This window comes from Pinus tabuliformis, chromosome 9 (genome assembly GCF_031772625.1).
Source record: "Pinus tabuliformis cultivar Carrire ecotype Pingquan chromosome 9, CPIR1, whole genome shotgun sequence".
NCBI classification, from domain to species: domain Eukaryota; kingdom Viridiplantae; phylum Streptophyta; class Pinopsida; order Pinales; family Pinaceae; genus Pinus; species Pinus tabuliformis.
Genome location: NC_142307.1, coordinates 886,867,791 through 886,939,879, shown reverse-complemented (window position 1 = coordinate 886,939,879; position 72,089 = coordinate 886,867,791).

Genomic DNA, 72,089 nt, shown 5'->3' with positions numbered 1-72,089 from the left:
TACTTCTTACTGATATATGCATGACCAGATCTGATAGTGAACAGATGGAACAGGTTCAGGGGGAGCATATGCTTCTAATAATGCATTTTTGGCATTATGTTAGAAGATCTTGGTACTTGAAGATGCTTATAGTTGTTTTGATTCAGGTGTCTCTTTTGATGATGGGAATATACAGGTTGTTGATACTGATGTTGTTGATGGTGCAGATCATATATGGTGTATGATAGTTACTGAGAACTATCATGGTCTTGCTTAGATCGGTTGTCTTTGTTATAAATGTCATGTATATCATTTGATTTAAAGGTCATGAAAAGTCCTAATTTGTAACCCCACTATGCATGGGAAGGATGATGTAATAATTTCTATTTCAGTCATGTATAAACATTTGGTATATCCCCACTTAGTTGGGTGGATGAGTCAAATTTGGTATATCCCCATTTGGTTGGGAGATAGATGTATGAGTCTTTGGTGATAGGAATGTCATTGGTGATGTATGTATAGAGTCATGTTATTCTTCTATAGACCTTGCATGTGCTCAGGGGGAGCATGGACATTTAGTACATCTTAGGATGTACAAAGGGGGAGCTCAATCAGAGAATTCTGCATGTACTCAGGGGGAGCATGGACAACATAATGCATATCAAAAGGAGAAAATATATTGGTCTGCCCTTTTCCCTTGATGTCAAAGGGGGAGAGTGACTTGGTGTGGTTTTTGCCATCAAGTCCAAAGGGGGAGATTGTTGGAATTATGATTCAGGTGTTGTCCTTGATGGCAACTCACTCAGATGGCAGATCACTGTGCAGCAGGTCAACATCAAAGAATTAATGATCAGACTATAAAGAATGAAGAAAGAGAGGTATACACAGGTTCACCTTGACAAAGGAGTGTATACACGCGGGTTAACATACCAAAAGAAGCATATAACGTACACACGCACTTTCACAGAAGGGAAAGCGCATACATGTTGGAAAACTAAGTTTTGGTCCGTGGTATTTGGTCCATGGTATTTTGGTCCATGGTATTTTGGTCCATGGTATTGGTCCATGGTATCTAGTCTGAGGTATTGACCCTAGGTATTTGGTCCATGGTATTGAGAAAGGCCTAAAACTATATAAGCAGGAGATGATCATTAGGCCAGGTGTGCAAGTATTGAATATCTGATGAAGTGTGAGATCCAGTATGCAGGTTATGGGTTTGTGATGCTTTGCTTGATCTGAACCAAGGATGCACCTTTGTGGATGATGATGGATGATGGATCAGGATCTTAAGGGTTGGAATGTTTTATCATTATGTGGTTTGATCATGGATAGACTATATCTAAATTACTGATGCATGTTTACTCTACAATTGTTATGATCTGGGTATGAATGAATACTGAAATAGCTGTGAAGTTTATAAATTAGAATTTGCAGATATATATGCGGGCTCGCTTTGATAAAAGCATGTATACACATTGGTTCAGTTCATCAGAGTAGTGTATACATCATGAAATATGATATCTGAATTTGTAGATGGTTCTAGTGGTTGTTGTAGAGTTCTGGGTTCTGCTCTATGTTCTGGTGACAGGTCTTTAGTGATTTAGTGTTGGGTGATTTAGAATTTAATGATTGGTTGATGCAATGGTTGTATTGCAGTGGTGATTGATTTTGAGCTTCAATGTTGTTGATGGGTCCAGTATGAAAATTGGATGAAACGTGACCTTCAGATTATGGTGTTGTGATCCAGGTGTATCCAGTCTGAAAATTTATGAAACGTGGTCCCTGGAGGAAGAGTGAAGGTTGGAGCCTTCAGTAGGCTGGTGCCTATGTACTGGTAAACATATCGGCCAGTATAAGAGCCAGGGGGTTGGAGCTCCCTTCCAGTAGCAGCTGGAAAATGAGAGAGGGTTGTAGCCTTCTGTAGGTCAGCACCTACATACTAGTAAATATATTGGCTAGTACAAGAGCCAGGGGGTTGTAGCTCCCTTCCAGTAGTATCTGGAGAATGAGAGAAGGTTGTAGCCTTCTGCAGGTGGGAGCCTACGTACTAGTATGAGTCTGTGCCAATACAAGATTGTAAACAGTTTTTTCTTATATTAAAGGAAGATGGCAGCAGGTGGTTTTTGTCCTGCATTGGGTTTCCACCTTACATCTTGGTGTTCATGTGTGTTTCTTATGTGTGATGATCTATTCTATTTTTACTGCACCTGTTTACTGTTTATATGGTTAATGAAGTTCTGATGCACTGATTAAAGATCAACATATGATGAATTAATTGAATCATAAGTTTGCTAGATATACGCTAGTTGCATTAAACAAAGTTGCATGTACACACGAGTTCCCTTAACTGAAGTAGCATATACGAATCTGATTATGGAAATGAAAAAGTTATTGATTTGCCAATACTGATTCAGCCCCCCCTCTCAATATTATTTCCAACACTGAGTGAACTACAACAATGAGTTCCAATATCAGTAAAAAAAAGAAAAGAAATGATCATTATTTTACCTCCATAGTTCCAAATTCCACATCTGGAAGAATGCATTCACCATCTCTTTCACTTCTTGGTGTCAACACATCAAATCGCATTGTAGACCATTTGATTTTTTACAAGGGTTGTAATTTTTATTTTGGCATTTTTGTCCACTTTCCCTTCTTGATTCCATCATCCTCCAGTATTAACATGCTTCTAATGTCATGATTTGATAATGAAGGCTAATCATGGGCCTCTTTCTCAAGTGCAAACCTTCCAAAATCCTGCGACATCTTGTCACAAGAAACACCATTAACCTTGAAAAACACTCATGCAAGAATATAACTTGACGACCTCTTCCTTTTGCTTCTTCAAAGAAACAAATGTCACATCATGTGAAAATCTCCATGTACTCTTACATATTGGTGTATAAACCATTGACTAAACACAGGTCGACAAAACATGCTTCTTCAAAGCAACTAACTTTCAAATCAAGGAAAAGCATGTACAACAACTTGTCGATTTACAACAAGAATTCCACATTCTTATGAAATAATTCGTCACATCTCCCTTTCATATTTGAAGACAAAATTAACTCTTCCAATTCGATATAACATACATGTAACAATCAATCGACCACACAAGTCGAAATTCATGCACGTGAAAATGATCAACATTCTCAAGTTGACAATATGCATGTTAACAAGGCAATCAACCAACACAAGTCAATCACTCATGCATGTTCAAGCACAATGAAACTATTAAAAATTTCACTGTTCACACACATAGGCTCTCATGCATGTATAACAATTCTCAACTCTCTCACAAGTACAATCACAAGTACAAGAATCCCACTGGTATGTACGAGTACTTAAAGAGCTGAAATGAACAAATTTTCTGCAATAAAGTGGGTCAACATACTCCACTTTCGAACACCTTCCTAGCATAAACATGCAAGTTCAAGAATGCAACATGCATGCAAATTTGTAGTTGCAAATTTCCATCTTTGCTACATCTAAGTGAGTCAACATAACTCTACGTTTCCAACATTGTGCTTCATGCAATATGCAACATACTTTTAGGAGAAAAGAAATGCATCAAAATGACAAGGAAATGTATCAATAAGTCAAAATTTGCATCAATTATGAAAAGAAATGCAAGGCCTTAATTGGTTAAGAAATCTAACCATCTCTTTCCAAACCATTTCAATGACGCTTCTTTCAGCTACACTTCATCATGTGTATCATCCTAACCCACATCAATTATGGAATCCTCTTTTACATTCTTACCAAAATCTCTATCCACCTTCTTCAAATGTCGCGGATGACTTGTTGGATGAAAATTCCAACACTTGTCTACAAGATGACCCTGCTTATGGCAATGAGTGCAAAATAATTGCATCTTCTTTTCAACATGGTTTCCATTATCCAATGGACCTTTGGCTTTCTGTCTCTTTTGTTTTGAAAGTCTCGTGTATGGCTATCCTCTTCCAACACCTCGAAAAAATATGGTTATTAAAACCACAAAAGGAACATGTAAATTTTCTCCAAATATTATGTGAAGATTTACCATGTTTATCTTAATCAAAATAAACTTGATTAAAGGCAGATTTATACCTTGCACATTCACCTTTTTCTCCTTCTTGAAGAGGTGAATTTGATGAGGTAGTGGCTCTCTTCAAAATATCAACAATGGTTTCAATGAACTTAGATCTTTCAACATCCTCTTGTTTGCTGTTTCCACTAGTTGCATGCTTATAAGTATCTTCTTGCAAAGTGGGTATAAAATTTTTGCATTCCTCATGAACACAAACTTCACAAGCTTGAGGTAATGAACATGTAATGAAAGTCATTCTTGGAACACCTTCATGTGCCTCCTTGGATTTGGAGCATTCTCCATCATGTTGTCCATAACCAAGACCCAAATACATAGGCCTTTCCTCAACAACAATTGGCTCAACTATGCCTTGTGCATGTTTGCCTAACCCTTTACCTTCATAACCCATCTTCATCAATAATTTGGACCCTATTCCTCTAGTGTGTCTTTCAAAAGCACCGAAAAATTCATTTTGAGAGGAAATTGAAGATAAAATTGAATTGCATACCTCATTTTCATGCACATACTTGGCTAGGGTTTCCTTGGCACCATGAAGTTGAATCTCCATCTCATGCATCTTTTCAAGAAGCTCTTGCTTCTCCTCCTTCATGGTCATCAACTGCTCTTGAAGTATAGTGTTCTCCTTCTTATCTTCATACATATATTGCACTCTATATCTAATGATGATAAGCTCTTGCAACATCTCTTCATCAAAGAGTCTTGCTAAGGAAGATGGATAAGAAACATCACTTGTTGAAGCTGCCATCACACAAACTTGCAAATAGTTAAATTCTCCTTGCACAAATACAAAACCAATAGCTATTTTTCTAGCTAACCTTGGAAAACCATCTTGGGGTTAAAATGAGCTAACAATGCTTTGATACCAACTTGATATGAATGTTGGGAAAAATTGTTAATGCTATGCAAGCTCCCTCATCGGTATTAAAAATGTGTTTAAGATCATCTCAAATTAACCAAAATGTGAAGGATTATGTGTCAATTATTGAGTGTCTTTTATGAAAAAATTATGAGGTTAATTAGCTGTTTAAACACATATACAACAAGTAAAATTGCAGAGAAATAAAACACAACAAATCATAACACAAAACTAATAAAGGAGTTCACCCCTCCTGGGCTACATCTCCTTAGACCTACTTCAATGGTTAGGCCCTCTTTCGATTAATGGTAAATTATATGATTACATGAACCTATAGTTCTCCAATGGCTTTGCAACCTTCTCCATTGGATTTAGAGGACCCAAAAACCCAAAAAATAACTTCCAAGCTCTGTAATTGGACTTTAGCTGATCTAGGCTTGACCTCCTCTCCTGGTGGCCCTGGGCTTCCTTAAACTTCAACATAGAAAAATCACATACAAAAGTGCCTTTCTGCCTCTGCAACCTATTCCATTATGTTCAGAGCATCCAAATCATCTAGGAATGACTCTTTCTGAGCCAAAATTGGTCGAAATATGCCAAAGTTATGGCCTCTTCGGTTTCTCCTAGGAAATCTCCAATAAAACTGGAGAAACTCTAGTTAACTCTGCCAAATTTGAAGTAAGGCTGGATTTAGCAGACCTGCAAAAACTACCACCAACCTAATTCGCACTTAATTAGGGGTTAATCATGGTTAAAGAACATTAAACCAGCATAATCTGTGCAGTTAGTAATTAGCAATGACTGCTGGTTTCAAAGTTGGTCACATGGGAGATTAATGCTAGCCTTACCTTCAAACTTCAACACATTTAACATTTAAATACATAATGTGCTCATAGACTATTAAGTCTAATGGTTGTGGTGTAGCGGTAATGCTTGGTGCTTGTGCAAGTGAGGTCACGTGTTCGATTCCCTGGCCTGCCAATAAACTTTTACATGACCTTTAAGAGGGCACGTGGTGGCCTCTAGGCTTGCCACATGTCACCCTCTCATTGGTCCACCCAATTCCATTGACCAATAATGTATAGACACGTGTCACAACCTAATTGAGCCATATGTCAGAATATTTCAAGAATATTCCAAGGAATATTCCCTGGAATATTCTCTTTTTTGAATGGGCTGTACGAATGCCTAGTCAACATCCCAGTCACACAAATTTTGTGTATTTGACAAAACAAACAACATGCTCTAACTTTCTCATACGAACTCCGTTTTGAGTGAAACAAGTTGCGTTGGGATTGTATTACCGAGATGGACGCAGTCATTCAAGTTTTGAGAGATTCTGAGCACTTGTTATTTTGAGCAAATTTTTTCCCCTAATCTAGTTTTCAATCAGTGCTCAAGCCCAGAACTATGCATTTCACAACTTTAGTTCTCAAGCCCAGAGCTGCACATTTCATAATCTAAGTGCTCAAGCTCAAAATTGCACAATCATGCCTTCCAACTAGGCCAAAACTACACATTGTGTAGTCTCTAGCATCAAGATCATCCTTCAACTCCTGAAATACATAACTATGTAATGGACCAGTCTCCCTTGTCTCCCATAACTATGCAATGTTCTCTCCCAGTGTTCACCCCCTCAGCCTGTCAGACTGGTCTCCAGAAATGCATAGTTTTCTCCCTCAGTCTAGCCTGAACTACGCACTACGTAGTCTCAAAGCTCAAGGCTCCCCTTGACTACTTGAACTGCGTAAATGCATAGTCACTGAGCCCTTTTCCCAACCTTCCATCCAATTTCGACTCATTAAATGGATCAATATGCACAATCTTAGACTAGGGGTTTTCGGATTGATGTCATCTCATCATGAGCGAATTGCAAAAACATTTACCTTATCATGTCATGGAAAGATGATGAATAGGGATATGGAGAAGGACATGCTAGAAGACACATATAGAGTGGAAGAGATAATATGATCATTAGGCGAGAGGACAATGTAACACTAGACTATAAAAAAATATGAAGATTAAGGTCACATGGAAGACTCCTCATCTTCAAGTCATAAGGAGGAGGAATAAGAAGAACATGCACCATCTTTTCAAGAAGTCACAAAGAAAGACGTAGCAAGAAGGACAACTTGGCACTGTCACATCTTCATGTAGTCCATGTCATTGGTGTCATGTCATGTCTTATCATAAGTCATCATATGCCACATCATTATTGCAGATTATGTAATTACCTATTCAAAATGTATTGTAAAGTGGAAGTCCAAAGGATACATTCAGAAGATGAAGAGTCATGTAAAGTTGAAAAGTCTTAGGAAGTCATGAGGGTAGTGAAAGGGTCATAAGGAAGGTGAAGCATCACCTCTTGGTTATATATACACCCTCCTTGTATGAGCAAAGGATTTTTCACCTTGACTCCTCCTGCAAGGCATTAAAGAGACAAACTAGTTCTTTTGAGGAGCAAGGAGTGGTTCCAACGCTCCACTATTGGAGCTAGTGATGTTAATTGTATACATGTGTCTTTGAACTTTTACTTAATAACAAAATCCTTCATGTCCGACACATTCTTCATGCATGGATTATGAATATTTGTAAGACTATTCTACAAATGTTTTTATTGCATGTTTTCTTTCATTTGTGCTCAAGTAGTTGAACTATTTTGGTTATTTTAGTGCTTATCTTAGTGAGAATGAGTTGTAATGGTTGTTATTGTTGTCCCACCCTTGTGGACTATTTTGCATGATACTAGACATATCTTTCCCATTGATTGGTTCTAATAACTATCACTTCTTTTGTGGACTATTCCGCTAGATGTTAGATAGAGCCTTCTTGATTGTGTGTGTCTCTTCTAGGGTGGTGCTATTACCTCTCTCTTAGAGGCTCACTTTACCCTTTCCCTCCACAGTAGAAGAACTCTAACACACCTAAAAACGAACACTCACCAGGCACACCTTCTTGATTTTTGAAGGCACCACGCATTCCTCTCTTGTTGATAGTTAGATTCCAAGGAAAATCTATAAGAATAAATGGAAGCCAGGCTAATATTCCGGATGGGACTCCTAATCCAAATGGCGTGAAGTCTAATTGGGACTTCACATCGGGGAGACCCCTTGGTTGACAGATTTCCAACACCGTTAACAATTGTCATAAGAAGGAGGACCAGATGACAAGTTGTGCCCATTGAGTCAGTTTTGAACCTCTTATCTCAATTGGATCATCCTCAAATCTTACGTCTGAGGTGTTTCTCTAATTTATCCATTTATCAATTTTCAAACCCCGATGAGCCTCTCTATCACTTGTCTTAGTTAAATTTTGATGGTGAGGATGGAACCATTAGGGGAATTTTGAGGTCTAAAATGGGTCTTCTAAGAAAAATGTACAACCAAAATAAACTTTATAAGAACCAATAAGATTCAAGATGATGATGTCAACCATGGGGGATGATTCACAATTTTTGGAGTAAAAAAAAAATGATAAAAAATTAATAAAATAATAAAACTATTTTTTCAACTCATATTTTTAGCTTATCTCCCTAAGGTTTTACGTAAATTTCTAGCAGGAGTACTCGTTCGATGCAAAATTTAATTCCTCATCCAGGGAGTACCCATGTTCCATACTTTCGATGGACCCTGGTACACAAAAAATGAGAAATACATGAAAAAATGTGATTGCAATCACGTTTTCCATGTATTTATCATTTTTTGTGTAGTAGGGTCCATAGAAAGTATATAGCATGGTACTCCTTGGATGAGGAATCAAATTTTTAATCCAACGAGTGTTTCCACTTGAAATTTGAGTAAACCCATAGGGAGATAAGCTTAAAATATGAGTTGAAAAGATAGTTTTTTCTTTTTTCGCTCTAAAATTTGATGATGTAATCTAATCTTATTTTATTATTTCCACTATTATTTTATAATTTCCTTAGGAGACCCATTTTAGACCTCAAAATTCCCCTAATGATCCATAAACACACACATTTCTAATTTTCTTACATTTTGTGAATCTTATGAAATTGATGATGAAGAGTTTGCTTGTGTGCTTTTCTTCCTGACCCTTGAAGATCATGTTAATCAATGGTGCCATACCTTACCACCTGCCTCCATCCATTCTTTCTGTTAGGGTCCTATAATAATAGTATTCATAATTTTGAATTGGCTATAATTAGTCCTGTAATATTATACATACTTTTGCTTTATTAATTAATTACAGTTAAACCCTGGTCCCACTTTATTAAACCCACTTATATTTAACCCCGCCTTATTCATTAATTAATTACAGTTAAGTGTAATTAATCCCCCCAGGCCCCGTAAATCTCCAAAATTTAATTCTTCATCCAAGGAGTACCCATGTTGCATACTTTTGATGGACCCTGGTACACAAAAAATGAGAAATACATGAAAAAATGTGATTGCAATCACGTTTTCCATGTATTTATCATTTTTTGTGTAGTAGTGTCCATCAAAAGTATACAACATGGTACTCCTTGGATTTGGAATCAAATTTTGCATCCAACGAGTATTTCCACTTGAAATTTGAGTAAACCCATAGGGAGATAAGCTTAAAATATGAGTTGAAAACAATAGTTTTTTCTTTTTTCCCTCTAAAATTTGATGATGTAATCTAATATTATTTTATTATTTCCACTATTATTTTATAATTTCCTTACTAGGCCCATTTTAGACCTCAAAATTCCCCTAATGATCCATAACCACACACATTTCTAATTTTCTTACATTTTGTGAATCTTACAAAATCGATGATGAAGAGTTTGCTTGTGTGCTTTTCTTCCTAACCCTTGAAGGTCATCAATGGTGCCATACCTTACCACCCACCTCCATCCATATTTTCTGTTAGGGTCCTATAATAATAGGATTCATAATTTTTAATTGGCTATAATTAGTCTTGTAATATTGTATATACTTTTGCTTTATTAATTAATTACAGTTAAACCCTGGTCCCACTTTATTAAACCCACTTATATTTAACCCTGCCTTATTCATTAATTAATTACAGGTAAGTGTAATTAATCCCCCTGGGCCCCGCAAATCTCCACCCTTATTCCCTCTATGCATTTCCACCGCGCGCCAGCTGTTAGATCTTGCACCCCCATATCTAATAGCGCACATCCATATCGGGCTGATTCTCTTTCCTAGCTTTACCAGCCCGAGAGCACGCGAGATTCATGTTTTTGCTTGGGCCCCTTCGGTTACGTGGCAACTCTAGGTGAACTCACGTGCTCTCAAGGAAATACTGCTTGACCACCAAAAGCAGTGTGATGGCCCCTGAAACTGCCTCCCTGCGTAAAATGAAACCACCCACTGTTCATTTATATAAATTCCACGCCAAATGTGACTGTTACCCGTTAAAAGGCTGAAGATGCTCATTTTCACTCTTTTCGCTCATTCAAACTATGAAAGCTGCCTAAGCCTTCCTGTGCAACCCTGAGCCTCTGCAACCGAATTTGACAGTTGATTACCTCCCAAACACAGTCTGGACTCCATCCACAAACATCTTAGTTCGATAAAGCCATTGATTGCCTTCCCCGCAGACCTATGATTTATTGATGATTCTTTTATTTTTCAGGGGATTAGTAGAATGAGAGCTTGGATAAACAATTTTGATACTAGTTCCAAAACCTCTTTACTCCAAGATTTGCAAGGAAATGTATTCAAAAGGATTTATTTAGAAGGAAAAGACAATTGTCACAGAGTAGAAGGAAACAATTTACATAGTAAATGTTAAAATAGAGATGAAATCATTTTCACCAGCACAACAAAAGGTTCTTACAAACTACTCTCCAAGTAACATTTTGTATTCTACATGTGTCTCTTAGTAAAAAACATTTTTACAAAAAAAAAAAAGCATGAAAGAGTGAGTAAGATTTACAATAAAAGGTAAAAGTAAAAGCAAGTGATAGAACATTCATGGTAAAAGAAAAACAGTTGAAAGACAAACAAATGAAAGTGTATGAGATGAAAGCTCATAAGTAAATATAACATCCAACGTGAAGACCAAACAGCAAAGAAGATTAAAGGGCAAAAGATCAAAGATTAAAAGGCAGCATAACCTAAATAACAGGGACAACAAACAATGGTTCAATTGCTGTCTCTATCTTCTTGCATGAAGATATTTCTTTTTTCCTAGATTAGTTCTCAATGCAGTTTGAGATATTTTATAAGTTGTTTTGTAAAAATACTTCATAATTCGAAGTATTGAGTGTGGATTGCTATACATTTGTAGAGTTATTTTGATCTTAAACCTAAGGGTTATTGTACCAATTTTCAAGTCAACAGACTGGAGCAAGTAATAAAAAGATTGCACTACAAGATTCATGAGATGAGCTATTGCAGTGAAGTATCTTCTTTGTCTGATTTTGTTACTTTCTTATGTGTTTCATAAACTTAAATGTTATCTAAATTTGAATGAATTAACTAGAAATTTAACTTAGAATTTGTTTAAGTACACTTTGTTTTGCACAATTAATCATTTATATGTTTTCCTTTGATATCCGGATTTGAGAACCCTTAATTTCTCTCCCATCCCGGTTGACCTCTTTCATTTCTCTTCATAATTCGGGCTAGGGAACCCTTAATTGATCCCTGGATTTGATTGGAAACCATTTCACCATCAAGCCCTTGAGATCTGTAGTAACTCCTCTATCTTGCCTAGTAGACACTGTTTTTAGAACTTGATCCAGTCCTGTTTGTCTCACATTTGACCCCATAGCCCAATGGTAAAAGACAACCCTTTTTCATCTAAGTGATCCCACCACCCAAATTCAAATCATAAACACCAACACAATCATAACTAGCCTAAAATCAATTAACTAAAACAAAGTTAAATCATGAAGGGAGAGCCCTCTCTGAGATTAGGAAGGCTAGATCTTGATCTCCAAAGTTGGTTTGTGGTTACCTCTATCATTTCTTTCTTTAACAACTTCTAAAGAAACTTTGGAGTGATAAAATTATTGGCAACCATACTGGGGACTCAATCCTCAGTCTGATAAAACTTTAAGGAAACCTTAAATTTCATCTTGAGCCCCTTAAGGTCATTTCCACAAGTTGTTTTTGAAAAATTTCATAAAAATAGTTAAAAAGGTTAAAATTCTGGCTCCCAAGAAGACTCACTATACTAGGGCAAACCTAGATCCAAACCCTGCTACCATAGTTGATGACCCAGACAAGATTTTAAGAAAAACTAAAAAAGTAGAAACTTAGGCAAGTAGTAGCTAGTTAGTCAATGCAAACTCACTCCCTGAGGAGTTTTCAACTTTAGAGGAAATTCCTTTTGATTTTTCATTTGACCTCTCATTATTTAGAACTAAATAGGAGAATGCAATCCATGAAACAATGTTCGACCCTGAGTTTATTCAACTCATTGAATCCAAAAGGGTGATTATACATCTAGATTTAGATAAATTTGTCTTGGAAACTTTTGACAAGTTATAAGCTTTAACCTCCACATTGATAAGCCATATAGATGATGCTTACCTTCAACAATTTGTTGAACTAGCTGCCCTAACTGCTGCTGCATCTGAAATTTCTACACAATCTTCAATCACTGTAAATACACCTTCATTTACCACCATGTCAATAATAGTATCCACCACAGCCCATTCCCCTAAACCAGTTATTCATTAGCCAAACACCTCATCCTCATCTAGTTCATCTCCATCCATTTCATGCCCTTCCTCAAGTACCAGCTCCTTACCCCCTAGTCAAGCCAGAATCCAAGCCATGGTAGACCGATATGCACCCCTGGTTTTACTAGCACAACTCCATGCAATGCCCCAAGACTATCAAAGAAAAATCTTTTTGTTTGATGCTACTTGTCAGTACACTGCCCAACAGCATGTGAACAAAATGACTGACTATTTTGAGTTGCATGAGATAGATGAATCAGATGTCTGAATCAGGTTTTTTGCTCAAACATTAACTAGGGATGTTAAGAAATGGTTCAAAGCTTTACCTACCCACCATATTGCAGACTTAGCTAATTTTCATAGATTATTCATTAATATATGGGAAATAAAGAAAAACCCTTTGCAAATACTTTCTGAATATGATAACATTAAAAGAGCTCATAATGATTTAGTTCAAGTTTATTGTATTAAGTTCAATAGCATCTACAATGCAATCCCTGCTAATATTAAGCCTCCACCTGACCTAGAATTAATCAAATTCCTTGATGCTTTTGATGCTGACATGTCATACCAATTAAGGGAAAGAAAACCTAAAACATTGGAACAAATGCAAAGTAATGTTGTTAGTGCAGAGGCCAACCTATTAGCCAAGAAAGCAAAAATGAGAAATGAAAAGAGAGTTGTAATTAAAGAGGAAACTTCCACTTCTGGTGGAAAAATAGATAGTTTAACAAAGAGTGTAGAGAGAATAATGGATAGATTAGAAAACATGGAAAGGAAAACTCAGTGAGAGAATCAACAACCACCCCCAATAAGAAACCCCAACTTTAGGAGGAATCCTAACACTCGAAAGAATGCTATACCAAATCAGAAAATTAGGCTTCCCTTCCAGGAAAACTATGCCGAGGGTTCACATAGCCATGAAGGAGAGGATGACACCTAGATAAACTTATTAGGAATAAAAAATGAAGATGTTGTTTTTCTCACTCAAGAAGAACATGAGTTGTACATGCTGCAACAATTGCAATTAGAATCTGGTGAGTCCTTTGACTTTAAACAGGGTTATGAGTCAGCTATATATGAGGTTCACAAACAATATAGCTTAAGAAGTAAAAATAACAATGAAGCTCCCACTAAAAGATCAACCCAGACCCAAACTAAAAAGATAACAGAAGCTCCTGTCACTAAAATTTTACAAAGCCTCCCTAGGGGAACACCGAAGAATTCTACCCCAAAAATTGTAGATATAACCTCCACTGAAACTCAAACTGAAACAATTACTGAAATCAATCCAAATAAGAGAAATAAAAGAAAAAAAACTGAAACATAGATTAAATTGCCTACTACTGAGAAACAAGATAAAAACACACACACTGTAGTTGTTAAGGAAGATCTCGTCCAAACAAACAAAGCTCAACTTCCTTTCAACATCAAAACTGAAATAGCAAAATTAAAGATATTAGTTCCTTTGACCGAACTAGTAAATAATGAATCCTATAGATCACATATAACTAAAACTTTAAACATAGGGAGAGGGAGAAGATGTTGTCAATTTGAATGATGATCAACTTGAATTATTGTTTGGCCCTGAGGCGAATGGTACTCATTAGCAAGCGGGAATCCCTCCTTTCTACATTAGGCTAAACATTCATGACAAAATATTACATAATGCTATGTTAGACTCAGGAGCATCCCATAACTTGATGCCAAAAGCAATCATGGAGAGACTAAACTTGGACATTACCAGAACATATAAGGACTTGTCTTCCTTTGACTCTAGCCAAGTTAAATGCCTTGGCTTGATTAAGGATTTATGTGTAACTCTAGTCCAGTGCCTAGCAAAGAGTATTGTGATGGACATAGTAGTTGCAGACATCCCACCCAAATATGGAATGTTGCTATTGTTGGCATTATGACACAGGTTTGGCGCTATGACACAGGTATTGTCCTTGATGGCAACTCACTCAGATGATAGATCGCAGTTCAGGCTCTCAGAATGAAGGAAAAGAGATATACTCAGGTTCCCCTTGACCAAGCCGCGTATACACGTGGGGCGTAGTACAGAAGGCGCGTATGTGTATACACACACTTTCACGCAAGTAAAAGCGCATACATGTTGGAAAACTTGGTATTTGGTCCCTAGTATTTTAACCCGTGGTATTGATCCAAGGTATCTTGACTGAAGTATTGACCCTAGGTATTTGGTCCAAGGTATTGCTTCTAAGTGGTTTTGGACCATGGTATTGAGTAAGGCCTAAGACTATAAAAGGAGGAGGAGATTTAGGTAAGCGCACTCAACTATTGAATATCTAATGAAGAGAAAGATCTAGAATACTGGTGATTGGGTTATGGTGCATAGCTGGATCTAAATCAAGGAGGAACCTGAGCGCTAGAAGAAGGATAAGTTTTATTGACGGGTCAAGATCTTAAGGCTTGAAGAGAAGTATCTTTTTGTGTGATTTTGATCTTTTATATTGGGCGCATGTCTTGATCTATAATATAATGATCTGGGTATAATGATGTTGAATATGAATGAATTTGAAAAGGGTAAATTATCTTTTACAGATCTATCTATGTTAGGATTCAGTATAACAAAGGCACACTACTACGTTGGTTCGGTAATTCAAAACAGTGTATACGCAGGTTTTCCTTCATATAGCAGCGTATGCACGCAAGTTCTACATATTGAAGTAGCATACGTCTCATAAAATATGTTTTAGATACTTCTGTTTACTGTTGCAGTGTTCTAGGTTCTGGTTGGGTTCTGGTACTGTTACTATATTCTGGTTACAGCATTCAAAGAAGTGATTGTTTGATTCAGTTTTGGTTAGTGCATGGGAGATTGATTAATGCAAATATATTTTGATGTTTGATTGATGCTATTGATGGATCCAGTCTGAAAATTTATGAAACGTGGTCCCTAGAAGAAAAGAGAAGGTTGTAGCCTTCTGTAGGTCAGCACCTACGTACTAGTACATTAGCTAGTACAAGAGCTAAGGGGGTTGTAGCTCCCTTCCAGGAGAAGCTGTAGAACGAGAGAAGGTAGCAGCCTTTTGTAGGTAGAAGCCTATGTACTGGTATAAGACTGCACCGGTATAGAAATATTGTAAAAAGAAGTTTCTTATTAAAAGAAGATAGAGACGAATTGCAGTAGGTGGTTTTCACCTACATTGGGTTTCCACCTTATATCTTGTGTACTTGTGTGTAATTGTTTGCTCTATTTTTTACTGTACTTGTTACTGCTTATATGGTTCTGATACACAGATTAAAGATCAACTGACTAAATAAGGTGTATGCTGGTTTCTCTAAACATAGTTGCGTATATACGCAAGTTTCATTAACCGAAGTAGCGTATATAAATACGTTTATCGAAATGAAATATTATTAAATTGATAATACTGATTCACAACCCCCTCTCAGTATTATTTCCAACAATTGGTATTAGAGCAGGTCCTTCAGAAGAAGCTTGATCGCTTGAAGGAAGATCTATCATCATGAGCAACTACGAAAAAGAGGCATCCATCAGGCCACCAATTTTTGATGGGAGCAACTTCATCTATTGGAAGGTAAGAACCACAGCCTATCTTCAATCTCTTGGAAAAGAAGTTTGGGATATCATGGAAGGAGGATACACATTTCCAGCAGCAACTCCTATAGATACGGAAGGTAAAATGCAGTATGAAACAAATGCAAAGTTTGTCAATACTCTATTGGGGAGTCTATCACAATCAGAATTCGTCAAGGTTATGCAGCTCAAAACCACCAAAGAAATATGGGACAAGATCTTTCTAAGCTATGAAGGAGACGATTAGGTAAAACATGGAAAACTAAAATCTCTCAAAATTCAATATGAAACTCTTAGAATGCACAATGATGAAAGTGTAGCTAATTATTTCCTACGTATAGATGAGATTTTTAATCACATGAAAAACTTGGGTGAAGAGATAAAAGAATTTACTTTAGTTGAAAAGGTTCTAGATCATTGTCTTCTAAGTTTGAATTAAAATTTTCTGCCATAGAAGAAAAGAAGAATCTTCAGAGTCTTACTATGTCACAGCTACACGGAATCCTAACTGCTTTCTAAATGAGAAAATGGGGTCCATCAGATATGAGAGAAGCCGCATTCAAAGCTTCAAAAAAAGGAGAACTCAATGAGTTAGGACATACGTCAGAAGGAGAGGAAGAATCAAATTTTGTCAAGAACCTTCAATGGGGTTCTGGAAGATTCAGAGGAAAACTACCTTTCAAATGTTTTGCTTGTGGAAGAGTAGGTCATTATGCAGCCAAATCTCCTCACGAAGATAAGCTTGATAAAGGTAAGGAATCAACAAAATGGAATAGAAAACAAAGTGTAAATAAGAAGAGCTACTATACGCATGAAGATAGTGATGGTTTATCAAATAATGATGAAGATGAAAATAGTAATGATTATAGACTTCTGATGGCTTTTGAAGATGATGATTTCCTGGATGCTTTAGATGAAAATGATCTCTATCAAGAAATTTCTAAACTTAAAATCTATTTAGAAGAAAAGAGTATGATAATAGATACTCTTACATTCCAACTTGCTGAAAGGGAAAAACACAATGAAAAATTAGAATGTGAAATTGTGGGTCTAAGAAAAGAAATTGAGAAAACAAAATCTCTCAATCTTAAGTTTGCTAAAGGATCAGAAACTTTAGATGAAATTATCAAAGTGCAGTGTTCTCCTCTGATAAAAACAGGTCTTGGATATACTGAAGAACCATCTCAACCACAGAAGCCATCAACCTCCAAAAGCTATCTTGATGTAGGAAGGAGAAATGAATAGGTGGACAATCGTCAGCAGAGGCTTAAAGCAGATCACCAGGTAAATCGGGTTCAATCTACTTCAAGGATGAACAAAAGCTATAAACAACCACAGGTAAATCATTCTCAATTTGCTTCAAGAATGAATGTCAATGGAAACTACAATCATCAGGACAGTAGATTCGATAATCACAGGAATTTCTTTAATGGCCAATGTTTTTCATGTCATAACTTTGGACACAAAGTTGTTCAATGTGTTGCTTACAAGACCATCATGAATAGAGAAGCACGAAATCAAAGGAATGTGATTGGGATCACAAAAAGGACCTACAATAACTTTTATGTTCTTGAAAATGAAATAGAATGCTCTATCTGTAACAACTTCGGTCATGAAGACTCTGAATGTAGGAGTACATTTTGGCAAACATCTCAGAAGGAGCAAGATTCCTTGGGTCCCAAAACTTGGAAAAAGAAAGAACCACAGATCGAAAGATGTGGGATAGCCTTATATGCAGAAGGAAAATAAAATCAATGGTACATCGACAGTGGATGCTCGAAACACATGATAGGTGATAAAGAAAAACTTCAGTCATATAGTGCCTTAGAAAAGGAAAGGAAGGTATCATTTGGAAATGACACCCCTGCAGTCATAAAAGGTAAAGACTCTATTCTCTGAAAAGAAAAGTTCAAAGCTGGGAATGTTATGTATGTTGATGGTTTAAAGCACAATCTATTGAGTGTTAGTCAAATGTGTGATCAAGGAAATGAGGTAGTATTTCGATCAAATGGATGTGTTGTTCGTGAGCTTGATACAGGAGAAACAGTGATCAAAGGCATAAGAACTCCAAATAATTTATACATACTCAAGGGAGGACAACAACAATACTATCTAAGCAAAAATGATGAACACTAGCTATGGCACAGAAGATTGGGGCATCTAAGCTTCCCTCAGATAAGGAAATCATGCAAATTCCAGGTTGTACGCGATCTTCTTGACATCAGAATTCCTAAAAATACAATATGCAAATCATGTCAATTTGGTAAGAAAACCAGAACACATTTCCTTGAGAAAGAAGGATTAGCTAGTAAGCCACTTGAACGTGTCCATACTGATTTATGTGGTCCATCAAGGAAAAGGTCACCTCGTGGAGAAGAATACTTTATATTGTTCATTGACAACTTTTCCAGAATGTGCTGGATAAGACTTCTAAAGCATAAAGACAAAGCATTTGAAAATTTCAAAGCCTTCAAAGCTTTGGTTGAAAATGAATCAGATCGCAAAATCAAATGTCTCAGATCTGATCGAGGAGGGGAATTTACCTTGGATGAATTCTTCTACTTCTGTGAAGAACATGGAATAATAAGGGAATTCTCTACCACAAGGACTCCTCAGCAAAATGGAGTGGTACAAAGGATGAACATAACTGTTCAACAAATGGCTCGTGCTATGCTAGATGAGTCTGGAACTCTTGCAACTTTCTGGGGTGAAGCTGCATTTGCTGCCGTCACTATTCTCAACAAAACGAATGTTTAGTTAAACAACACTCAAACTCCTCATGAACTTTGGTATGGTAAGACTCCTATTATAAAATACTTCAAAGTTTTTGGAAGCAAATGTTATATCAAAAGGACTGATGAAAAGCTTGGCGAGTTTGAACCTAGGGCAGATGATGGCATTCTCCTTGGTTACTCTTCCCGAAGTAAAGGATACAAGTGTTATAATAAAATACTTGGGAAAATTGTTGAAAGTATTGATGTTGTGGTTGATGAAGAAGGAAAAAATCTAAAGCAGGTAAAAATTGAAGAGTGGGAAGAAGATGAGGATTATCCTTCCACATCAAATCAAACTAATGCTGAAGAAGAAGAAACCAATGAAGCACCAAAAGAGCAGATAACGACAGAAGTAAAGACTCCATCCAGATATGTTCAGAAAAATCATCCAGAGACTCAAATTTTGGGACAAAAAGTGGCAGGTGTGCAAGCAAGAAGAACTATTACAGAAGCTTCAAGCTATCTGGCATTGCTTTCTTCCATCGAACCGCAAAATGTACATGAAGCATGCAAAGATGAATGTTGGGTCAAGGCTATGAATGAAGAGCTTGAGCAAATTGAAAAGAATAATACTTTGGAATTAGTTCCTAGACCTCATGATAAGAATGTCATAGGAACCAAATGGATATTCAAAAATAAGCTGAATGAAAATGGAGAAGTAATTAGAAACAAGGCCAGACTTGTCTGTAAAGGGTATGCTCAACAAGAAGGTATAGACTTTGAAGAAACTTTTGCACCTGTTGCTAGACTTGAAGCCATAAGAATGTTCCTTGCTCTTTCTAGCTTTCAGAAGTTCAAAGTATATCAAATGGATGTGAAATCTGCCTTTCTTAATGGAGATATAGAAGAAGAAGTATATATTGAGCAACCAGATAGATTCATCCTTGGAAATGATCCAAAACTTGTATGCAGACTCAGAAAGGCTCTCTATGGTCTAAAATAAGCTCCAAGGGCTTGGTACTATCGTCTTGACAAATATCTTCATCAACAAGGTTTTTCAAAAGGATCAGTTGATAGCAATTTATATATAAAAATTGACAATGATAAATTGCTAATACTTGTTGTGTATGTTGATGATATCATTTTTGGTAGCAATGAAGAAGCCATGAGTCACAACTTTGCTTTGGTAATGCAGAAAGAATTTGAAATGTCCCTGCTTGGTGAGCTTACATATTTTCTTGGTTTACAAGTTCAACAAAATAAAGATGTTATCTTTCTATCACAAACCAAGTACCTCAAGTAGATCTTGAAGAAATATGGCATGGAAGATTCTAAACCAGTATGTACCCCATGGTAATAGGATGCAGCCTCAGCGCAAATGATGAATCAACAGCAGTACATCAACCAACCTATAGATCCATGATTGGTAGTCTGCTCTATCTAACAGGTACCCAACTAGACATCATGCATGCAATGGGAATAGTTGGAAGATTTCAAGAAATTCCAAAGGAATCACACCTATAGGCAGTCAAAAGGATCTTCAAATATCTTCAAGGAACTTAGAATTTTGGCTTATGGTATCCTAGGGACATAGATCTTACACTTCATGCATACACAGATGCAGATTGGGCAGGAAGTGTGGATGATAGAAAAAGCACTAGTGGTGGTGCATTCTATATGGGTTCCAGATTAGTGTCTTGGTTCAGCAAGAAACAAAGCTCAATTTCATTATCTACAGCTGAAGCAGAATATGTGGCTATTGCATCTTGTTGCACACAACTCCTTTAGATGATGCAAACATTGCAAGACATTCAGATCACATGTACTCCACCCATCTCCATTCTATGTGATAATACAAGTGCAATCAGTATTTCAAAGAATCCAGTCATGCATTCCAAGACCAAGCACATACCTATAAAATATCATTTTCTCCAGGAACAAGTGCTTGAACAAAAGGTCAAATTGGAGTATGTTCCCTCCAAGGAACAAGTTGTTGATATATTCACCAAACCACTACCCAGAGAGACATTTGAATACCTCAGACAAAAGTTGGGAGTAGTTGATGCATCATCTTGTTGTTGACACTTATCTGTTTCAGAGAACAATGGTTGTACGCGAGTTTCATGAAGTGTATCTGCGTACATATGCCAGTTTCTATGGATATAGTTGCATATATGTTGGTTTGAAGAATATCAATGGGCCAGACTCAGGATGAAAAGAGTCTGATATGGGTCTAACAATGATCATCTGGCATAGGTTCAAGGGGAGCATATACTTCTAATAATGCATTATCATTGTTGGCATTACCTTAGAAGATCTTGGTACAATTTCACAGTTGTTTTTTATTCAGGTGGAACAGGTGCAGAGGGAGATCATGGTTGCTAGTCTGGATGGTGATTGACAGATGCTGCTGATGATAGTTATTGTTGACTATCATAGTCTTGTTTCAAATATTTTGTCTCTATGTTATGTATAACTTTTATTATCAAGGTCATGTAATGACCTATTTTGTTTCCCCACTATGCCTAGGATGGATGATGTAATGTTCTTGTTTTATCATGTATAAACTTTTGATGTATCCCCACTTGGTTGGGTGGATGAGTAAATCTTGGTATATCCCCACTTGGTTGGGAGATGGATGTATGTATGAGTCTTTGGTGATAGGAAGGTCATTTATGATGTATAGAGTCATGTTCTTCTTGTAGAACATATTTTTGCAGACCTTGCTTACAGTCAGGGGGAGCATGAACAACACACTTCAGCATATCAAAGAATTCAACATGTACTCAGGGGGAGCATAACCCTTTGCCCTTGATGACAAAGGGGGAGAATGAATTGGGGTTGCCATCAAGTCCAAAGGGGGAGATTGTTGGCATTATGACATAGGTTTGGCACTATGACACAAGTGTCGTCCTTGATGGCAACTCACTTAGACGACAAATCATAGTTCAGGCTCTCAGAATGAAGGAAAAGAGATATACGCAGGTTCCCCTTGACCAAGCCGCGTATACATGTGAGTTTGCAGTACAAAAGGTGTGTATGCATATACAAACACTTTCACGCAAGTAAAAGCGTGTACATGTTGGAAAACTTGGTATTTGGTCCTCAGTATTTTGACTCGTGGTATTAATCCAAGGTATCTTGACCGAAGCATTGACTGCAGGTATTTGGTCCAAGGTATTTCTTCTAGGTGGTTTTGGACCATGGTATTGAGTAAGGCCTAAAACTATAAAAGGAGGAGGAGATAATTAGTCAAGGGCACTCAAGTATTGAATATCTAATGAAGAACAAGATCTAGAATACTTGTGATTGGGTTATGGTGCATATCTGGATCTGAATCAAGGAGGAACCTTTGCGCTAGAAGAAGGATAAGTTCTATTGATGGGTCAAGATCTTAAGGCTTGAAGAGAAGTATCTTTGTGTGATTTTGATATTTTATATTGGGCACATGTCTTGATCTGTAAATCTGATGATCTGGGTATAACAGATGTCTGAATAGTTGAAAAGGGTAAATTATGTTTTACAGATCTGTACACAGGTTCAGTATAGCAAAGGTGCATATACACATTGGTTCGGTAATTAAAAACAACGTATATGCAGGTTTTCCTTCATATAGTGGCGTATGTATGCAGGTTCTACATATTGAAGTAGCATACGTCTCATAAAATATGTGTTAGCTACTTTTGTTTACTGTTGCAGTGTTTTGGGTTCTGGTACTGTTACTGTTACTATATTCTGGTTACAACATTCAAAGAAGTGATTGTTTGATTCAGTTTTGGTTAGTGCAAGGGATATTGATTGATGCAGATATATTTTGATGTTTGATTGATGATATTGATGGTTCTAGTCTAAAAATTTATGAAACGTGGTCCCTGGAAGAAAAGAGAAGGTTGTAGCCTTCTGTAGGTCAGCACCTACGTACTAGTACATCAGCTAGTACAAGAGCTAAGGGGGTTGTAGCTCCCTTCCAGGAGAAGCTGGAGAATGAAAGAAGGTAGTAGCCTTCTGCAGGTAGAAGCCTGTGTACTGGTATAAGATTGCACCAGTACATAAATATTGTAAAAAGAATTTTCTTATTAAAAGAAGATAGAGACGAATTGTAGCAAGTGGTTTTCACCCACATTGGGCTTCCACCTTATATCTTGTGTACTTGTGTGTGATTGTCTGCTCTATTTTTTACTGTACCTATTACTGCTTATATGGTTCTAATACACAGATTAAACTGACTAAATAAGGTGTACGCTGGTTGCTCTAAACATAGTTGCGTATATACCCAAGTTTCATTAACCAAAGTAGCGTATATAAATCTGTTTATGGAAATGAAATATTATTAAATTGATAATACTGATTCACCCCCCCCCCCCCCCCTCAGTATTATTTCCAACAACTATCTCGCTCATGGGGAGAAAAATTGCAAGGATCCTTGCAGTTAGATATGTCATATGCCACCATATCTGTTTTTGGCCAACAAAGGAAATTGTATAGAGAGACCTTGATGAAATACATGGTGAGTAGTGCAGAAAAACCACAAAATTTCCCAATATACTCCATGCATTCTGATATGGACTCTTTCATCTTGTACAATTCAGACCATGACAAAAAGGAAATCACAGCTGAAGAACTGAAATACAAAATAGCTGACAGTGAAAACATTTTTCATGAATCACTTTGGCATTTAGATTTTGATGGATTTGTGAATAGATTAGGGGCAGGAGCAGGAGTGTGGATCCACAATATGGAGAATAATCATTTTGAGGGACATGCATTTAGGTTAAATTTTAAATGCACAAACAACATGGCAGAGTATGAAGCTCTGATCTTAGGATTACAAATGGTTAGAAAACTTGGAGCCAAGAGAGTTTCTATACTTGGAGACTCAGAATTGATTATTAAACAAATTAATGGTGAATACTCTGTAAACAATCCCAGACTGAGTCAATATAGAGAGACTATCCTAGATTTGATCAAAGACCTTCTGGAAACAAACTTTGCCACCATTCCTAGAAAACAGAATATGCAGGCCCACAGTTTGACTACTTTTGCCAGTACCTGCAAGTTTTCCTTTCAGCGCAACCATCAGTACACTGCAGAAGTGAGACACAAGCCTGTCAAACCAGAAAATTTGAAGTATTGACAGATTTTCTCCCAAGATTCTCAGATTTGTGACTTGATGAATGCTGAAGGTGAGTTTCAGAATTGTAAAATAGATACAGACTGTACAATAGAAAATAACATAGATAGTGACATAGATGTAAATATTTTAGATATAGGTAAACCCACTAAATTCACTAAATTAGAAGTAGATAACTTAGAAAATGTAGAAATAGAGGAAATAATGAATGATGATCCTAAAATTCTTAATCTTAAAACTAATTTTTTTCCTAAGGTATTAGTCCCCTTAGAAGATTTGTTTGATTCCAACAATGTAGCTAGGAAGCCAAAAATGGAGCCTTTGAGAGCAGATATAAAAGAATGTAACATAGGAACTGAAGAAAAACCTAAACTCATTAAAATATCAAAAGCCTTACCTCCACAAGAAAAGGTTAAATACATAAATCTGTTTAAAGAGTTCCAAGATGTTTTTGCCTGGAGTTATGAAGACTTGAAGTCTTATGACACCAACATAATTCAACACAAAATACTTCTCAAAGAAGATCATAAACCTTTCAAACAGAAACTTAGGAGGATTAATCTAGTTCTCATGCCATCTATTGAGAAAGAAGTTAAAAGAATGTATGATGCCCAAATTATAGCTCCCATTAGATACTCAGATTGGGTTTCAAACTTAGTCACTACTAGGAAGAAAATTGGAGAAATCAGACTTTGTGTTGATTTCATAAATTTAAACAAGGTCTCATTAAAAGAAAACTATCCTCTACCAAAAATGGACCATATCCTTTAGAGGGTAGTAGGCTCATCTAGAATTTCACTGATTGATGGATTTTCTAGATATAACTAGATCTTAGTTCAACCAGAGGACCAAGCCAAAACTTCATTTACTACTCCTTGGGGTACCTTCATTTATTTGAAGATGCCTTTTGGACAAATGAACGTAGGAGAAACATTTCCAAGAGCTATGGATATAGCGTTTGCCAAGGAGATCCATGAATTCCTATTGGTATACGAAGATGACATCACAGTCTTTTCTAAATCTGACAATGAACACCTAGATCACCTAAGAAGAGTTTTCACTAAATGTAGGAAATTTGGTATTTCCTTAAATCCCAAAAAGACACTCTTTGGTCTAGAAGAAGGAAAACTGTTGGGACATATAATATCCAAAGATGGAATTAGAATAGATCCTGCTAGAATAGAGGCAATCTTGACCATCACCCATCCTAGAAACATCAAAGAATTGCAGTCATTTTTAGGCAAAATTAATTTTCTTAGGAGATTCATTTCAAATTTAGCAGAATTGATTAGAGAACTAAATAACATGTTAAGAAAAGATTCAGCACTTAAATGGACAATGGAGGCAAAATAATCCTTTGAAGACATCAAGGAAGCCCTAACCAAGACTCTAGTCCTTATAAGTCCTGATTTCCAGAAAGATTTTATAATTTTTTCTTTTGCTTCAGAACACACTATTGCAGCAGTCTTGTTGCAAAAGAATTACCAAGGATATGAAAAACCAATTGCGTTTTTCAGTAATCCTTAAGAGATGCCACACTCAAATACAACATTATGACAAAACAAGCATTAGCTTTAGTAAAGGCTATCAAAGATTTCAAAGTCTCTATTTTGTATTTTCACATTATTGCTTATGTTCCAAATTCAGTAGTGATCTAGGTGGATCTTCAAATACAATGGCATGGAAAAACTCAGAAATCAAAGTGAGCAGAATGAAGTTAACTTAGGAACAAAGTGGATATCTTATCTTCCTGATTCCAATGATGCAAACTGTACTTCAATCCGAGTCCGGATGATGAAGTTATCGCATAAAGAAGGATTATTTGATCCTTAAGAAAATGAGGATTTTCCTTTGAAAATGGGTCTTAAGCCTTTAAGGCCAAATCACAATTGGAGGTTGCATAGAGGCAGACTTAAGCGAGGAGCAGTGGAACCCCTGATCACTGATCTCTGATCTAATCTGATCGGTGGATCGGAGGCAACCAGATCAGAGGACTTATATGTATATATTGGCAAGAGAGTAGTGCGATCGGCGATAACACGATTGACGATCATTATCAGAGTGATATATGAGGGAACACCAATGCGAACAGCTGACGCAGATATCGGAAATCAGTGATTGGTGGTCGATCATTCCCGATAACCAGGAATGGACACCCCCGATAGGCCGATTTATGACCTTAGGTCAGACCCGATATGCAAATATACCCGATTTAATGATTTTTAAAGTCCGGGTATATGGTTTTTTTGGGTGGATTTTTAGTGTTTTTCAGAATTTTTGAAGTCTTAGCATGTCAACGATAGAAGGCCATTTAAAGGGGTGGTTGCACCCGCCGATCATTCCACACTACCAACCTCTATAATGAACCATACAAGCCCCAATATGAATGGGATTTTGCCCAAAGAATCCATTATAAAAGTTGATGGAAAGAGCACGGAGGAGGCATTTATGGTTGTAGCACGCTGTTTAGCAGGAGGCCGAGAGCACATATTGGTTTGGTTTAGACAGTTTACTCGACTCCAACCCCTTTCATTACTATGGGACGCTTTGGTGCTGCTTACCTCTCCATCATCAACCATTGATTTCATAGGCCATCTTGCAGATTGGAGTTATAAGCCTCTTGTGGATAGTTTGATGAATGTAATTCTGTTCTTTCATGCCATTTAATAAGAAAGGCCTCCCGATTGTTGAGTTGGGCCCGGAGACGTAGTACGAATTGGATGAACTCCATTATCAAGCCTTGGTGTCCTCTTTTGTGCCTTTTATGTGTTTACTTCTTCTTTTATTATGTGCACATTTTTGTGCTAAGCTGCAATTTTACATGTAATTATTTTCTATACATCTATAAGCGAAAACATCCTGGATCAAGTGGTATTAGAGTAGGGCTTTTTAGATGTGAATTTCATGTTTGTATGCTAACAAGAGGCAGGCTTCAAAGAGGTGAAGGGAATATAGAACCTTTCGATCCAGAGGCAGGAGTGCACCTTCGAGAAGAAACATGGCTGAAGAGGAAGCTCGTATTGAAGAGGAGCGCAATTTCAAAAAGACTTTCTATTCAATGGCAAAGAATATCAGTCAGTTGGTTATAAGACTGGAAAAAGCAGAGGAGCGAAACCCAGAAGGACTAGGTTCAGCACATGGGAATAGTGGAGAAGACCCCCCTCCTTCTCTTTTTGGTAGTGAAGGTTCTTCTTCCTCTCACCACCGTAATCAAAGAAATCCAAAGGATGCATCTAAGAAACCTTTTTTTAAATTAGATGTTAAATTTGATCTTCCTGTGTTTAATGGTGAAAGTAATGCAAAAAAGCTTAACAATTAGATCAGGCATATTGAGGTTTACTGCAAGGTTCAGCAAATCATAGAGGATGAGGCGAAAATCCAGTTGGCCTCTCTACGGCTGGGTAGCACAGCTCTCGTTTGGTGGGAGAGAAAATTGCAGAGCAGTAAAAATTTGGGTAAGCTCTTTTCCTCATGGTCTGATTTTTACTTCTGTGTTAAAGGAACAGTTTTATCCCTTAGGATACAAACATAAAGCTTTGATGAATTGGCAATATTTAAGGCAAGGCAAAGGGCAGGATGTTCAGAGTTTTACATAAGAATTTAGGAAGCAGGCACTGCATTTGGGTATTGCACTTGATACACCTGAAGTTGTAACTAAGTATATTGGCTCATTGCATAGTTATATTAGGAATTCATTGTTATTGTTTGAGCCAACCACTATTGACGCAGCTAGTGTGAAAGCAATTCATATTGAGAACAGGGGCAAGAATGAAAGAGAGGATCAGTCTAGAAATCCACCATTCAAACCTCCCAATGGCAAATCCAAAGAGAAATTGATACGGAAGGAAAAGAAAACAACAACAGCCAAAGAGGGAGAGTGGCCTTATTGCAATCACCACAAGAAAGAAGGTCACGATGACGATCATTGTTGGAAGCAGCACCTAGAAAGGCGTACAAAGAAGTATGGAGGAAAAGGGAAGTAGAAAATAGTGGCAGCAACACAGCAAGACCTTAGATCAGATTTGGGAGATGAAGTGCTAGTCACTACAGCGGGAACAAAAGGTACCTTTACACCTCATATTGATTCTAAATCACATGAAAGCACCAGTTCTGTAGATGAGTCCCTTTCAAGTGATAGAAAAGGAATTGAATTATTTCATATCAGAGTTGTAGTAAATCACACCAAGGTTGAAACTCTGTTTGATACTGGGTGTCAAGCAAACTTAATTGCAAAATCCCTGGTAAAGAAGCTTGGCTTAGAGAAAAAATCACACCCAAAGCCTTACCTGCTGGGATGGATACATGATAAAGCTAAATTAAATGTAACCCAGCAGAGCAAGGTAAAATTGCGTCTAAGCTGGTAGATAAAGTAGAAATGGATGTTATACCGCTGGATATCTATGGCATGGTATTAGGGAGCCCATACATGTATGATAGAAAAGCAATGTTTTTCAACCATGAAAATAAATATCACATCACCAAGGATGTGGTAGAATACATAGTTCGGGCTCATCAAAATAAGATTAATGCCAACCTTGTAAGCACTGGGCAGATGAAACGACTGGTGAATTCTAGTAAAACATGCATGCTTATGGTCATAAGGGAGAAAGAGGCCGATGTCATTAATGCATTCCGGGGCTGTGATGGGAAGCATAAGCAGGAATTAATTGAATTCATTTCTAACTATACTGAACTGTTTCAGGAGCCGAAGGGACTACCTCTGAAGAGGGAAATCCAACATGAAATCCAACTATTGCATGACGCCCCTCTGCTAAATATTGACATGTATAGGATGTCGGCAGTTGAAATGGAGGAGATCAATTGGCAAGTGTAGGAATTGCTGGACCAAGGCATAATCAGGCCGAGTACCTCTCCATGTGGTTCACCAATCATTCTAGTGCCAAAGAAAGATGGCAGTTAGAGGATGAGCATGGACTACTGCGCGCTCAACAAAATATTGATGAAAAATCGCTATCCCATCTCATGCATAGATGATTTATTGGATCAATTGAAAAGTGTTGTATATTTCATAAAGTTGGATTTGCGCAGTGGCTATCACAAGGTTAGAATTGTGGAGCAGGACATGTGGAAAACCACTTTCAAAACTAAGCAGGGGTTGTTCGAATGGATGGTGATGGCATTCGGGCTTTGCAACACTCCAGCCACCTTTATGTGGGTTATGAATAATATATTTCAACCTTTCCTTGATGAGTTTGTTCTTGTATATCTAGATGATATACTAGTTTTTAGCAAGAGTTGGTTTGAACATATGATCCATGTAAAGAAAGTGCTTAATGTGCTGAAAAAAGAAAAACTCTTTGTAAAATTGTCAAAATGTGAGTTTGGGAAAACCTCTTTGGGTTACCTAGGTCATATTGTTGGTCATGGTCAGTTAAAAATTGATCCCTCTAAAGTTGAAGCAATTGTAAATTGGCCTAAGCCTACTAGTGTAACCGAGGTCCGTAGCTTTCTTGGTGCAGTCCAGTATTGGAGAAGATTTATTGCTAATTTGTCTGTTATTGCAACACCATTGCACACATTGACAAGTGTGAAACAGGTCTTCCAATGGGGAGGAAGACAACAGAAGTCCTTCAAAACATTGAAGGAAAAAATTAGCACTGCTCCAGTCTTAGCCTCCCGATCTCCAACAACCATTTGAGATCGAAACCGATGCAGCAAAAGAAGCCAATTTGTTACCATTCTAAGAAGTTTTTTCAAGCTGTGATAAACTATCCCACCTATGAAAAGGAGCTTTATGCCTTGGTGTAGAGTGTGAAAAAGTGGAAACACTACCTGATCAGCAAGGAGACCATCATCCATACAGATCATCAGCCCTTGCAGTACCTTCAGTCACAAACCAAGTTGCAGCAAACTCGTCATTTCAAGTGGATGGGATTTCTTCAACAGTTTCATCTGGTAATAAAGTATAAGAAGGGCACTAGCAATAAAGTGGCCGATATGCTATCTCGCCCTCCTATTTCTGCTTCTGTTATTTTGCATAATGCTTCATTATCTTTTGAAAGTTATGCTAACCAATATGCTAACGATGATGACTTTAAGGAGGTTTATGCAAAATTCACCCATGGTTCACAGGTGGAAAACTATCACTTGCAGGGGAAATTGTTGTATCACCTTGGTAAATTGTGTATTCCCATAGGAGAAAGAGTGCATGTAATTCGAGAGGCCCACACCTCTCTTGTGTCTGGACACTTTGGTGTTGAAAAGACTTTATGTCATGTACAAAGATTTTGTTTTTGGCCTCATATGAAAAACATTGTGACTTGCTATGTAAAGGGTTGTGTGACGTGTTCTGTTTCAAAGCCCTCTAATAGAAAACTTGAGCTCTACACACCACTCCCTATTCTGAGTTGTCCATGGGAAAGTGTGTTAATGGAATTTGTAGGAGGTTTACCTTTGTCTAGGAAGAGTCACGACTATTTGTATGTCGTCGTTGACCATTTTAGCAAAATGTGTATTCTTATGCCTTGTAAAAAATAGATTACTACAGAGCAAACTACTTCTATTTTCTTTCAGCATGTTTGGTTCCACTTTGGATTACCCACATCAATTGTGTCGGATTGAGACTCTCACTTTCTTGGGGAGTTCTGGACCAACTTATGGAGGATGATGGACACCAAACTGAAAAGAAGCATGACATTTCGCCCGCAGACCGATGGATAGATAGAAGTTGTTAACCGTACTGTGGTACACTTATTACGAAGCTATTGTGGGAAACATCCCAAGTTGTGGGATGAACATCTCCCCTATGTTCAACATTCCTACAACCGAGCAGTGCATTCATCTACACAATGTTCACCATTTGAGACATGCTTTGGTTACCAGCCAAAGGAACCTTTTGATATGGTCTTTGGAAGGGAGGTTGGATCTAGTGGACGTATTGATAAGGAAAAAGCTCAGCAGTTCATTCAGTGAATCCAATTGATTCACCAAGTAGTGCAAGAGCAGTTGGAAAAAAGTCAAGCCCGATATAAGGCTCGACACTATAAACACCGAGTTGACCATCAATTCCAAGTGGGCAACAAGGTGTGGTTCCAAATCAGCAAAGATAGGATGAAGGGAGAAGGAAAGAAGTTACGGACAATCTGGTATGGACCATTCACCATATTGGAGAAGATTGGGAACAATGCCTTTTGTCTTGACTTGCCAGTATATATGTAGATGTACTCAGTAGTGAATGTGGAAAAGCTGAACTGTATGAACCACCTTTGATCATGGACATTGATGAGGTGGGCACAGTTCCTACCGTCAATGATTTTGCACCAGAATATCTCAATGAATTGCTCGAAGACATCATCCTCGATAGAATAACTAGGACTTCACGGCGAGGAGATGTAGAATACCTTCGAGTTGGATTCAAGGGAATGCATCCTATCAAGGCCAGATGGCTAGAGAAAGATAAAGTGAGGGAATAGTTCCCTCACTTTCCAATTGACTAATGAAAAGCTTTTGGTGGTCCAAAAGCTCCTCAATGGTGATGATTGATCTAGGTGGATCTTCAGATATAATGGCATGGAAAAACTTAGAAATCAAAGTGAGCAGAATGAAGTCAACTCAGGACTAGAGTAGAGATCTCATCTTCTTGATTCCAATGGCGCAAATGGTACTTCAATCCAAGTCCAGATGATGAAGTTATCGTACAAAGAAGGATTCTTTGATCCTTAAGAAAATGAGGTTTTTCCTTTGAAAATGGGTCTTAAGCCTTTAAGGCCAAATCGCAATTGGAGGTCGCGTAGAGGCGGACTTAAGTGAGGAGCAGTGGAACCCCCGATCGTTGATCTCCGATCAAATCAGATCGACAGATCGGAGGCAACCAGATCGGAGGACTTATATGTATATATCGGCAAGCGGGTAGTGCGATCGGTGATAACATGATCGACGATCATTATCGAAGCGATATATGAGGGAATGCCGATGCGATCGGCCGACGCCGATATCAGCGATCAGCGGTCGGTCATTCCCGATAACTAGGACTGGACACCCCCAATAGGCCGATTTGCGACCTCAGGCTGGACCTGATATGGAAATACGCCCGATTTAATGATTTTTGAAGTCCAAGTATATGGTTTTTGGGCGGATTTTCAGTGTTTTTCGGGATTTTTGAAGTCTTATCGCTTCAATGATAGAAGGCCATTTAAAGAGGTAGTTGTGCCCGCCAATCATTCCATGCTACAACCTCTATAATGAACCAGACAAGCCCCGATCTGAATGGGATTTTGTCCAAAGAATCCATTATAAACACGGTCGATGCAAAGAGCACAGAGGAGGCATTTATGGTTGTAGCATGCTGTTTGGCAGGAGGCTGAGAGAACATATTGGTCTGTTTTAGACAGTTTACATGACTCCAGCCCCTTTCATTGCTGTGGGATGCTTTGGTGCTGCTTACCTCTCCATCATCAGGCATTCATTTCATAGGCCATCTTGCAGATTGGAGGTATAAGCCTCTTGTGGATAGTTTGATGGATGTAATTCTGTTCTTTCATGCCGTTTAATAAGAAAGGCCTCCCCATTGTTGAGCTAGGCCCGGAGACGTAGTCCGAATTGGATGAACTCTGTTATTAAGACTTGTTGTCCTCTTTTGTGCCTTTTATGTGTTTACTTCTTCTTTTCTTATCTGCACATTTTGTGTTAAGCTTCAATTTTACATGTAATTCTTTTCTATACATTTATAAGTGAAAACATCCTGGATCAAGCGGTATCAGAGCAGGGCTTTTTAGATGTGAATTACATGTTTGTATGCTAACAGGAGGTAGGCTTCAAAGAGGTGAAGGGAATATAGAACCTTTCGATCCAGAGGCAGGACGTGCACCTCGGAGAAGAAACATGGCTAAAGAGGAAGCTCATATTGAAGAGGAGCGCAATTTCAGAAAGACTTTCTATTCAATGGCAAAGAATATCAGTCAGCTGGTTATAAGACTGGAAAAAGCAGAGGAGAGAAACCTAGAAGGAAAAGGTTCAGCACATGGGAATGGTGGAGAAGACCCCCCTCCTTCTCCTTCTAGTAGTGAAGGTTCTTCTTCCTCTCACCACTGTAATTAGAGAAATCCAAAGGATGCATCTAAGAAACCTTTTTTAAATTAGATGTTAAATTTGATCTTCCTGTGTTTAATGGTGAAAGTAATACAGAAAAGCTTAACAATTGGATCAGGCAGATTGAGGTTTACTGCAGGATTCAACAAATCATAGAGGATGAGGCGAAAATCCAGCTGGCCTCTCTACGGCTGGGCAACACAACTCTCGTTTGGTGGGAGAGAAAATTGCAGAGCAATAAAAATGTGGGTAAGCTCTTTTCCTCATGGTCTGATTTTACTTCTGCGTTAAAGGAACAGTTTTATCCCTTAGGATACAAATAGAAAGCTTTGATGAATTGGCAATATTTAAGGCAAGGCAAAGGGCAAGATGTTCTAATTTTTATAGAAGAAGTTAGGAAGCAAGCACTAAATTTGGGTATTGCACTTGATACACCTAAAGTTGTAAATAAGTAAATTGTCTCACTGCATAGTTATATTCGGCATTCATTGTTATTGTTTGAACCAACCACTATTGACGCATCTAGTGTGAAAGCAATTCATATTGAGAACAGGGGCAAGAATGAAAGAGAGGATCAGTCCAGAAATCCACCATTCAAACCTCCCAATGGCAAATCCAAAGCAAAATGGAAAGGGAAGGAGAAGAAAACAGCAGCAGCCAAAGAGGGAGAGCGGCCTTATTGCATTCACTGCAAGAAAAAAGGCCACGATGACGATCACTGTTGGAAGCAGCACCCAGAAAGGCATCCAAAAAGGTATGGAGGAAAAGGGACGCAGAAAACAGTGGCAGCGACACAGCAAGAACTTGGATCAGATTCGGGAGATGATGCACTGGTCACAACAGTGGGAAAAAAAAGGTACCCTTACACCTCTTGTTGATTCTAAATCACATGAAAGCACCGATTTTGTAGATGAGTCCCTTTCAAATGATAGAAAAATAATTGAATTATTTCATATCAGAGTTGTAGTAAATCACACCAAGGTTGAAACTCTATTTGATACTGGGTGTCAAGCAAACTTAATTGCAGAATCCCTGGTAAAGAATCTTGGCTTAGAGACAAAATCACACCCAAAGCCTTACCCACTGGGATGGATACATGATAAAGATAAATTAAATGTAACCTAGCAGTGCAAGGTAAAATTTGTAATTGCGTCTAAGCTGGTAGACAAAGTAGAAATGGATTTTATACTGTTGGATATCTGTGGCATGGTATTAGGGAGCCCATACCTATATGACAGAAAAGCAATCTTTTTCAGCCATGAGAATAAATATCACATCACCAAGGATGTGGTATAATACATAGTTCGGGCTCATCAAAATAAGATCAATGCCAGCCTCGTAAGTGCTAGGCATATGAAACAACTGGTGAATTCTAGTAAAACATGCATGCTTATGGTCTTAAGGGAGAAAGAGGCCGATGTCATTGATGCGTTCCAGGGCTGCGATGGGAAGCATAAGCAGGAATTAACTGAATTAATTTCTAACTATACTGAAATGTTTCAGGAGTCGAAGGGACTACCTCTAAAGAGAAATCCAACACGAAATCCAACTATTGCATGATGCCCCTCTGCCAAATATCGGCATGTACAGGATGTCGAAAGATGAAAGCGTAAAATGCAGGAATTGCTAGACCAAGGCGTAATCAGGCTGAGTACCTCTCCATGTGGTTCGCCGATCGTTCTAGTCCCAAAGAAAGATTGCAGTTGGAGGATGTGTGTGGACTACCGTGTGCTCAACAAAATATCGGTGAAAAATCGCTATCCCCTCCCATGCATAGATGATTTATTGGATCAATTAAAAAGTGTTGTATATTTCACAAAGTTGGATTTTCACAGTGGCTATCACAAGGTTAGAATTGCAAAGCAGGACGTGTGGAAAACCAGTTTCAAAACCAAGCAGGGGTTGTTCGAATGGATAGTGATGCCATTCAGGCTTTGCAATGCTCCAGCCACCTTTATGCGGGTTATGAATAATATATTTTAGCCTTTCATTGATGAGTTTTTTCTCATATATTTAGATGATATACTAGTTCTTAGAAAGAGTTGGTTTGAACATATGATCCATGTAAAGAAAGTGCTTGATGTGCTGAAAAAAGAAAAACTCTTTGTAAAATTGTTAAAGTGTGAGTTTGGGAAAACCTCTTTGGGTTACCTAGGTCATATTGTTGGTCATGGTCAGTTAAAAATTGATCCCTCTAAAGTTGAAGCAATTGTAAATTGGCCTAAGCCTACTAGTGTAACCGAGGTCCATAGCTTTCTTGGTGTAGTCCAGTGTTGGAGAAGATATATTGCTAATTTCTTTGTTATTGTAGCACCTTTGCACACATTTACAAGTGTGAAACAAGTATTCTAATGGGGAGGAAGACATCAGAAGTCCTTCGAAACATTGAACAAGAAAATTAGCACCACACTAGTCTTAGCCTTACCCGATCTCCAACAGCCATTTGAGATCGAAACCGATGCCAACAAATATGCCATGGTAGCCGTACTGATGCAGCAAAAGAAGCCAATTTGTTACCATTTTGAGAAGTTTTCTCAAGCTGTGATAAACTATCCCACCTATGACAAGGAGCTTTATGCCTTGGTGTAGAGTGTGAAAAAGTGGAAACACTACCTAATTGACAAGGAGACCATCATTGATACAGATCATTAGCCCTTGCAGTACCTTCAGTCACAAACCAAGTTGCAGCAAACTCGTCATTTCAAGTGGATGGGCTTTCTTCAACAATTTCATCTGGTAATAAAGTATAAGAAGGGCACTAGCAATAAAGTGGCTAATATGCTATCTCGCCCTCCTATTTCTACTTCTGTTATTTTGTATAATGCTTCGTTATCTTTTGAAAGTTATGCTGAACAATATGCTAACGATGATGACTTTAAGGAGGTTTATGCAAAACTAACCCATGGTTCACAGGTGGAAAACTATCACTTGCAAGGGAAATTATTATATCACCTTGGTAAATTGTGTATTCCCACAGGAGAAAGAGTGCATGTAATTCGAGAAGCCCACACCTCTCTTGTGTCTAGACACTTTGGTGTTGAAAATACTTTATGTCATGTAAAAGGATTTTGTTTTTGGCCTCATTTGAAAAAAATTATGACTCGCTATGTAAAGGGTTGTGTGATGTGTTCTATTTCAAAGCCCTCTAATAGAAAACTTGGGGTCTACACACCACTCCCTATTTTGAGTCGTCCATGGGAAAGTGTGTCAATGGACTTTATAGGAGGTTTACCTTTGTCTAGGAAGAGTCACAACTATTTCTATGTCATCGTTGACTGTTTCAGCAAAATGTGTATTCTTATGCCTTGTAAAAAGCAGATTACTATAGAGCAGACTGCTTCTCTTTTCTTTCAACATGTTTGGGTCCACTTTGGATTACCCACATCAATTGTGTCGGATCGAGACTCTTGCTTTCTTGGGGAGTTCTGGACCAGCTTGTGGAGGATGATGGACACCAAACTGAAAAGAAGCATGGCATTTCACCCGCAGACCGATGGATAGACAGAGGTTGTTAACCATACCGTGGTACACTTATTACGAGGCTATTGTGGGAAACATCCCAAGTTGTGGGATGAACATCTCCCCTATGTACAACATTCCTACAACCGAGCAGTGCATTCATCTACGCAACGTTCACCATTCGAGACATTCTTTGGTTACTTGCCAAAGGACCCTTTTGATATGGTATTTGGAAGGGAGGATGGCTCCAGTGGATGTAAGGATAAGGACAAAGCTCAGTAGTTCATTCAACAAATCAAATCGATTCACCAAGTAGTGCAAGAGTAGTTGGAAAAAAGTAAATCCCATTATAAGGCTCGACATGATAAACACTGAGTTGACCATCAATTCCAAGTGGGTGACAAGGTGTGGTTCCACATCAGCAAAGACAGGATGAAGGGAGAAGGAAAGAAGTTACGGCCAATTCGGTATGGACCATTCACCATATTGGAGAAGATTGGGAACAATGCCTTTCATCTTGACTTGCCGGTATATATGCAAATGTACTCAATAGTGAATGTGGAGAACTTGAAGTTGTATGAACCACCTTTGATCATGGACACTGATGAGGTGGGCACAGTTCCTACCATTGATGGTTTTGCACCAGAATATCTCGATGAGTTGCCCGAAGACATCATCCTCGACAGAAGAACCAGGAATTCATGGCGAGGAGATATAGAATACCTTCAAGTTGGATTCAAGGGAATGCAACCCAGCAAGGCTAGATGGCTAGAGAAAGAGAAAGTGAGGGAACAATTCCCTCACTTGCGAATTGACTAATGAAAATCTTTTGGCAGTCCAAGAGCCCCTCAATGAGGAGGATTGATCCCGGTGGATCTTCAGATACACTGGCATGGAAAAACTTAGAAATCAAAGTGAGAAGAATGAAGTCAACTTAGGACTAGAGTGGAGATCTCGTCTTCCTGATTCCAATGGTGTAAACGGTACTTCAATTCAAGTCTGGATGATGAAGTTATCGCACAAAGAAGGATTCTTTGATCCTGAAGAAAATGAGGATTTTCCTTTGAAAATGGGTCTTAAGCCTTTAAGGCGAAATCGTAATCGGAGGTCGTGTAGAGGTGGACTTAAGCGAGGAGTAGTCGAACCCCCAATCGCCAATATCTGATCTAATCAGATTGGAAGATCGGAGGAATTATATGTATATATCGGCAAGCAGGTAGTGCGATCGGTGATAACACGATCGACGATTATTATCGGAGCGATATATGAGGGAATGTCAATGCGATCAGTCAATGCTGATATTGGCAATCGGCGATTGGTGGTCGGTAATTCCCGATAACCAGGACTGGACACCCCTGATAGGCCAATTTACGACCTCAGGTCGGATCCAATATGGAAATAAACCCAATTTAATTATTTTTGAAGTCTGGGTATATGGTTTTTGGGCAGATTTTCAATGTTTTTCAGGATTTTTGAAGTCTTATCACTTCAACGATAGAAGGCCATTTAAAGAGGTGGTTGTGCCCACCGATCATTCCACGCTACCAACCTCTATAATGAACCAGACAAGCCCCAATTTGAATGGGATTCTGTCCAAAGAATCCATTATAAAACATGGTCGATGGAAGGAGCACGGAGGAGGCATTTATGATTGTAGCACGTTGTTTGGTAGGAGACCGAGAGCACATATTTGTCTGTTTTAGATAGTTTACACAACTTCAGCCCCTTTCATTGCTGTGGGATGATTTGGTGCTACTTACCTCTCCATCATCAGGCATTCATTTCATAGGCCATCTTGCAGATTGGAGGTATAAGCCTCTTGTGGACAGTTTGATGAATGTAATTCTGTTCTTTCATGCCATTTAATAAGAAAGGCCTCCCCATTGTTGAGCTGGGCTCAGAGACATAGTCTGAATTGGACGAACTCCATTATCAAGCCTTGGTGTCCTCTTTTGTGCCTTTTATGTGTTTACTTCTTCTTTTCTTATGTGCACATTTTTGTGTTAAGCTGCAATTTTACATGTAATTCTTTTCTATACATCTATAAGCGAAAACATCCTGGATCAAGTAGTTAAGGACATTTTGACATAGAATGGGCCTGAAGGTAAAAGAGGCAAATGGTTTGCCACTATATTGGAATATGACATAGAAATAAAGCCTACTAAACTTATCAAATGCCAAGGTTTAGCCAAACTCATGGCTGAATCGAACTGTCAGATCCTAGATATTAATTTCATTGGTGCCCTTGATGATCAGGAAGAGATGGTGACTCCACAGATCAGTGAAACTTTTACAGATTCACCTTGGTATGCAGATATCATATTTGTATTACTAAACTTACAAGCTCCTCCTGGTTTAACAAGAACTAAAGCTAGATTTTTGAAAATGAAGCCATTAAAGTATTGCATTGTAGATAATGCTTTGTTTTGGAAAGACATTAGTGATATTCTTTTGAACTGTTCACTAAAAGATGAAGCTGATAAAATTATGCAAGAATTTCATGCAAGGGATTGTGGAGGACACTTGTATTGGAAAACTACTGTTGAAAAAATCCTAAGGGTTGGTTTCTACTGGCCCACCTTGTCTGCAGATGTTAAGAAACATGTGACCTCCTATTATAAGTGCCAGATATTTGAGGGAAAAAGAAATCTTTTACCTTTACCTCTCAAACCCATCTCCACAGAAATTCCATTTCAACAATGGGGGTTAGACTTCATTGGAGAAATACACCCATCCTCCTCAGCCCAGCATAAGTGGATTTTGATAGCCATCGATTATTTTACCAAATGGATAGAAGCCATCCCTTCTAGACAAGATACAGACATTGTCATTATATCCTTCCTAGAAAGCAATGTCCTATCAAGATTTGGATGCCCCCAAAATAGCATTACTAATAATGTAGCCACTTTTAAGTCCAAGAAAATGATAGACTTATGTAACAAATACCACATCGCCCTTGGCCACTCCACAGCCTATTACCCTCAAGGTAATGGACTTGTAGAATCCTCTAACAAAATCCTAGTTAATATCATTAAGAAATTACTGGAAGACAACAAAAAGACATGGAAAAAAAAGTTGTTTAATTCCTTATGGGTAGACAAACTAACCACCAAAAATTCCATTGGTACATCTCCCTATCAATTAGTATATGGGATGGATGTTGTTTTTCCATCCTCTTTTGGAGTGCCAGTGATGAAGAGCATCTAGGAATTACAGGTGGAACCAAATGATATCTAGAGAAGGATAAATCAGACCATACACTTGTAGCAGACCAAAGAAGAAGTATATGTAAAATCACAAGTAATCTAGGGCAAAATAAAAAAGATATTTGATAAAAAAACCAAAGCTGATGATTTTTACATAGGTGATAAATTTCTTAAGTGGGAATCAAGAAGATAAGACAAGGGAAAACATGGCAAATTTTACTTCTTATGGTAAGGTCCTTATGTCATTTATGGTTACAGAGGTAACAATGCTTTTTTCTTGGGAGAGATAGATGGATTAGATCTACTAGGAGGACTTGTCAATCGTAGAATGTTGAAGCATTATTTTTCCACAGATTAACAGTGGTTCACTTTACTTTACTCATGTATATAACATTGCAGAGTTTAGATTGGAGTGGATGGTAATCTTTTGAAGTCGAAGCCCGGAGAGAAGGCACTAAGCTTTGAAAGTTTCACCATCATAAGTATGAATAAGGCAGAAATTACAGAAGTACAGTTTACAGGGTAATTGCATTCACAATTCAAAGGCTACTAATCTTGAAGATATTGACATTTCACCAGGAAATGCCATCCCCAAGTGGAGCCACTGTTAGGATCCTATAATAATAGGATTCACAATTTTGAATTTTCTATACTTAGTCTTGTCAGATTGTACATACTTTTTCTTTCTGAAAAATGTTGTCCATATTAAAAATTAAAAAATGTAAAGAGTGTATGTCCTAAAAGAAAAATCAAAGGACAAAAAGAATAAGAAAAGATCAAAAAAGTCAAAAGATATGAACCCCAAACAAAAACCGATCATGAAAGTGTGCAAGCCTAAGTGCCACTACTTTTTACTTTACTGTGCAAAATAATGGTTTTGTGCAACTTGTCATAAATGCCACAGCTCATGATAGTCAAATAGCTTAATCTTGACTAGTTCATGCTTTAAATTTCATGTTTACAGATAGAGAATAAGGATCTAGCCAAACTGTTTAATCTTGGCAGATCAGTAGTTAGGTAGAGAAATAAAATGTGCTCAACAGCTTAATCTGAGACATTGGAAGATATAAGGTTAGAATTACATGGTTTTCTTTTCAAAAAGAAAAAGGAAAGAAAGGGTCTGCTAGCCTAAATTCACCCAATAAAGTGAAGAAAAAATGTTAGGGTAAGTAAAGGGTAGGTACAAGAAAGGTTGCAGAAATACAAGGTTGTTAAAGAAAAAGCACATTTATCATGCTTAATCCTATGTTTTAGTGTGCAGGAGCAGTTATGAAAGTGAAAGGATGTTCATAAGCTAATTTAAATAACTTCCCCTCATTTCATTTCACCCGCCACTACATACTTACTAATTTCCCCATTATCCCATCATTTCTTATGAATATACCCTTTTCCCTCCATTTTGACCCTTACCCCTTGGTTTCACACATTTCCCTAGCAAATTACTCTCCAAAGGTCATTTCCCAACCCAAAACCCCTCTTCTCTAGTGTGAAACCCATTCCCCTTTGAAAAAATAATTTCCTGTTATTAATTTCCCTATTTTATCTAAAAAACTCATAAAACCCCTCTTGTCCTAAGTTTAAAATTCTCCCTCTGCATTACTTAATTAACTCCGCCATACCATATTTCACCTAAAAAACCCATAAAACCCATTTATTCTAAGTTTTGTTCCCCCCCCCCCCCCCCCCCCCCCCGTATTATTTAATTAACTCTTCCATTCACATTTTCCCTGACATAAACCCGTTTAACCCACCACCCTCGGTGAAATTAACAAACCCCGCCACATTTAAACCCTAGTCCCACTTTATTAAACCCACTTATATTTAACCCCACCTTATTCCTAAATTATAGTTAAGTGTAATTAATTCCCCTGGGCCCCGCAAATCTCTACCCTTATTCCCTCTGTGCATTTCCACCGCATTACAGCCGTTAGATCTTGCACCCCCAGATCTGACGACGTGCATCCATACCATGTTGATTCTCTTTCCTAGCTTTACCAGCACGAGATATTCGTGGTTTTGCTCGGGCCCCTTTCAGTTACGTGGCAGCTCTAGGTGAACTCGCGTGCTCTCAAGGAAATACCGCCCGACTACCAAAAGCAGTGCGATGGCCCCTGAAACTGCCTCCCCACGTAAAATGAAACCACCCACTATTCATTTATATAAATTCTACGCCAAATGTGACCGTTACCCGTTAAAAGGCCAAAGACGCTCATTTTCACTCTTTTCGCTCATTCAAATTGTGAAAGCTGCCTAAGCCTTCCTGTGCCACCCTGAGCCTCTGCAACTGAATTTGACCATTGATTACCTCCCGAACACAGTCCAGACTCCATCCACAGACATCTCAGTTCAATAAAGCCATTGATTGCCTTCCCCACAGACCTATGCTTTATTGATGATTGTTTTATTTTGCAGGGGATTAGCAAAACAGGAGCTTGGATAAATAGTTTTGATACTAGTTCCAAAACTTGTTTACTCCAAGGTTCACAAGGAAATGTATTCAAAAGGCTTTATTCAAAAGGAAAAGACAATTATCACAAAGCAGAAGGAAACAATTTACACAATAAATGTTAAAATATAGATGAAATTATTTTCACCAGCACAACAAAAGATTCTTACAAACTACTCTCCAAGCAACATTTTGTATTCTACATGTGCCTTTTAGTAAAAATCATTTTTACTAAAAACAAAGAAGCATGAAAGAGTGAGTAAGATTTACAATAAAAGGTAAAAGTAAAAGCAGGTGACAGAGCATTCATGGTAAGAGAAATACAGTTGAAATACAAACATATGAAAGTGTATCAGATGAAAGCTCATAAGTAAATATAACATCCATCGTGAAGACCAAATAGCAAAGAAGATTAAAGGGAAAATATCAAAGATTAAAATCTAGCAGAACTCAAATAACAGGGACAGCAAATAACAATTCAATAGTTGTCTCTATCTTCTTGCATGAAGATATTTCTTTTTCCTAGATTAGTTCTCAATGCAGTTTGAGATATTTTGTAAGTTCTTTTGTATAAATACTTCATAATTTGAAGTATTGAGTGTGGATTGCTATACATTTGTAGAGTTATTTTGATCTTAAACCTAAGGGTTATTGTACCAATTTTCAAGTCAACAGACTAGAGAAAGTAATAAAAATATTGCACTATAGGATTCATGAGATGAGATATTGCAGTGAAGTATCTTCTTTGTCTGATTTTTTTTACTTTCTTATGTGTTTCATAAACTTAAATCTTATATAAATTTGAATGAATAAACTGGAAATTTAACTTAGAATTCGTTCAAGTACACTCTTTTTTGCACAGTTAATCATTTATATGTTTTCCTCTGATATCCGGATTTGAGAACCCTTAATTTCTCTCCCATCCTAGTTGACCTCTTTCATTTCTCTTCATAATCCGGCCTAGGGAACCCTTAATTGCTCCCTAGATCCAATTGGAAACCATTTCACCATCAAGCCTTTGAGATCTGTAGTAAATCCTTTATCTTTCCCTGTAGACACTGTTTTTAGAACTTAATCTAGTCCTGTTTGTCTGACATTTGACCCCATAGCCCAATGGTAAAAGACAACCCTTTTTCATCTAAGTAAGTGATCCCACCACCCAAATTCAAATAAAAAACCCCAGCACAATCATAACTAGCCTAAAATCAATTAACTAAAACAAAGTTAAATCATAAAGAGAGAGCCCTCTCTGAGATTAGGAAGGCTAGATCATGATCTCGAAATTTGGTTTGTGGTTACCTCTACCATTTCTTTCTTTAACAACTTCTAAAGAAATTTTGGAGTGATAACACTTTCAATCATTTACTCAAGGAGATTTATCAATCCTTTGATAGGTATGATTACCAAGATGTTTATAAAAGAATAAATTAGTTACGAATGAAGCATGATGAATCAGTTGATGATTTCCTCAAGAAGATACATATTGGGATTTATTTAAAAAAAAGTTTTAGCATTTGGTTCATGTCTCTTTTCACAATAAATTTGAAACCCTTGATGTTTTTACTTCCCCAACTCTTACGAATCATGAGACACCTCTCATTTTAGAGGAGGAATTTACTGCTCCTTCTGTTCTTTATCCTACTCATTTTCTAGTTTTGATGAGGGTGTCTTCACGTGATGATAATAAAGTTGTGAAATATGAAAATCAAATTCCTAATCCATATTCTCATTTTTCTTCTGCTTCTCATGACTTAGATTCAATGGAGGAAATCCTAGAATGGCTCATGAAGCCCATGGTAAAGACTAACTCCTCCATTTTGCAAGATGATGTTACCATTCATAACTCTAGTCTCAAATTTGATCTGTATTTCTGCTATCCTCTATCATTGACATTCCATGACCATTTGTACCGTGATGTGCCCGATCAACCTGCTCCACCAGCTAAATTTTCACACCCTCTCAATTTTTGAGTTATTGGTTCAAATTGCGATTAGATACAAGGGAGTCACATTACACATGTAGAGGAATAGGAAGGTGAAGATGTTATCAATATTTCTCATTTTTCCCAAAATCCTCCATGTGAAGATGATGCACTCCCATTCTTGGATGATTTTCAATATGCTAATCTTGGTAGTGAATAAAATTCAATCAATTCTTTCAATCAATCTGTAGCCTTGGGAAACAATCATCCTAATGATGATTACTTTGTTGATGTATGTGATCATGAATGCCTAGGTGCATGAACTGATCTTTTTGTTTCTCATAAATATTCCACTTTAGATCCAGAATTTGATTCGGTCAAAGAATATGTGCTTATCAAAGCTTCCTCTTCATCTCACCATCCCTTGTGCTATACTGTTTGTGGTGCATCTACTTGTGATGAAGATACTCCATGCTCTTCAAGTCCTTCATCTGATGAGTTAAACTCTCAATTGGCATAAGACTATGAGCTTATCCATGATGCAAATGAAAACAATCAAATCATTGATTACCCTTCCCATCCCTCATCATATCTTCTCTTGCATGAAGACAACTCTTCAAATCAGCTTGCTCACAAAATTTCATCGATTCACTCATCTTCAAAGTTGCGATTAGAAGAATCTTTTGACTTGAGTAATCTGATTGTTAAATTTGAAATATACGGTTAAATCAGTGAAAAGGATGGATACCATACAATGAGCAGTGGTCTTGTTGAAACCAATGGCAGCATCTATCCTCACACCATGCATGATCGGGTTCAGTCTTCAAAATGTGATTTGATAATCCTTGATAGTTCTGGGACTTGTCAGGGAGTTGAGGCACTTCAACTTCGATTGATGCTTATGTCCCCGAACTAAGCCATATTTGGTTTCTTTCACAAAATCCTTCTCTTTTCATAGTTTCACTCGATCTAAATATCTTTCTAAAAGATATTTGATATTTCAAAATGTAATGTTTCAAACTTTCGAGATTTGGTTTCTGATTGGATTCAGGAATCCTCTTCAGTTGATTCATCTTCATGCAAATCTCTCACATCAAACTGGGGTTTGGAATGTGTATCTCTCATAGAGTCATGGAATTTCAAAGTTTATCATCGCAAAGACCACCTTTGGCTAAAGGAATCATATCTATCAAATTTATTTCATGATGAGTAGCTCCTCGTTTTCCTTGCGAATGTTGTATTGCCAATATTTTCCTTCATCGCACCTGAAATCCTCTTGAGTGATAGTGAATGCATGAGAAATCACGCGAATCAAATTCTTCTCTGCTCGCTATGTCCTGACTAGTCTCATGTGTTTGTTGTGTTGACATCCCTTTTAAATTCATTCGATGATTATGATGCTTGTACAATTCATCACTAGTTACAGGAAAATGGTTTTCCACATTTGGCTTTCGAGGAAGTTGGTTCAATTTTTCAGAACATTCGTAGATTTGTTTAAATTGATTTATCTTTGTTGATTACAAAATGGGAATCAGATGCTTTAATAAACCCATCTAATCGTTATTCTATCCTTGGTGATTGTCATTTGTTTTATCAATTTCCCACAAATATATCCAATTACAGTTGTTTTACATCCTTTGATCTTAATTATTCAACATCTCACTATTCATATTTTTGTCGAGCAATTAAGACACTTCTGCCTTCACTGAAGTTTATGTCACATCCTCACAATCTTGACATGACTGCTGAATATGATCAGATCTATTTTCCCTCACAAGATTCCCACCGTAATCTCCTTCTTCTAATTGAGAATTCATATTTTCAAATATTTCGGGGTTATCAAGAGGATTATCATGAATTTTACGATCCAATCATTGAATGGTTGGAACAATCTTACCTGGAAAGCTTTATCACAAACAACAAGTTTCGATCTTTCTGTGTGTTTGTGAAGGAGTTTGGTGTAGATGGAGACACATCCGCGAGAATATTCTAAGGTTTGTTGAATGATGGTTCTCATTGAAAAGGTAAGAATATAAACTGGTTATAAGTGGTGGCTATGGCCTATCTTTCTACTCACAGGAAATACCTTCAAATTTTTGTGCAAGCCATTCAGGTTCTTATATTTTCTAGTGCACATTATCTTATATTTGTTTTAATCGATTGCATCTTTGTAGTTGCAGGTTGGGAACAATTATGGTGGCTACATTGGAAATTCCATTTTATGTGACTTCGACCTTCTAGCTTCTTATGTTAGGATTAGGTCTAGTTGCATTTTAGTTTACCTACACATCCATCCTACATTCATTTCCTATAGTTTGTTTTGTGTTTTTTGGTTTTGGTGTCACATCATGGTTTTCTTTAGCCATTTTTTTTCTGGTCTTCTAGTTTTATTCCTTGTTATGTTGTCTTTCCTTTTGTTTTGTGAGATCGTGCATGAAGACACTCTGTTGGCTCAAAGGGAATGTGGTAAAATAGAAAAGGACTTTGTAACACTGCAACATTTATCTAACTCTTTGTCCTTCTTCCTTGTCTTGGTTACATCTTTTGGTCAATGATGTTTTGATAGAAAATAAGATCCTTTCATTAAGAAATCCTTGTGTCAAACCATGACCTCCATGTCTATTCTAGAAACCTCATGTCTGCACTCAGGTTTTTATGTTTCCATGGTTTCAGGTTGATCCAATCAAGTAGAGAAGGACAAGGGGAAAATATAAATGAGTAAACCAATATGAGAGGTCTTATATATTCTTCTCTTAAGGAAAAACCTCTCCTTCTCTCAATAAGTTGAGATCCCTCTTCTGCCCATGAAATAAATAAGTGTCGATGCACAGTCCTATATAAATAAATAAATAAAGTAGAAATAAGAGAAAGGTTTCCTATGTAGAGAGGTGAAGCAAGCAACTCTATTGGGGTACTTTCTAGGCTCACTGGAAGCGGAGCAATGTTTATGTTCCTAAAGTGACTCCACCGGGGTACTATCTAGGCCTGTTGGTAGGAGAAACACTAGAGATGAAAAAAACTATACTCTGGAAATCTAAAGCTTTTGAACTTCATTACCCTACCCTAATTCAAAACATTGTGTGATCGTCGATCTTATGTTTGTGTTTAATCGAGTAAAGGAATGAATGGGACTATGTTTATGCATGGGGTAAGTGGGGAAGAAATGGAAATATGAACAATGAACCAATACTTCCTAAAGAACTAGACCCTGGACGAAAGAATTGACCAAGGAAGAGAATTTGGAGTTCTTACCAGTGTGTCACCATATGTTGTTGCTATGACAAATACCCTCCAAAATTTTATGTACACTCGAATTTTGGAGCCTATTATGGATCTTGCGATTGGTCATTCCGTAGTCACTTCTTGGTCAGCTGATGTTGTTGAGCTCCCTTCTTGGATTGGCAACGTCGAAGTCACTTTCTCATGCATGCTCAGTTCATAACAAGTGCATGAGTGCGTTCTTTTACGCAATATTGGACAAGCATAACACGTTCCATCAAGACTATGCATGTGTGATGTCCAATCCATGTCAACAATCAGTGCACACTGATAATGACAATTTCTCACATTTTAGCTATTTTTGTACTTTTGTTTCGGTGTGTTTTGTAAATTGTCACTCCCGCGCACCATTTTCATGTTTCCGGTTATCGCTTTCAGTTGCTTTCACTTTAATTAGTGGTGTTTCCATGATATCTTTGCTCTGGCATGTGTTACTTTCACTGTTGATTCAAATATCGCAAGAGCCTTTTGCAATTTAGCAATTGTCATCTTTTCACATGTTAATTGTCGCACAATGTATGTATGCTTGTTCTGCTGGTTTAAAGGGGTTATCTTTGTGTGAATGAGTTGGTCTAACCATGTAAACATCAATCACACTCATTCCCAAAGTTTTAAGCACTGTCACAAGTGTTTCGTCATGGTCGTCCCAAAGTGTACCTTTAGTGTCGCACTTGTCGTAAAGTCGTCACAAATTTGTCACATTGAGGGAAATATGTTGTTAATGTGTTATATATTATGTATGTTGTTGTGTCATTAAAGTGTATCAAGTGTGTTGTTAGAGTCAAGTAATAACACTAATTCACAACAGTCTCTACGGTCCCACACTTAGCTAAATTTTGGAAAATTCCTGGAAACCTACCCTCATCCAGAACTCCTGAACTGCGCATTCCACAGTATTAGGCCTCAAGTAGCAACCTTGCCTCTTAGCACTGTACAATGCACATTATCTACCTCCCATAACTGTGCATTTCGTATCTTTAGTGCTCAAGCCCATAACTATGATTTTCGCAACTTCAGTGCTCAAGCCCAAAACTAAGCATTTCGCAACCTCAGTGCTCAAGCCCAGAACTACACATTTCACAACCTTAGTTCTCAAGCCTAGAACTATGCATTTCACAACTTCAGTTAACAAGCCCAAAAATTCTCATTTTGCAACCTCAATTCTCAAGCCTAGAACTGCACATTTTTCTACTTTGGCACTTAAGCCCAAAACTGTGCATTTCATAATCTCGATGCTCAAGTCCAAAATTGTGAAATCATGCCTTCAAGCTAGGCCTGAACTGTGAATTATGCAGTCTCTAGCCTCAAGTTCATCCTTGAGCTCCTGAAATACACAAATGCATAATGGCGCAGTCTCCCTTGTCTCACAGAACTGAACAATGTGGTCTCCCAGTGTTCATCCCCTTAGCCCGTCACACTAATCTCTAGGATTGCACGATTTTCTCCCTCAACCAAGATTGAACTGTGCATTGTACAGTCTCAAGGCTTAAGATTCCCCTTGACTACTTGAACTACACAACTGTGCAGTCATTGAGCCCTTTTCCTAGCCTTCCATATGGTTCCGGCTCAATCAATGGCTCAATATGCACAATCTTAGACTATGGGGTCTTCAGACTGATGTCGTCTTGTCATGAGTGAATTGCATAAACAAGTACCTTATCATGCCATGGCAAGATGATGAAGATGGAGATGGATAAGGAGGACATGCTATAAGACACATATGGATCGGAAGAGATAATATGATCATCATGCAAGAGGAAGAAGGAACATCGGACTATAACAGAAGATGAAGATAAAGATCACATGGAAGACTCCTCATATTTAAGTCATTAGGAGGAGGAAGAAGAAGAATATGTACCATATTTTCAATAAGACACAAAGAAAGAAGCAACAAGAAGGTCCATTTGGCACTATCACATCATCATGTAGTCCATGTCATCAACATTGTTTCATGTCGTGTCAGTAGTCATCATATTCCACATCATTATTATGGATTATGTAATTACCTATTCAAAATGTATTGTAAAATGGAAGTCCAAAGGACACATTCAGAATATGAAGAGTCATGTAAATTTGAAAAGTCATAGGAAGTCAAATAATCATGAGGGTAGTGAAAGAGTCACAAGAAAGGTGAAGCATCACCCTCTTGGTTATATATACACCCTCATTGTATTAGAAAATGACTTTTCACCTTGGCTCCTCCTGCAAGGCATTAAAGAGACAAACTAGTTATTTTGAGGAGCAAGGAGTGGCTCCAATGCTCCATTATTGGATCTAGTGATGCTCATTGTATACATGTGTCTTGCAACTTTTACTTAATAGCATAAGCCTTCATGGTTGACATGTTCTTCATGCATGGATTATGAATATTTGTAAGATTATTCTGCGGATTTTTGTTTTCATCTATGCTAAAGTAGTTGAACTATTTCAATTATTTTAGTACTTATCTTAGTGATAATGTGTTGTAATGGTTGTTAGTTGTCCCATCCTCATGGACTATTCTGCAGGATACCAGATAGATCTTTCTCGTAGATTGGTTGTAATGTCTGTCACATATTTTGTGGACTATTCCACTAGATGTTAGATGGAGCCTTCTTGATTGTGTGTGTCTCTTCTTGGATGGTACTATTACCTCTCTCTTAGAGGCTCACTTTATCCTTTCCATCCACGGTAGAATAAATTTGACACACCTACAACCAAGCACTCACCAGGAACCACTCGTTCCTCTCTTGCTAACAATTAGAGCTAAGGCAAATCTATCAGAATACATGGCAACCATGATGATATTCTAGATGGGGCTCTTGCTCCAAACAATGTGAGGTCATATTGGGACTTCACATTGGGGAGAACCCTTGGTTGACAGATTTCCATCACTATCAAAAAATTCCAATAGGGTAATACTGCTCCTTATCAACATCACTAAAGAGTGTGTGACTAAAAATAGTGTGGATTTCTTTGTGGCCTTTTTCTCACATTAAGTTTCCCGCTAGTCCTTGACATGGGGGGCAACCTTAAGGAGTGAAAAAGAAATATTTTACCTATCAGAAAAATTATGGACTTGTTGATGGTGTTGGACTTGCCAATATTTAGGGGATCTCCCTGATATGAAGTCCCAAGTATAACTCACACTGTTTGGAGTAGGAGTCCAAGCAGTGGATGGTAATGTTATGCCTTGACTACGAAAAGACGTAGAGTGAAGTATGCTAAATTTGGGTGAGAGAATGTGTTTGACCCTGCAGATAATCGAGTATGATGCATGAAGGTTCCAACACATGAAGGGAAAATGAAGTGCACCCCTTGGAAGCCTATAATAGTACACAACTTGAAAGGAACACATGAGCGTAATGACATCACAAGATGAGATGCGGAATAGTCCACAAGTTAAAGTGATGAATTAATACAATAACATGAATTCAACAAGATTCATACAAATGCAAATGAAATAGTTGATAAGCATAATTTAAATAACATACGTTGCAAATACAACAAGAATAGTCCTACTATATTCACAACATATGCATGAAAGCATGATGCCTCTGATTTGATTATAAGTGAAGGTTCCATTCATACATACACCATTGATGGATAGTTGCCCCAATAGTGGAATATTAAAGTCAAGAACACCTACTACTCCAAAGAATTATACTTGATCTACGCTACACAGAAGCCAAATATTTTCACAATACTCCCAAGCTCCTTTTAAGCCTAAGACTAGCCAAAATATTGGCTCCCAAAAGCCTGTTACATGAGTTATGAGGTTCTATTTATAATAAGAGGGGGTGACCCTCTAGCTCCCCTTTTTGACCTTTGGACTACCCTCATGACTCTTCAACTTCTTTGCAAAAATGACTCATTACATTACATCATTAACCTTCATATTCCAATATTGACACTTGGAATCTCACTTACAACATGATTACAAATAGTATTTCATTTTACACTTGTACCCATATAAGACAAAATAAGGTAGAGACAAATTGATAGCCTAACAAGACACAACACTATGATGCTTGAGATTGGGAGAAATATAGCTCAACAAATGCCACTTGCTACTTCTCAGTCACATATCAGTGCTAAGATTGGTACTATGTGATGATGCCCCCAAACTGCATGATGGTGTTTGGCTGGAAGCAGACTCTATCCTCAATGGCATCTGGGTACAATGTCTTGGAACTAGTTTCAAGTTCATTATGAAGCATGAGAAACATTGTTCTGACTTGGATAGGACCACTGATGTAATTCTGCATGTTCTATCTGTTCAGATCCAAATATTCCTTCGTGGAAATCTGTCTCAGCTGCTCCAAGTACTCTTCGATCTCCTACCAGGCTTGGTTCCTAGGTTTGTCTTTGGTGAGTGAACCGATAGATGGGATCTTGTGTGTTTTCACAAAGATATCCAAAATAATGAACAACCATAAATATGAGGCATGAATTCTACCAATAAATGAGGCGAGTTGCTTGTTGTTCTGAATTAACATCCAAAATATTGCTTTCTCTAGCTCTGCCTATGGCTTCATTTTATTCAGTAAGTCAGGTGGTGCCCCTTTGTATTGCATTGTCCATTCTTACACATAAGTAATGGTAGCTTGTATGTTCTTGACAGTTTTAACAAACTCTTTACTTTGTTGTTGTGGACAATGAAAATATACAACTTCTTTATGTAGAATCATAAACCCCTCATAGAGCTTCCGCATGGTTTCTCCCAGTGTTGATACTTCTACAAGTACCACTTCTCTCATTTCCTCCAAGTAAACCTATGTGGAGATTGCACTCTGTGTTGTTGCGCAGAGTTGTTCTGCCTCTTTCCTAGCAGCCTGAAAGCTTGGTGCCAATTTCTTATTCTTAGTTATCAAATACTGAATGTTTGATCTTGTTTCTTCTACAAAGTCCAAGTTGGATTTGGCAATGGCATTTGTATGCTTCCTAGTGTCCACCACTATCACCCTTTCTCTAACGAATGTAGGTGATGCGTGATCATATGAAAAATGCTTTCTCCTTGATTGTATAATCATCTTTTGGAACTCATCAAATGACAGATTGTACACATCCATTATCGGATCATCATTAAGGGGAACAACATCCCCTTCTTTGCTCAGGGCTGTCTCTACTGCTGGAGGTGGTGGAGACTGAGTGGTGACCTATGGTGTGCTCAACATTAGATCAACATCTTCATTCTATGGTTCTTGTTCCATATCCATGTTTGTTACTTCAATCAAGTGCTCAATTTGTTGAGCAAGCTCCTGATCCTGCATCTATTCAACTTCGTCCTTAATTGTTGGCTGGTTATGTTCCTACTCCTCAACCTGTATCATGTTGTTTATTATGTCATTGCACTTTTCCTTTGCTCTTCTTCCTCCTCAACTCTTGTTCTTCCTTCATTTTCTTCTCTATTTCCTACAACTTTAGTTCCACATCCTACAATCTTTGCTTTTCTCTCTTCCTCCACTCTCCTCTTTGTATCCTCTACCTCCTCTTTGCTTCTGCTGCTAAAGCTCCTTTCATGAGCATAGGATCTGCTTTCATCTTGCAACTTTGTTCTACCTCTGGAATGTCAATAATCTTCCTCTTTCCCTTGTCCTGCATAGGATTTCTACCTTATGTTGTTGTTTCTTCTGAAATTGTTGTTGTATGTGGAGCAGCCTGTGAAGTCCCAGCTAAAATGACCAGCTCAGCTCAGGGAGTCTGGAGGCATTGTAAAAATTCCTCCATGGATCCTCCTCTAGCCAATGGAACTCCCTGTTGATCCACGAGAAGTAAACTCTCACACAGTGATCTTTACAAATACCATGGGGATCATACGGATTAAAGTCATGAGTACCAAATGAAAACTTGACTATTTCCTTTCCCTCAACATCTGCGAATTTCAAGTTCTTTATCTCGTATAATCCAATTTGAAATGGAAGAGCGGGCCATGATGCTTTCTTCTTCCTGTGCAAATCTGTTGACAACCCTGTGGCGAGATGATATGACACTTCTTGCATGACAAGCTTGTCAGTGGCATACCTTGGTAAAACATGCGAAGGCTTCTCTCTGTCAAACACTCTAAGGAAGGTGCCACCTGGTGAGGCATACCAATCTGCGATGTCTGTTATTTCCTCCATTTCTCCTCATGACATGCAAGGTGGATCTTCTTCAAAGATGAGCTTGTAAAGCAGGATGATGAAGTAGTTAGTTAGTTGTGGCATTACACCTCGATGACTACAATATGAAAGAAACTTGCAATAGACATGCATGGAATATTCTCATGGTGTCCATGTCCATGTCATGCCAGGGAACTATTTTGCACATATTTCCTCCAGTAAATATGCAGACATATAGAACCTTGCTTCCTCACCATAGGGAAAATTCGGAGCTTGTGCTACATGGGCCTTCAACTGTCGAGCCAACATATCAGACCAGTTGAACGACTTCCCCTGATTCACAACTTGGTCCAATAAGACTACCACACTTCAGGAAAGTTTTCTATGCTCTGTTGACCATGGATCTTGCAAGCTAAGATAATCAAGAGATGGTAGGCCTTCCTGAGATAATTTGTCTTATATACATGGGTGGGTTTATTTTAAAACTCTGATGGATCTTTCCTAGCCTTTGACAATGTCTCTTATGTTCACATAGTTGAGGGTGGCATAGAAAAGTGAGTCCATGCACTCCACTGGCTTTAGCAAGTGATACATGTGCTGATAATATTTTTCCTGGAAGGTGGCAAGCTTCTTTCGACTAGCACTACTCAGTGTCATGGTATTCTCATCAATGTGTGAGACAATCTAGCTAATGACATCTGCACATGGGAAGGTTGGATATCTGCATACAACCTTGTGTAGTCCTAACTGTCGAATACTGAGATAAACCTATCAGTCCTCTAAGTTTGCCTCAAGTCCTTTGCAAAATAATATTTAACCTATTGCCATGTTAGTGATGATCCATTTTCTATAAACAGTTGAGTTTTTGCATACACTGTCAAGTCTACTAGTGCTTGCTCAAATGCTACCCCAGTATTGCTTTCAGTGATTTATTTTGAAGCAACTCTCTTAGGTGCCACATTAATAGTGACTGTTAGAGAGGTTCTCAACAATTGTTGTACATGTGGGATAGAAAAGACACTCATTGCAAGAAAACATTAGTCTTTATAAAATATACTTTCAAGGAATGTTCAAGCAAAAAACCAGGTATCTGATGGGGAGAATTTTGCAATTCTCATTGAAAAGAGTGACTGGTTACCTATGGGAACTATACACTGTGCAATCCCAGCAGCCAAGGTTGAAGTTTGTGGCTTGAAACTGTGTAATGTGTAGTTCATCTTGGGCAGTGGTCTAGGAGAGACTGTGCATTGCATAGTCTCAGTGGCCAAGGTGAAAGGCTGACTCGTGGAACTACATAGTGTGCAGTTAGAGCCAGTATGTACTACAAACTATGTAGATCCAGAGGCCAAGCTTGTGGCTTGAGCCTTAGGATGTAGTGCCCATCTGGGCAAGGCAAGATCTGGCCAAGGCAAGTGTAGATCTGCCTGATGGAAGAGTGGAAAACAAGCAGAAGTCAGTGATGACGTGAAGTTGCGTGAAAAAATGACTAAGTATGAGTGAATCCATGTTTAATAAAATGCAACAACTAATCAAACAGAAGAAAAATCAAGTAGGTGAGGAGAGTCGCTGCAACGAAGACCATTGGTACAAAAATAGGAAAACCAATGTGACACTTGTGAAATGAAAACAAAAAATTAAGAGAACACTTCTACAAGTTAAAACAAGTTGAAACACCAACAACTATGAAGAGATATAAGTAAAACAACAATCACACAAGTGAAATGACAAAAATCGACAAAAAAGTGGCAAAAGATGACAAAAGCGAATCTCACCAGAAAAGCGACGACGACCGCACAGAAGGTTCCTTGATCTCCTCGAGAATGCTAGAGATCCTAGATCAAATGTGAAAATGAGCTCTAGAGGTGTTGATTAAATATATTTTAGAAAATTAGGGTTTATGACGCGCATGCCTAGAATCAAGGAAAAAACAACAGTTGGTGAAAGTTTCTAAAAATATCAAAAGTGCTTCCTTCAGGATGCTAAAATTAGATCCCTATTTTTTAGGGATGTTTTTTCCTTTTTTACTTTTTCGGGGGGGAACTTTCCATGCACAATGTTGGGAAATATTGCGTAGTTCCGGGGAACTGGGAAACTTTCCAACTTAGTGCACTGCGCAGTTTCTGAGCTCAGTGAGGGATTTCGCAGTTTCTGGGCTTAGCATTGGGTTTCCTTCCATGACAGCGTAGAATCTGAGCTTAGGGTTGACTTCTAGTCAGGACTGTGCATTTCCCATCATCAAGGTTTCTTGCTCTCAAGGATTGCGTAGTTTCTGGAGGCAAGCCAAGAACTATTGTGAGACCAAGTTAGGAGATCAGCTTGAGAGTTAGAAAGATCAGTTTGGTGTGAAATCAAGAAAACACAAGAAAAATGAATAATATAAGCTTCAGTTGAAGCATGAATACCTGAAAACATTGCAAGATAGGCTCCTATGAATAGGAAGAAAGGCTCTAAAATTGATGCATAGGAAAAATTTTGGAGGGTGGTTGTAGCTACTACAACATTAGTGACATATTGGTAGAACTACAACTCTTTGTATGGATCTTGCATCATGCAAAATAGGTTTAAATCTTTTGGAGGTATAGTTTAGTTCACTAATTATCACAACTTCTTCACTTAGCTTGAGTTAAAGATATAGTCCAGTTGTAGCAGCTACAACCACCCTCCAAAATTTTGGCCTGAACCCAATTTTGGGGCCTCCCTTGAAAGTTTCACTTGATGACAACACACACTCAGGTTCACTCCTTGAGCTCGCGTGAGTCTTTGCATTCGCCTTGCTTGATCATTTCACCAAGTCTTACATGTTGAAGCCTTCACTTCGTGTGTACTTGTTGTGTTCACTATGATAATATCTGTCACATTCATACACGGAATCACATTCACTGTCATGCAAGCTTCGTCACGCTCAACCAACAATCAATCACAAGTGTCATGCTTGTTGCCTACATCATCGGTTATTTATGTTGTACATATGTCTCTGGATGGTTTGAGTCATCTCATTGTTGAGTCATGCAAGCGTGTGTTGCAAGATCACATATGCATCTCTCACTCATCCAAAAACTTAGTCATTCTACTGAAGTTCTAATGACCGGACTCCCATCTGATAGTTGGACCATCACCCCACCATCGACTCAATTGACTATCACCCAGAATAGAGCAGGAGCACCAAGAAAGTCATTTGAAGTTGCACTGCCTACAAGTAAATCAATCAGTCTCCATGCTAGTCAACTGGAGGGTTTCACCCGACAACCACCCCAGGACTGACTCCCTTGAAAAATTTCACAGAAGCTGCAAGCATTGCCTACTCTGATGATTGAGAAAATTGTATAGATAGGCTGGACAGACACCTAGTTCCTATCCATGTCTCTCTCAGAAAATTGCACAATTTTTCCGGCCACCCCTCCTAGCAGGCGACTGATTGCTCATCCAGAAAATTGCACAGTTTTCATGAGCAGGCCCTCTGCTACCCAACAGTCTGCTCAGCTCATAAATTGTATGGATATGATTAGCAGGCTGACCTCCCAACATTAGTGCAATTTCTCTCGCCAACAGCTCCCAACAGCAGACTACCAGTTCCCTCTAGGAATTGCACAGTTTATGTTGTCAAGATCCCAACAGCTGACTTCCAGTTCCCCTAAGGAATTGTGCAGTTTCTGCTACCAGTGACCCAATAGCCAGCTGCCAGTTAACTCCCTCCAGGAATTGCATAGTTTTTGCTGCCAAGCTCCTAGCCAGTTCCCCCAAAACATTATGCAATTTCTGTCTACCAAGCCTCCCTGTAGCCTGGTATGTTCCTCCAAAAAATTATGCAGTTTTTTCTGTCGAACCCTGCTGTCTGCTCATTCCAGAAACTGCGTAGATTTTGCTTGCCAAGACTTCCTGTAGCCTAAATTGTTCCCCTAAAAAAATGAGAAGTTTTGTCTGTTGGCATTATGATGCATGTGTTGTACTTGATGGCAACCCTCTCATAGAAGAATATCTCACTTATGTATAACTGGGTGAATCTTCAGAAGAGATATCAGATGTGACTGATGAAGGACAGCTCAAAGGAATCAGATGATGAATCTTCAGAAGAGATATCAGATGTGACTGATGGAGGACAGCTCAAAGGAATCAGATGATGAATCTTCAGAAGAGATATCCGATGTGACTGATGGAGGACAGCTCAAAGGAATCAAATGATAGTTCTAAGTGTGACAAGTTAGCTTTGCCATCAAGTCCAAAGGGGGAGATTGTTGGCATTATGAGATAAGTGTTGTCCTTGATGGCAAACCTCACTGATGACAAATCATAGTACAGAAGGTCAGCAGCAAGGAATTGATGATCAGACAGAAGGTCAGCAGCAAGGAATTGATGATCAGACTATAAGAAGAAGAGAAAGTTCATACACGCAGGTTCGTTAAGCCCAAGTCGCGTGTACACGCAGGTTGGCTTCAGAAAAAGCGCGTGTATGTGGAAAAGTACCTTTGGTCCATGGCGGTTAGTCCTTGGAAGTTGTGCCTATGGTTTCGGACCATTGTGTCTCGACGGGCGTGTCGATCCCTAGTTTTGAAGTTGATGGTATTGGTTTTCTATGGTTTTGGCTCTTGGTATTGAACAAGGCCTAAGGCTATATAAGGAGAAGGAAATCATTAGGCAAGTGTATCTGAAATGTCTTGAATATCTGAAGAAGTATGAGATCCAGTATGCAGGTTATGGGTTGATGATGCATTGCTTGATCTGAGCTAAGGAGAGATCTCATCGGTTGATGGAGAACTAGATCTAAGGAGAGATCGAGATCAGATCTCATCGGTTGATGGAGAACTAGATCTAAGGAGAGATCGGGATCAAATGGTTTGAAATGAACTATCTTTATGATGCTTATTCTAGATCTACATACTGACGCATGTATTGTTCTATAAGTATTATGAGTATGACTGATGTCTGGTACAGCTGCAAGTTATGAGAAATTATTTTTAGATCTGTACGCGGGTTTGCTTTGATAAAAGCGCGTATACACGCGGGTTTGATTCATCGAAGTAGCGTATACATTGTAAATCTTAATATTTGAAGTTGCAGATGGATCTGATGGTTATTACAGAGTTCTGTGTCTGCTCTGTGTTCTGGTGACTGTTGTTAACAGGGTTTCAGTGATTCAGAGTTTGATGATTGTTTTGAGCTTCAATGATAGTTATGGGTCCAATATGAAAAATGGATGAAAAGTGGCCTTACAGATTATGTGTTGTGCTTCAGTGTATCCAGTCTGAAAATTGATGAAACGTGGTACCTGGAGGTGAGAAGATTGTAGGCAAGCACCTACGTACTAGTATCTAAGCTAGTACAAAAGCTAAAGGAGATCTTTGGAGCATTGTAGCAGGTAGCAGCCTGCGTACTAGTAAATGGATCGGCTAGTACAAGAGCAAAGGGGGTTGTAGCTCCCGTACTGGTATAAGACTGCACCAGTACAAATATTGTAAAAGGATTTTCTTATTAAGAAGAAGATTGAGATGACTTGCAGCAGGTGGTTTTCACCCACATTGGGTTTCCACCTTATATCTTTGTGTTCATGTGTGTGGCTCTTGTGTGATGTTCTGTTCTGTTATTCTGCACCTGTTTACTGTTAATATGCTTAATAATGATCTGATGCATTTACTGAAGATTAAGCTAACTGAATTATAAGATCTCTGGATATACGCAAGTTTCATTAGACACAGTAGCGTGTACACGCGGGTTCACTTAATTGAAGTAGCGTATATGTTTCTGAGTATGAAATTGAAAAGTTTGATTGATCTGATAATACTGATTCACCCCCCCCTCTCAGTATTATTTCCAACAATTGGTATCAGAGCAAGTCCTTTGGTAGAAGCTTGATCGCTTGAAGGAGATCCGTGGAACAATGGGAAAGAAGCTTAAGAAGAAAGCTCATAAGAAGAAGAAGACATCTCAGAAGATCTATGACAGTGGGAGAATCGATTGGGGATTAGGTATAAGAAGCTCTTCAGATTCAGAATCAGATTCAGAATCATTATCAGGTATGAATGTGTTATCCTCTGATGTTCCAGCCATATTTCCTTGTGAGACAGATGGAAGTGATAGTGAAACTACTGAACTTGCTCTTATGGGTGAACAAGAAGGAAATGAGATAGAAGCAGAATTTAGAAGACTAAGAAGCAAAATTAGAACTCAAGAAGATCTTCTGAACATAAAGGATAATACTGCTAAGGATCAACGAGAGTTATTCAAGGAGAAATATCAAAAGTTGCAGGTTGAAGCAACTTCTCTAAGAAATGAAGTCAATGACAAAAACACAACCATCAAGAAACTCAAAGATAGATCCAGCTACTATGAAAATCTTGAAGCTACAATCCTCTCACTAAAAGGGGATCTTGAAGAATCAAAGAAGCAGAATACAAATCTACTCCAAGCTACTGCAAAACAAGAAAATGAAGTCACCAGCTTAAAATCTCAACTAGAATGTGCCTTCCGAGTTCGTCAAATGCAGCAGGATCTGAATGAAGAACAAGAAAAGGAGATTCTCAAACTAAGGCATCAGTTGGAAGAAGGAAGAAAAGATGGAGAAGACATGAAGAAGCAATGTCTAGAAAAGGAGGAACAACTTCAAGTTGAGGTAAATATCTTGAAAGGTAAATTAGAAGAAAAGGATAAACTTTTGAGATTTCAAGATAGTACTAAAGCATTGGATGATATTCTTAATAGTCAAAGGTCTCCTGCTATCAAGACTGGTCTTGGTTTTCATGAATCTGTTGAAGGTGAATCTAGTTCACAAGGTGAGGCAAGGAACTCTAAAGAGAAATCTAAAATGATCAACAAGGAGATGAAAGGTCAACCCCATCAACAATCAAGGAAAGAGACTCCTCAAAGAAAATCTTTTACTCCTCCTATGAATAATGTTGAATGTTATGTATGTCATAATCTTGGACATGTTGCAGCTAGATGTAGAAGAAGAAGGGTTCAAGACCATCATGCAGAAAGATCATCACACTCAAGGTACTTTAATGGATATTGCTTTGCTTGCAATATGTTTGGTCACAAAGCTGCTGATTGCTACAGGAGGAACATGAAACATGTTAGATGTTATGCATGTAACAAGCTTGGACATATAGCAAAGGAATGCAGGAACAAAGGATGGACATCACACAAAAAGAAGAAAACCTCATCACACTTGAGGATATGGAGGAAGAAGGAAGTACAGTCAGCACAATGTACTGAGACACAGCACAACACAGACATATCAGACTCAGAGGGAGCTGAAAGTGTAAAACTTCAGTGTCCTGAATCTCATACGCAAGTCCCTTAAAGGGAAGTCGCGTATATACGCGAGTTAGACACTGCAAAGTCGCGTATATGTCAGTCTGAGAAAAGGCAGTGGGGACAGGATCAGAAAAAGGATATGATATGATTCAGTCTGTTATTTGCTCTATTGGTTACAGTCTGCTGAGGATGTGTGGAAATGTTTTATTACTTGTATGATGTCTAGAAGTGTTCTGATCCTAACTTGAGGATGATGATGTTTTGATGCTTATTGCTGATATATGCATGATCAGATTTAACAGATGGCACAGGTTGAGGGGGAGCATATGCCTTTAGCAATTCAATGTTGGCATTATGGTTAATAATCCTTGGTGATGATTCTTATATGGCTAAATGATATATCTTGCTATTGTGAGTTGTCTATGATAAACTCTCATATGATTCTTGGAGTTACATAGAAGATGTTCAGATCAGATTTATGGTTGATTCTTTGATGATGCATGGTGATCTTCATAAGAACAAGGAGAAGTACAAAGCTTGAATACACATCTTCCTCACTTGATGATGAGTCACTTATATACTGCTGTTATCATATGCATAAATATCATACAATTATGATGCAGGCACTCATGCGGATAAGGATTGTTGCTGATGATGATATCAAGAATCTTTGTCAAAAGAATTTGAGCTCAAGATACATAGTGTTGATACATGGATGACTACTCAAAGTTGCTTTATTGAAGACATGGTGATGAGTTCTTATCTATATGATGATAGGTTGATCCTTACATATGTTAATTGATGCAGATGTTCCCAAGTAATGATAGTTGGATCATGAAGAGCTTGATGAAATGGCTATGGTGGTTTCACACATGATACAATGTGAATGACTCTGGATTCTGTTCAAAGGGATGAATTGATGCAGACATACCTTGTTATAGGTTGATGACCTATTCTCTACAGGACATTTACAGGTTGCTGATATGGAAATTTGTGTACGCGTGTTGTTTAAAGGATATCCGCGTGCATACGCCGTTTTACAAGGGGATAGACGCGTATATGGTGTACGCGTGTTGCGTAAGGGATATCTGCGTATATACACCTGTTTATGTGTATACAGACGCGTATATGGAGATTTGAAGGAAATCAGCAGGGACAGATGTTGGTTGCAGAAAGTCTGATATAGGTCTGACAGAGATCATCTGGCACAGGTTCAGGGGAGCAGATAATCTTCCAATGATGCATTGTTGGCATTATCTTAAAGCTTTTGGTTCTAGTTCACATTTGGTGTTGATTTCAGGAGGAACAAAGGCGAAAGGAGAACAGAAGGATCTCTTGGTTGCTGATCTGAATGGTGATTATCAGTGACTTTCATAAGTCTTGGTCTAGTTATTTCGTCTCTATGTCATATAACTCTTTTGTGGTATCTCTTTCATGGTGTCAAGGTCATGTAACGGCCTATTTTGGTTTCCCCACTATGCCTGGGATGATTGATGCAATATGATTGGTTGTCATATGTAAACTTTTGATGTATCCCCACTTGGTTGGGTGGATGAGTCAATTTTTGTATATCCTCACTTAGTTGAGAGATGGATGTATGTATGAGTCTTTGGTGATAGGAAGGTCTTTTATGATGTATAGAGTCATGTTCTTCTTGAAGAACATCTTTTGCAGATCTTGCCTACAGTCAGGAAGAGCATGAACAGCACACTTCAGTAGTACAGAGACTTGGCATGTACTCAGGGGGAGCATTGACAGATTGGTACACCTTGGCATATACAAAGGGGGAGATTATTCAGAGATTTCAGCAGGTACTCAGGGGGAGTATGGACAGTGGAATGATTGAGCAAAGGAAGAGAATATCTTGGTCCACCCTTTGCCCTTGATGTCAAAGGGGGAGAGTGATTTGGTGTTGTTGCCATCAAGTCCAAAGGGGAGATTGTTGGCATTATGATGCATGTGTTGTACTTGATGGCAACCCTCTCATAGAAGAATATCTCACTTATGTATAACTAGGTGAATCTTCAGAAGAGATATCAGATGTGACTGATGAAGGACAGCTCAAAGGAATCAGATGATGAATCTTCAGAAGAGATATCAGATGTGACTGATGGAGGACAGCTCAAAGGAATCAGATGATGAATCTTCAGAAGAGATATCAGATGTGACTGATGGAGGACAGCTCAAAGGAATCAAATGATAGTTCTAAGTGTGACAAGTTAGCTTTGCCATCAAGTCCAAAGGGGGAGATTGTTGGCATTATGAGATAAGTGTTGTCCTTGATGGCAAACCTCACTGATGACAAATCATAGTACAGAAGGTCAGCAGCAAGGAATTGATGATCAGACAGAAGGTCAGCAGCAAGGAATTGATGATCAGACTATAAGAAGAAGAGAAAGTTCATACACGCAGGTTCGTTAAGCCCAAGTCGCGTGTACACGCAGGTTGGCTTCAGAAAAAGCGCGTGTATGTGGAAAAGTACCTTTGGTCCATGGCGGTTAGTCCTTGGAAGTTGTGCCTATGGTTTCAGACCATTGTGTCTCGACGGGCGTGTCGATCCCTAGTTTTGAAGTTGAAGGTATTGGTTTTCTATGGTTTTGGCTCTTGGTATTGAACAAGGCCTAAGGCTATATAAGGAGAAGGAAATCATTAGGCAAGTGTATCTGAAATGTCTTGAATATCTGAAGAAGTATGAGATCCAGTATGCAGGTTATGGGTTGATGATGCATTGCTTGATCTGAGCTAAGGAGAGATCTCATCGGTTGATGGAGAACTAGATCTAAGGAGAGATTGGGATCAGATCTCATCGGTTGATGGAGAACTAGATCTAAGGAGAGATCGGGATCAAATGGTTTGAAATGAACTATCTTTATGATGCTTATTCTAGATCTACATACTGACGCATGTATTGTTCTATAAGTATTATGAGTATGACTGATGTCTGGTACAGCTGCAAGTTATGAGAAATTATTTTTAGATCTGTACGCGGGTTTGCTTTGATAAAAGCGCGTATACACGCGGGTTTGATTCATCGAAGTAGCGTATACATTGTAAATCTTAATATTTGAAGTTGCAGATGGATCTGATGGTTATTACAGAGTTCTGTGTCTGCTCTGTGTTCTGGTGACTGTTGTTAACAGGGTTTCAGTGATTCAGAGTTTGATGATTGTTTTGAGCTTCAATGATAGTTATGGGTCCAATATGAAAATTGGATGAAAAGTGGCCTTACAGATTATGTGTTGTGCTTCAGTGTATCCAGTCTGAAAATTGATGAAACGTGGTACCTGGAGGTGAGAAGATTGTAGGCAAGCACCTACGTACTAGTATCTAAGCTAGTACAAAAGCTAAAGGAGATCTTTGGAGCATTGTAGCAGGTAGCAGCTTGCGTACTAGTAAATGGATCGGCTAGTACAAGAGCAAAGGGGGTTGTAGCTCCCGTACTGGTATAAGACTGCACCAGTACAAATATTGTAAAAGGATTTTCTTATTAAGAAGAAGATTGAGATGACTTGCAGCAGGTGGTTTTCACCCACATTGGGTTTCCACCTTATATCTTTGTGTTCATGTGTGTGGCTCTTGTGTGATGTTCTGTTCTGTTATTCTGCACCTATTTACTGTTAATATGCTTAATAATGATCTGATGCATTTACTGAAGATTAAGCTAACTGAATTATAAGATCTCTGGATATACGCGAGTTTCATTAGACACAGTAGCGTGTACACGCGGGTTCACTTAATTGAAGTAGCGTATATGTTTCTGAGTATGAAATTGAAAAGTTTGATTGATCTGATAATATTGATTCACCCCCCCCTCTCAGTATTATTTCCAACATTGTCCTCCAGTTGGACCAGACCTCGCGAATAGTCACTATTGATCCCGATTTCCCATCTCCATCACGCAGTGACTCTTCCGTAGTTTTCATCAGCAATGTCCAAAACGTCCATCCCGCCTCACAACCTTGTTGCCTCTCTCAGTCACTGGCATCTGAAGTGATGATGTATCATGGTAGACTAGGAGGTTTTTGGATTTGATTTCATCTCATCATGAGTGACTGCAGGAATAGGTACACAAACAAACATCGCGCGATGATGAACAGGATGAACAAAGGGGAGCACATGCAAAAGGACAGGTTCACCAATAGATGAACAAATGATGCATGCAAAGAGATGTTCTCGCAAATGGACGTTCATGCAAAGATGTGTTCATGAATGGACGGATGAGAAAACATGCAAGATGTGCTCATGGACAAATGAATGAATGAACATGCGCCTTTTGTGAATAGACGAACCTGTCAAGTCTTTCAATATACAAGCAAGGAGAAGCGTGCAAAAGCAACATCAAGCGAACCAACGACCATTGAAGACTCTACACACTTTGCCATATGGAGGTAAAGATGTGACACACCGTGAGGACATCCATCACCTAGTAGCACTGCAACTCGACATGCACACCAGCAACAACATGAATGTACCAGCACTGTCATGTCAAGTCATGTCATCCACATCTCTACTATGGGCCATACTATCTATCAATGTAATGTAACGTGGAAGTCAAAGAGACCCACTTGTTGTAAAAATAGTCATGTAAAGTCGAAAAGTCATGGAATTCAAACAATCATGAGGGTAGTTGAACAACTACAAGGGTTAGTTTCACCCTTGGCTATAAATACCCCCTCATTTGTACATGCAAAATACTTTTCACCTCATCTCCTCCCACATAGCCAAGAGAGTCTGTAATATTTTCTTTGAGGAGTAAGTAGTGGCTCCAATGCCCCTCACATGGGGTTAGTGATGTATGGCGTAACGATGTGTCTTGGAATTCTCACGTAATTCAGAAGCCTGCTAAGAGGCTAGCATGTTTTCACACATGTATTGTAACTGTTGTAACACTAATATTTAACACTTGTGATGCATGTTGATTTAACCTATGTTTCAAATTTGAACTATTTCACTTGTTGTAATACATAATATATTAGTGAAAATGTGTTGTATATGCTGTTAATGTTGTCTTGCCCGTGTAGACTACTCTCCCGGGCATCAGATCGACCTTTCACATAAAGCTTGTTGTAAGCAACCGTTGCAATCGTGTGGACTAATCCGCTGAGTGTTATACATGTTATCTTCCCTTGTGTGCTGTGACTGCTGCATCTGTGCGGACTGCTCTGCTAGAAGCTGTGCATGTCCTATTTTGTTGTGTGTTCCTAGTAGCATTGGGACTTCTCCCAATCGACTTGGGACTCACTCTCACCCTCTCCCTCTACAGTGAAAGAACTATTGACACAAGTGACACTTACACTCACTAGGCATGTGAACCTCACTTCTTGAAGACAAAGTAGACAACTCTCTTGTGCTGACAAGCAAGAGTTGAGGAAAATCCTTAAGATAATGGCAACCGAGCCATCATACCAAATGGGACTCCCACACCAAACAATGTGAGGTCTAGTTGGGACTTCATATCAGGTTGATCCCCTGAATGTTGGCAGGTCCAACATCGTCAACATTCCTGGCACTAGAAGGAGGGAAGTGAGTTTTATATGGCTGAGCATCCTCTCACACCCATTCATCAACCATCTGGTTAAGGTAGTAAATCACACTCCCTATCTCCTACATGCGACTCTGCAGTTGGTTACTCCTCACCTCCCAGGATTGAACATGAGATTCTGTATCATCAACTTTGCTCTACCCATCCCATCACTTGCCAGTTCACAAAAGTAGTCAGATTGATCCCAAGGCATACATCATCCTCCATACGTGTCAAGAAATCCAAAAGCCACTCCTACAAGAGTTGTTGTGTCAACGGTGGAAGAAGTAGTCCTTGCCACACTTGAAGGTCTAATAGAAGCTATTCAAGATGGAGAGGAACCTCCAGTCTTCTGGTGAGGTGAACAAGACACTCTTGTGATCTTGAGATCACACTTCGGTACATGAGGTGGAAGGGAAGGCATTGGAGGAGGCGAAGGTAGAGATGAACCAATAGACTCAAAGCCACAACCATCAGATTATGAAAGAGAGGAGGAGGATGAAGAAGAAGAAGAGATGGCTGACCCAAATCTAGAATGGATGACTAAGGGACCGTTGGCTCTCCCAACTGTTCTGTACAAGACGCCGAAGCAAGCGGAGAGGATGAACATCCAGTTTAACCTTGAAAGCATGGTGAAGGTAGAAGATCACTTGGACAACTTCTACCTACAGCTGCAGACCCTTGAGGTATGATATGACGACGTAGCATGTAGATTGTTTCCATGTAGCTTGGATGGTTGTGCAGTTGTATGGTATCACAGCCTTCCGCTGAACTCTATATAGAACTAGGGTGCATTCAAACGCATTTTCCTTGAAAGGTTTTCCGATGACAAGACCCCAGCCATGCTACTCAGAGAATTGGGAAGCCTAAAGATGGAGGGAAAACAAAAAGTAAAAGAATTTAATAAGAGGTTTACACACATATTGAACAAGTTTACAGTGGACACTAAACCTCATGACTCCATCACTGTTGATTACTACACATCAGTACTGCCGACTAGCGTTGCGCAGTTCCTAAAGCGAGCTGTGAAATCAACACTCTTAGAAAACTGCGAAGAGGTTATTGCTGTTGAGAAAGACCTGTGCGCAATTGGAGTCATCAAGGATGATGAATCAATAAAGGACTCCAAAGATGCAAGTAGGAAGTCCGAAGCAATGGTGAGCAAGGGTAGAGACAAGGAGCCAACTGATATTGAAACCCTCACTTGCCTGGTCAAGAAATTGACTATGGAAGTGTCCAAGCTCAAACAACGGAAAACAGACACATTTGCAAGCAGCCATTTGCCAAGGCAGATATAGGCAAGAAACTTATCAAGCGGCAACTGGCTCGCTCCAAAAACTATGCAGAGCTTTGTCTTCCAAGTTGAACAGTGTGCAAATCCTAAATTTGTTCATATCATGAAGGGAATCACCCCAAGAACTCTTGTTCGGATTGGAAGTGAGTCGTGAACTCTATATGCAGTCATACTTTCGATACAGAAAACAGTATGCAGGAGCAGTCAGAAGACACTGATGATGACGAAGAAGTTGCACTTGATGAACCATCAAGTTCTAGGCATGTAGTGAATGCATATCAGTGCTCGCAAGCAAGGTCAAAGATGAACACTGAGAAGCAACCTCAAAGAAAAAATGACCGATAGAACCTCAGGAGTAAAGGGGCTCCCCTTACACTTGGGTAAGCACAATAAAATATGAAACTGTTGTTGAGGAAGGTTGATCCACCAGCCTCCCCAAAGTAAAAAACACAGAATAAGTTCGGGAAGACAGCGGTGGAAAAGAGTACGTCCATGAGTAGAAAGCTACAAAACACTCCGTCGGATGACACGAACATCCGTTCTACCTCGGACACCTCAGAGAGTCTACCACCTCTGGAATACAACATTGTAGATGACATGAAGAAAAATCGAGTGAACATCATTTTGTTTGAGCTAGCTAAGATCTAGAGTCAGCGAGACATCCTGCTGCACGCATTGGGACAGACAACAATAGACAGTGTAGCCTCTACCAGCAAGGGAGCAAGCACACCTCCCAGATCACTTTCCACTATGCTCAACACACTCTGGATGGAAGAAGCAGTCTCAAGTTGCACTCCATTCCTACTATCATTAAAAATATTTGACTACAATGTTCACAATTGCTTGCTTGATTCCAGTGCGGTAGTCAACGTCATGCCACTCTCCATTGTGAAAAAGATCAATGCACAATGGAGCGAGACATTCATGCGAATCATACAACTTGATCAAACATCGGTACCAGTGTTAGGTCCCCATACTACTAGTGTAACCCCTTATTGTTATTAGTGCAACCCCCTTATTATATTGTTGTGCCCCCCATATTGTTATTATTGTGCCCCATATAATTCCACTATTGTTATTGTTATGCCCTTACATTATTATTGTTATGTCAGCTCTAATTACATATGACCCCTTAGAATCCTATATATAGAAAGGAGGTATTTTCATTTGTATCATCCAAGAATTGTTCATTTGTGTAATGTAAAGGAGGTTTCCCCCTCGAAGAGGCTAATTTCTAAGGCGTTGATCTTTCTTTTCTATCTTTTTGTGAGTTGGTTTCATAACATTTGGTATCAAAGCTTTGGATTCTAGGGTTTTGCTGCTCCAAACACGACATCGTGGAATTTTCGCTATAACATTTTTCTATGATGTTTCAGAAGCTTAAAAAAAAACCCATTTGAGCCAAACTCATTCTAAACCTCGGGTCCAAATTTTAGATCTTGTCTCACTATATTTGCGGAGATATGATCTGAGGAAGCTAGGGTTTTTGCAAACTCCAGAATTCCATCTCAAATAGGTCATCGTGGTATTTTCACTATAGTTTGTTTTCTACGAAGGTTTAGGCTCTGAAATTAAAACCCATTTGAGACAAAATTGTGGTGAAGCGTGGACCCAAATTTCAGATCTTTTTTTGCTATATTTGCGGAGATAAAGTCCAAGAAATTTAGGTTTTATGCAGGCTCCTAAATTACATCCCAAACACGTGACTTGGGGAAAATCGTCATAATCTCCTCTTTGAGCATTAGATTGAAATTTCGTAAGAAGCTACAGAAAGAGGACGAACTGGAATTTTGCGGGTATTCTATTCAACCCTGAAGGTCAAAAAAGTAACACGTGGTACTTCATACAAGTTCACTCTACTGAAAAAGTATATAAGCAGGCCATCTTGGGAGATTGGGCATAACTCTTTCTTAGAGAATCCAATTTTGATTAGACTGGTGGAATTGGAAAGAGGACGCAGAGGGATACTAGAACTTGAAATGTTAGACCTTGGAGATCCAAAATTACATAGTTATAGTCATTTCAATATCGAGCTCCTAAAATCTAGAAAAGGCGATATGAGGAAGTTTGATGACAAGGATCGGTTAAATTGGATACTACAGATGGAACAATATCTTGATATACATGATGTAAAACTATTACAAAAGGTACATATTGCATCTTTATATTTAGAATCGAATCAATTTTTATGGTATAAAGGGCTTTATTCTCATAAACCACTTGTCACTTGGTCAATTTTCACGGAGGAAATGATAGCACATTATGAGGATACAAATAGCAACACCTTCTTTAGCCAATTGATAAATCTCAAACAAAAGGGTTCAATGGCAGAGCACATTGAGGACTTCTAAAAATTGAATATAAGGGTAAATTATATTCCATAGAAGCAAAGGATTGATGTCTTCATAGGGAATTTAAAGGATAACATTCAACATGAGGTTCATCTTTGGGAACTTGATTCATTGGAGAAGGCATTTAGGTTGGCATGACAAATTAAAAGTGGAATTATGGAAACAAGGAATCCTACCACTCACAACTACAAATATGGAAGTTTTTTTTCTCCTAGCCTTCCACAACCTAGAAGTTTTACACCACAATAATTGGAAGAAAAAAGAGAAAATGGGCTTTGTTACATTTGTGATAGCAAATACACTAAAGATCATAAGTGTGCTGAGAAGAAATTATTTTACATAGATTGTGAAGAGGAGGAAGAAAAGGATCAAGAAACATCAAAAGAAGAGGACATACACTAGGAACCAACCCCAGAGAATGAAGAAATGAATCCGATCATATCTTGTAAAGCATTGGCAAAAATTACCACTCCTCAAACTCTCAAGATAGAAGGACATATCAAGAAGAAAAAGGTTCAAGAAGTGAAAGATCACATCAAGCATCAAGAAATGAATCTGACCATATATTTTAATGCATTGGCAAGAATTACCACTCCTCAAACTATCAAGATAGAAGGACATATCAAGAAGAAAAAGGTAATAGTGTTGATTGATTTGGGAGGTACCCATAATTTTATTGGTTATAAGATAGCGAAGGAATTGAATTGCTCCAAAGTTCCATAATATCAAGCTATACATGGGGGAATGTGTTTTGAATAGTCCAATGCTTTCCATTCCAATAAGTGGTGCTGATGTTGTACTAGGAGTCCAATGGCTACAATATTTGGGTACGATAACTTTTAATTTTCAAGAACTCTTCTTGAAAATTTTTTCAGAAGGAAAGGATGTTGAATTAAGGGGTATCACAAGGAAACTAGGAAATATAATTAGCTCTAATGGATGAAAAATATTCTAAAGGAAGAACAATGTGGCTTAATTGCACAATTATGTTTTCTAGAGGTTCCCACGTCGAAATCATCTATTTCTCTAGATCTCCGAAAAGTCTGGGACAATCATTCCAAGGTATTTGAGACTCCCAAAGGCCTCCCACCTATTTGTGATCATAATCATGCTATTCATTTTCCAGTAAGTGTTCCTCCAAACATCAGGCCTTACAAATATCCCTTTGCACAAAAGAGTGTAATTGAACGTATGGTTGCAAAAATGCTAGAGGTTGGTATAATTCAACCTATTCAAAGTTCTTTCTCTACTCCAATAGTATTGGTGCACAAGAAGGATGGATCGTGGTGCATGTGTCTGGATTATAGAGAGCTCAACAATATTATTATTAAACATAAATTTTCCATTCCTCTCATTGATGAATTATTGGATGAATTGCATGGAGAAATTTACTTCAGCAAGTTGGACCTTCATGCAGGATATCATCAAATCAAAATGAAGACTGAAGACATTCCGAAAACAACATTTAGAACTCATGAGGGTCATTATGAATTTTTGGTCATGCCTTTTGGCCTTACCAATGCACCTTCTACATTCCAAGGTTTGATGAATTCCATTTTCAAATCCTTCCTTAGAAAATTTGTGTTAGTATTTTTTTATGATATACTAATCTACAACAAGTCTTGGAAGGATGATGTTCAACATGTTGATAGAGTGCTCAGACTATTGGACAAGAAACAATTATATGAAAAAACCTCCAAATGTTTCTTTGGAGTACAAGAGGTGGAATACTTGGGTCATATTGTATCTCATGAAGGTGTTAAGGTAGACCCTCAACAACAAAATATTCTCCAACTCTTAAAGGATAACTTCACTTTGGCACTGAATCGAATGAAACAACATGAATATCAACATCACAGTGAAATAAGTTTTGATATAGGTGACTGGGTATTTTTACGAATACAACCATATAAAAAAATGTCCCTCAAGCAAGTTAAGAAGGATAATAAATTATCACCAAAGTACTATGGTCCTTACAAGGTGCTCCAAAAGATTGGTACTATGGCAAACAAATTGGAGCTTCCTGCATCTTCCCGAGTGCCCCCAGTTTTCAATGTTTCATGCTTAAAGATGTTTATAAGTGAAAAGCTCCCAGTTCAAACAATATTTTCAGAACTTGTTGAGGAAGGAAAAATCATATTGGAATCTAAAGCAGTCACGAAAACAAGAACCTGATTGCTGCGAAATCGATCAATTTTAGAGTATCTCATCAAATGGAAGAACTTACTTGCGAAAGATTCCACATGGGAGGATGAGAAT